Source organism: Rattus norvegicus, chromosome X (assembly GCF_036323735.1).
Source record: "Rattus norvegicus strain BN/NHsdMcwi chromosome X, GRCr8, whole genome shotgun sequence".
In the NCBI taxonomy this organism is placed as follows: Eukaryota; Metazoa; Chordata; class Mammalia; order Rodentia; family Muridae; genus Rattus; species Rattus norvegicus.
The window spans coordinates 128,545,471-128,617,559 of record NC_086039.1 but is presented as its reverse complement, the minus strand read 5'-3'; the positions used below and the strand labels follow the sequence as shown (position 1 = coordinate 128,617,559).

Below are 72,089 nucleotides of genomic sequence, written 5' to 3'. Positions count from 1 at the left end.
TCTCTGCTGAATTTCACATTGCAGGCTGAAATTATGTTAAACTCTAACTCTGGTTCTATTTAATGCTGATGTGCACAACTAAGATCTAATCATTACAATTTTGCAAAAAATAATCCTGTTTACATAATAAAACCTGAAGGCCTGTTTTGTAAAATTGTGACTCTCTAACTTTTATAAGAATCACAGATTATAGCTGTACCAAAAAAATTTTCCCTGATTCAAATGTGTGATCATAGAAACATTGTTTGGGAGCTAGTTTTGTGAGCACACAGGATTGAAAATTTTAGTTTATGTTGGAACAATAATGAATGGAAAATGCATGAACATGGTTTGTAGTTTCTTTCTAACTCCCAAAGGACAGACTTACTTCCACTTTCTACTTTTCAAACAATTTCATAGAAAGAAAATTCAAATAAATTCTCCAAATTCTAATAGTATAGATTTCATCCCAAAATATGCTTTCTGTAAGTTAGTTGGTCAGTCAGCCTTTTGTCCCAGGTTTCTTTGAAACAACATTTTTCTTTATTTTCAACTCATAAATTATATTATGCTGTAACTTAGTAATTATACAAAAACTTGAAAAATAAATGTTGCCTGAAGAGAAAGGGTCTTCTATTTACAATTGGTGATAATATAAATAGTACACACATTGTTAATATAAGCAATGTGGCAGGTACATTCTAATAAAATTACACAGTTATAAAACTTCTTGACACGCAGTCAAAGGAGATGAACTGAATGCTGGAGATATGGAGCAATGGATTTGGTGGCAATTTCCACAAAAAGGATCAACCATCATATCCTGTTCCCTGAAACATTATTTTCCATGACTAAAAACTATGGAATTAACTCAGTTGTATATCCAGTGATGAGACCATAAATAAAATTCTTTTTATATGCAAACTGGAATACTAGTTAAACATATAAGGTGTGTACGTTCCATCACATGTAATAATATTGATGGAACTGCAGGTCCATTTGCAAGCCAAATTGAGAACTTGAGACGTCACTGATGTTATTATTAGTATAACTTATTCAAAAGTTTTGGCAAATTATATCTTGGTTTCTTCTTTTCTACATATACATTCAGTGAGTAATTGGGTTTGAAGATAGACCAGATCTCATGTTTGCCTTTACATTGTTTTGTTTCTTACCTCTACAAGCATGACTTACAGCCTAAGGGAAGTTTATCAAACATAATGGACATTATACTACGATACTCTAGGGAAACATTTAATGGTTCATTGAAATGCTGTTATCAAAGTAGAATTTATTTCTGTATATGTAGTAAAGTAAAAGAAATGTAAATGGAATGTGAACTATGCTCAAAGTATAGATATGTCTATGAATACATATGGAAAAGTTCACTTCCACATTCCACTGTAATTGGGTTGGACCATAATTGAATACTAAGTTTTATACCAAATTGTGTGTTTAGCAATTATATTATTATCTGTGTATATTGATAAATTCTAATACTATCTCTCTTAAAAGTTTTGAAATAAGTTGCGAATGCTTATCAAAATCTCAGCCTATTCTTTTGAAATAAATTACATATAACCACAGAAGTGACGAATAGGGAAAATATATTTTCAATATTTGTGTGAAGAATCTCAGTTTGTCTTTAGTATTCATAACTTCATTATAATTCTACCAGCAAATTAATTTATAAAATATTTAGAGTTCTAAGTTTATAAAGTGAAGCTCAGAAAATTCACTAACTGACATTATTTTGTACGACAAGTTATGTTTGTTTAATAAGAAAGCATTTTCTACACATACTGATGAACATTCAAAACTTATTAATAATGTAGTAGTTATGTGATGTTTGCTTTTTCAGTTGAGGATTCTCAAAATGCTTGAAAGGAAATTAATTTTCCAAAATAAACTATTCTGGAAATATTTATTATTGAAAAATATGTTTCTTTTTTAATTTTAAGACTTTTATACTTTCCATTTTCTCTCTTAATATTTCTGCCATGGCCTGATTAGCTATCATCAGATATTAATCCAAGGATTTAAAATTTTTAAGTTATTTATTTACCAAGTAGTATTTGAAAAGTTTTGCTTGTAATATTAGCCATAACTTTTGAACATCACTGCTATTTGTCTGTTTTGATTTTCTGTTTGAATGAGAATGAGCAGTCTAGTCCTGTGGTAGCAGCAAACCATAGAACCTCCAAATCTACCCAACTACATGACCCTGTGCCCTTTCTTTTGCTCCCTTTAGAAAACAAACAGGCAAACAAAAATAAAAAATAAAAAGCAAAAAAAAATAAAAAAAAACAAACTCACCATACTTCATAAAAATCACAAGATGGTAAACCATAATATATAAACAAAAGACCAGTAAGATAAAATATGCCCTAACAAAACGATGTGAGAAAAAAATATATGCCACTTAATTCATCTGTGTTGCACACCCACTGCTGTGTATGGGGCCTACACTTAAATGTGGTTAGAATTTCCCATAAGACTCCATTGGAAAGAATTAATTTTTTCTTTGCAAGCAGATGATAAGTGCACAAAGCTTCTTGCTTAGGGCTCAGTACTGCTTTCCACGTCCTAGTCCTAGCTCTGAAATCCCATCTGGCTCAAAGTTGTGCCAATCCTATGGATGTTGCCACATCTGAGAGTTCAAATGTGCATCAGTCCTGTTTGGTCTGGATCATGTTCCCTAGGTGAATTTTATATTTCTTTTTCTTTTTTCTATGCAATACGATTTTATTAGCTTGGAAACAGCCCGAAACAAAAGATAGTTAAAAATGGCCATAGTAATCATGAATACTTTCAGCTGGACCTAAATTACTAAACACATAGAATCCCAGTAAGGCAGGTGAGACCCAGTGTTGCATGTGTGGGCCCTCATGAGGGTGGAATCTTGGTAGCACTGGAAATCTTCTTCCCAGTTGTAAGGTTGTTCCGGAATAGGTAACAGGAAGATCAGGCTGCCTGTGTTATCACTGTTCATTCTGTAGGCCCTCTGTGGTGGAAACTGACCCAGAACCTTATCTCTGGTTAACATCACTGATATACACCTACTGTCCATTCACTGGCACTTCCCTCAGGGTCACCTTATTGTCTCCACATGACACAGCCAAGATGTTTGTTGTGATGGACCAGCTCATGTGCCACACAAAGTCATTGAACTTATTTAGGAGTTTCGGTAACCATATATTGCCCTAGACATCATGGCAGGTCCAAACAAACATTCAACCATCCTGAGATCAGCAGGCAATGGTGCTAGTAGGCAAGCCAATGGAAGGGGCCAAGGCAAAGCCTTGAACCCAGTCGCTGTGTGCCTCTAGTTTTTGCACCTCTTTTAGATGACCTTTTCCCTACCCAGCTTGAGGTTGTCACAGCCACCTGATACAAACTTCTTGATGTAATTGGGTGTCTGCCCTGATGTTTGATCTATATAGCTTCCAGGCATAACAGTCAGGGCCGAACTGACAGCATTACAGCCAATCCTGTGAGTGTTGTTAATCTTCATTTCCCACAGACCTTCCACTGTAAAGGTCAGCAGTGAGACTGCCACATCTGAATTTCCACAGGCCAGGATAAGACCATAGTCATGAGGGGCACAACAAGCAGAATACACTTCAGAGTCATGTCCCAAGCGTTCATGTGTCTTTTCCCAAGTGCTGTTTTTCTTTTTCCAAATAATGATTTTCTGGTCATAGGAACCGGAAGCCAGAATATCGTCATACATGGGGTTGGCCCAGGCTACTTGCCACACTGGCCCCTCATGTCCTCTGAGGTCTGCGATGATGATCTGTCCTCTATTTCGCACATCAAAAAATTTAACAGACCTATTCGAGGAGCAGGTTGCTAGGCGGGTGCCATAATAATCCATCTGTGCATCATGAATCGGGCCCTTGTGAGAGGTGTCCATGGTGTTAATTATTGACACCCTGCTTGCAGCAGCGGCAACTCACTGCTTGGGATTTGGCAGCTCAGAACGCTTCACTCTGAATATTATTTTTATAAAAATCTCAAAAAAAAGCCATTGAACGAATGTTTAAGGAAATTAGGTCAGATATTATTCATTGCTCTAAATTTGCTTGCTTAAGAGCTACAATAAAACAATTAGAATTAATTAAAATTTTGTTTCATCGATTAGGCTGTTTAAACAATCATGTGATAATCACAGCTCGTGCCTCTGAGAAGCTCAAGCCTTTATGATACGACTTGACAATTTCCCAGAATTAATGTAGTGATGCTACAATATACATTTCCTAATGGGAATTTCTAACTGGCAGGTTCCCAATTTGCTCTAGGACTAAAATAATGGTACATTCCTATGTGCATTATTACCTTAGGCAATTCTGAGTACTGCCAGGCACTATGACAACTTGTTTTTATCAAGTTAAGAGAAATGTCCATGTACCAATGCATTTGAAATTCATTAAGAATATAGGTTGGCTAACATAAAGACTTTTAAATTAAAATAAACCAATATGCACAGAGGGAAATATGAAATCATACTAGAGAATAAACATTATCCACTAAAGATTGTTACTCATTTTCTCTAAGATTCTACTGTTTAAAGTGTTAATTCACAAATATGTAGTAGTAGAACAAGAAAATGTAATATCTGATGACATTTGTTCTGGTTTTATAGTTCCAATTAAAACAATTTGTAAACTTAATAGTTTCTGTATTTATCCATAATATTTTTCTAAATTAAAAAAATCACAAGGGTAATCATTGAATTTCAGATAAGAATCAATTATAGAACCTCATTAAAATCTACTCTAATAAACAATGCCTAAACTTGATATGAAGAAGTTTGCATCATAATGGTAATTAAAGGCATCTGCTAAGGTTTCAGGAACTCCTTGTTCCATATGGTAGTTGTCCTCTGTGTACTACACTTCTTTCTAATATCAGCCAGAGACTTCTACTATTAGAACTTAAGTGGTTATCATCCTGGTGGGTTTTGCTATCCCTTCAGTTCAGTATCCACAAATTGTAAGTAAAGGTAGAGTCTCGAAAGTGATATAAATATATTAAAAGAACAGAGCGTGTTGGATCCACAAACACTGATATTCAGGATTAATGTGATTATTGCAAAGAGTGCATATTCTTAACCATTCAAAAGAAATAGTATTTTGGTTCATGCAGATAGCCTTTTATATGAGCACAATGTTTTATAAGTACTTATATAACATACAATTGAAATCATTTACTTAACATTTTTTAACGGGGCTGGGGATTTAGCTCAGTGGTTAGAGCGCTTACCTAGGAAGCGCAAGGCCCTGGGTTCGGTCCCCAGCTCCGAAAAAAAAAAAAGGACCAAAAAAAAAAAAGAAATAGTATTTTGGTTCATGCAGATAGCCTTTTATATGAGCACAATGTTTTATAAGTATTTATATAACATACAATTGAAATCATTTACTTAACATTTTATGTTGTCTTATCATACATTGACATTAAAATGTTTTTGTATGGTGACATGCCATGGCACAAAAATTTACAAAATAACTTCATTATGTATATGAATAAATTATTTCCAGTTCTTCTACATAAAGGAATTAAATTGAATTTTACATCCACTTTAAAATTATTCTCTTCATAGAAATACCATCAGTGGAGTTTCTGTGTCAAAAGATATACCCAGTTTGTGCCATAGAGTTCTCACTGAAATTATACATATCTTAAAGTTTATGCTGATTTGGTAAACGATTAAAGCTGAAATATTTGAGTACTTAAACTTTCATAACTAAAGTGACTTCAGTTTGAATGCATTTCTTAAATTTCTCAATGTATTCAATCACTGATGGTTATTTGTGGAAGTATCTATTCAAATTGCCCATTTTTCTATGAAGATAATATTGCCAGTATATTTGGGAGCTTTTTAAATATACCATTTGTGCAAATAATGTGTTATTAGCAGTGTACATATTATTCCTGGTTTATAGTTTATATTAATTCTGTTTGGTTATTATTTTACTTTAAAACTTTATACTCTAACATAACCGACATAAACATGACCAATATTTTGACCTACTTCATGTTTGGCTTTATCATTTCATAAATGATTTCTCACCCATTTATGTTACTTTATTTATCTTATATAGTTAGCTTATGAAACTTCCTACTAGGAACATAAAAATCACAAGAGATGAAAAACTTAAAAACTTAAAATTGTGTAGATTTCTTGACAAATTCATATTCTTTTTTACAAAATGTGTCATATTTTTCATATTTGTATTCATATTTTTACAAAATGTGTCGTGTTTTAGATGATAATGTAAATGATCCTATATTCCTTGTTTTGAAACATAGCACATCATTTTGAGGCCTAAAAAATTTGGAAATAAAAAATCTGTCGTATTAAAGAAACTCAATAAATATTTGTTCCTTTTGTATGAGTTGATACATCACTATACCATGAAATTATAACTATTTTAGGCTTTATATTTTACATTATTTTCTGGGCATGCACTAGTCGAAGTAGACAATTCTGAACTCTCCTAGATTATGCAAAATTTTTGAAAAGAAGAAAACACTAAATTTCTAACAATTTTATATTTACAAATACTTTTCTTCTTTTTTTTTGTATTATTAATTAATTTATTCATTGGCCTTACATCCTTTTTTTTAAAGGTTTATTTATTTCATGTATATGAGTATACTGTCGCACCAGAAGAGAGCATTACAGATGGTTGTGAGCCACCATGTGGTTGCTGGGAATTGAACTCAGGACCTCTGGAAGAGCAGTCAGTGCTCTTAACCACTGAACCATCTCTCCATCCCCTGGCCTTACATCCTAATATCAACCAATATCTCCTCCCAGTACTCTCTCACACAGATCCTCCAAAGATACTGTCAACTTCTCAAGTATGACACATGTAGTTTCTCTTATTATTATCAACAAACATTAGGTAGTTCATTTATCACAAATAATGGACCAACATAAATATATTAATATGAATCACAATTTTTTTAATTTTTTTCTTTTCTTTTCTTTCTTTCCTTCTTTCTATCTGTATTTAGTTAGTTAGTTAGTCATTTTATTTTTTTATCTTTATTTCTAAGCCAGTCTTTATCCCCCTTCCAGTCTCACCTCTGACTGTTTTACATCCCATAACTCCTCTCCACACCGTCTCCAAGAAGATTTTCTCACCCCTTACCCCATAAGAACTTTCCTCTCCCTGGGGACTCAAGTCTCTTGAGCATTAGGTGCATCTTCTCTCATTGAACACAGACCCAGAAGTCCTCTCCTGTATATGTGTTGGGGGCCTCATATCAACTGATGTATGCTGCCTGGTTGGTGGCTCAGTGTCGGAGAGATCTGGGGGTCCAGATGAGTTGAGATTTCTGGTCTTCTTATAGGGTCACCTTCCTCCTCAGCTTCCTCCAACTTTTCCCTTATTCAACTTCTGGGTCAGCAGCTTCTGTCCATTGATTGGATTATTTCAGAAAGAAAGAATAAAATTTTTACTAGTTATCCTCAGCAGGGTATTCTATTCAAAACCACTAAAAATGTCCTTATGTTATGATTATGATCTTTCACATATATGTATTTAGAATATTATGGTTTCTCTTGTACTATCTCTTTTTACTTTATAAACCAGATCCCATTTCCCCAGATCCACTCCCCTTTACCTCACCTCAGAAAAGAGCAGGCCTTCCAGGGATGTTAACCAAATACAGCATAAGGTATAAATAAAACTCTGGATTTGATGACTGGTACTACAAAAATGAAATAAATAAATCATCTCAAATAACAAATTATTAATGAAGGAAAATTTAACCCCCTATTTTTAAATGTTATAAATATATTTTACTAGAATAATTCTTTTTAAATGAGCAATTAATTAGATATTATGAATTTTCTGGAGATTTCAGCATGGTGTAAAATCAATGTCACAAAACTGCAATCTAAAGACAAATTACTCAATATAAAATGTTGGGACATACCGTTAATTATTTGAAAAATACTATGGCAAAACATTTGAAAATTATTTACTTATTGCTTTCTTAATTTTCATGACATACTCTCACTAGAAACAGCAAAATATCAAAAACACAGGAAAGACCAGACACATATTCTAACACCAAGGCAAACCAGTAGAAGGAAAGGGCTCCAAAAGCAGGCAAAAGAGTCAGAGACAGCATCCGATCCAACTGTTAGGATTAGCACAAGAACACCAAGCTGCCCAAGCATAATACATATACACAGGATGTATGTCAGACACATACAGGTTCCCTGGTCTTTGTTAATCCAACTGAATCTTGTTCAGTTGATTCTGTCGGCCATGAGCTTGTGGTGTTCTTGATTCCTCTGGTACCTTCAATAATTCCTCCCTCATGGGACTTCCCATTTTCTGCCTATTATTTGGCTGTGGGGCTCTTATTAGTTTCTGAAGGATCTCTCGTCACTCTAATGATGATTATGCTAGGCTCTATGCAGGCATGAGAAATCTTATGTTGCAAGTAGGTGTCGCAATCCCTCCACTTAAAGCCTTGGTGGTTCAGGACTCATAAGAATCTTCCCTAATGTTGCCCTTCCTTGTAAATTCTATGGAGTTTCCACTGCACTAGATTTCTGTCTTGCTCCTGAAATGGCCCTCACATCCTGTCACCTCTCCCAGTATTCTCAACCTCCTTTCACCCTCACCTGATCACTCCTGTTCCCATCCCACTCTATTCATGAAGTCTACTTCCCAGGAAGATCCTGTGTCCTCCCTTAAACCCTCCTTGTTGCTTAGGCTCTGTGTGTCTGGAGATTGTACCATGATTACCCCTTATTTTATATCTAATACCTACTGTATAAATGAGTGTATACAATGTTTGTCTTTTTGAGTCTGGGTTACCTCATTTGGGATATTTTTCTAATTTCAGCTGTTTGACAGCAAATTTAATGGCTTCCTTTTTTAACAGGGGAGTAATACTTCAATGGATAGTTGTACAATTTTTTTAAAAAATCTATTCTTCAGTTGGGGTACAACAAACTCGTTATCAGTTTCTGGCTATTTTAAATAAAACTTCTATTAATATAGCTGGAAAGTGCCCTTGTGGTAGAACTGATTGGCCTTTGGGTATATGCCCAGGAGTGGTATGGTAAGGTCTCAAATTTGATCAATTCTTAACTTCCTGTAAAACCTCCATATTGTTTTCTGAAGTGACTATACAAGTTTGTAATCCCACCAGCAAAGAAGGAATGTTCCCTTTGTTCCACAACCTTGCCAGCATGACCTTACTCTTGTGTTTCTGGTCTCAGTCATTTTGACAGGTGGAAAATGGAATTTCAAACTTGTTCTGATTACCATTCCCAGGTGGCTCAGTATGTTGAACGTTTATGTGTTTCTCAACTGTATGAGATGTCTCTGTTGAGAATTCTAGGTTTAGTTTTGTAACCAATTTTTTTAATTGGTATGTTTGTTTTTTTCACATCTAGTTTATTTAGTTCTTCATATAAATATATATAAATATATGTATGTGTATATATATATATACATATATTTTATTTTTTTATATTATCCTTCTGCTAGATCTGGATTTTGTGATGGTTTTTCCCATTCTCTATGCTTCCAGTTTGTCTAGTTTTTGTCTTAGAGAAATTTTCAGATTCATGATGTTCCATTTATTAATTGTTGATCTCACTCGACAGCATTCTATTCAGAAATTTGTTGGTTAAATGATTCTATTGATGCTGCAATGACTATTATTTACTAATAGATATTTCTTGTGATAAGTTTACTTAATATACTGTCATGAATGTAGAAAAATATTAATTATTAAATGGTTTGATGCTAGAAAACTTATGAGAATATTTAGGTTATTTAATACATGTTGTATAATTTCCTTGAGCTTAAGTATTTTCAAATTTCTTTCTAGAAATTTACCAATTTATTTTCTGTTTCTCCTTACTCTACCATAGAATATGAAATGTTGAAAAATAATTTCCACAAGCTATTCATGGCATCATTCCTTTGTAGTCAGAGATACTGAGGAGGCTAAGACAGAGAAATCACATGATCAAGGAGGCAATAAGCAACTTTAGAAATTTACAAGTTAAACTGTATAAAAATGGTTGTAACTATACCTTAGTGGTAGCATGTTACTCTAACATGTTTGACAACCTCTGTTCTATGCATAATACTTCTAAACATCGAAGAACAGCACAATTAGCCTTCATGAATGTACTAAAGTGTAATTCAATTTTATTCTTTGATTGATGTATTACAGTTTTAATAAAATGATGTATTTCCAAATGGTTTCCATATTATTTATTCTGTTTTTTCTTATATGAACAAAATGACTAATGAAAACAACTTAAAGACAGACATATTTGGGCTCACAGTTTCAGACAGCTGCAGTTAATCACAGCAAGGAAAGAGTGATAGAGTTCATGGATATGGGAACTTGTAGCCTTTGCTCCTTACAATGTGGAACACCAGAAAGCAGAGAAAGCACCATCTGAGGCTAATCTTTAGTATCCTACTTCCACCAGTCACAGCTCAGTGCCCAATGACTCCAGAGTTCCCGAAAGGCATCACACAGTCAGGGAACAAGTCATCACTTCAGGACTTGTGAACAATATTGAAGATTAAAGCCATAACAGTCTCTTACTTTGAAACTTACATTTTTTATTTCTCCTGATCATTTCCATCATATATGAGCTTTTTGTTTTGTTTTGTTTTTGGTATTTTTTGTTTATTTTTGCTTTTAGTTTAGGATATGATGTTTGCTGTTATTACTCCTATTAAATCATTATTAATTAGAAAAACAATTTCTCCATTGAATATAGTAAAGTATTTTCATGCTAGAGATTTGAAAATGTTAGTTTTCAAATAGTCAAATATATCAATATGGATTGTGCAGACATCTTATATTTTTATATTATCTTAATAATTGTCATACTTTTCATTAAGTGAGTGTAAAACCAAAACTTTACATTCTGATGGATGTACACGTACTTAATTCTTTATACATCTAGGTCAATTTTTAAGAAAAAAAATGAATGGATGGGTTCTGTATTTAACCCACCCATGATACTATTACAGGTATTCTGCTATAGTTTTAGACAGAAGTTTAGTATAACCATCATCAGTGAGAATTACCTAGGTCATTTGCTCATATGTTAACAGTTGTGTAGCTTGGTCTTCATGTGGGATTCTTAACAAGAGGAGCAGATCTCCTCTTGCCTCTGACTCTCTTGCCTATCTTTGGGGACACTTCCCCAAAACAGGGGTGCCTCATGTAGCCTTAAGAAGAGATATGCACAATCTTACTGCAACTTGATATACTAAGGCTAGTTGATACGCATGAGCGGTCTTCCTTTTTCAGAAGTGAAAGGGAGAAGGAGTGGATGGCATTGGGGATGAAAGGAGTGGGAGAAGAGAGAGGAGAAACTGTGTTTGAATGTAAATTTAATTCATTAATTAAAAATATATAGCTCTGAACATACAAACAAGTAAGTAGTTCTGTATAAAAATATGTGGTTCATCATTTACCCATCACTGTCTGAGTTCCAGTCTTACCTTCAAAGTGTTCTAATAAGCTATCCTGTCTGTACTGCATACAATCCCAATTTCCTCTCCTAATTTGGCTCTTTGGCTGGCCCAGGCTTCTTCTTTTTTTTTTCTCCTAGCATAAGATTCCTGAGTGAAGTTCAAATCATTGTGGTATCTTGTCTGGGCAATGTAATATCTACAGGCAGGGACACAAGAGAACTCTTAGAATACCTTCATTTCTAACTGACAGAACAGTTATTAAAATAGTAATTCTATGTTCACTTTTTGTAGGAATCGAAAATTCTTGTCATAAGCACTACTTCCATCAGGATAAATTTTCATTACTCTTTGTTCTCACCTGTACTACTAGCTCATGGAGACATCAGCAAGAAGCTCTTATGTCATTCCTGGTGTAACCAGTATCATATTGTGGCATTGCCAATAACCAAAAGAACATATAGACCAGCACAGTATTGTATTAAAATCAAGCTCCAGGCTATAATTAGCCACTTAATCTTGAAACCACTTGGTGATTCAGTTTTGTTGCAACCTGTCACAGGTGATAAACAGCTGGAATTCAAGTCTGACACCAGGGGACAGCTATCTCCCCCTCCACAGAGCTGTTGTAGAGATTCTATTTATATGTACTTCTAGATTCCTTAAAATTTCTAAAGGACAATTGGCACATGAATACCTGTTCTTATTCATGTGAGAGCCAAGTGTGATGATTAGAGTACATTACTCAGTGCTAGGGCATTCCATCCTCATTGTACTTTTTCAAGCAAAAGTATATCCTAGTCTCCCAGCTGACTTCTACCTTGTTAGAATTTGTAACTCCTTAATAAACTGCAAACTCCTAACCACAGTTTAAATATCTGTCTTCATCCACACAAATAAATTTTTTCAACAAGAAACTTTTCTTTGCAACAGATGGAGTTCATTCCAGAAAAAACACAACCAATCAAAACCAGAGTGATGGATCCCAGTCACATTTGATTAATTTGCCAGAGAACTCCTGCATTTAAGGTACAGGGAATACTGCAAAAACGGGGGTGCACAGAAAGATTGTGAAAGCTAGAGAACCAGGAGTTTGTCATGAGACTGTGTTTCTTACTAATACAATAAGCTATATTCATAAAGTGTCTCATGTCAACATACATAAATAGAAAACAATAAGAAACATACTAAAGTGTAGGGAGGAAAGTCCATGAGGCCTACACCCTACCCAAAGAACTACAAACAACATGGAATGCTGAAATTACGGGAAATTGATTTTCCAAGGGAAAATGCCCCAACCGATTATCCATTACTAAATGATTAACCCTGAAAACATATATACAAGTAGCATTGCACAAAATGCACGGGTTATTATTAAATTCTTCTATGTATTTAACAACAAATAGAAAACAGGACTTGATTTTGAAAGAAAGCAAGGGACAATATATGGGAAGGTTTTGAGGAAATAAAGGAAAGGAAAAATAATGTATAATATTATAAACTAAAAAAAGATATTTTTAATAAATAAAATGCTACAAGAATACTTGTATTGAAAATAAGGATTGGCCTGGATGGTAAAATGGCTTAGTATTTAATTTTATCTATTCAATCCTCAGAACCCATATAATTGCCTTGTGTGTCGGGGGGTGAGGGTAACTTATAATTCTATTGTTGGAAGGTGAACACTGAATTCCCAGAACATGTCAATGTTGGTCAATTTTCAAGATGAATGTAATTTAATTCTTTTATCTTCAAAGATGCTTGTAGGATGTTTTATTTCAGCTAGCATAGCATAACATTAGGTGCTAAGAGTTCTTCATACTTTTACAGACTATCCTATAATTTTATGTCTGTTGAATTTCTAAGGATACTTAAAATGTTAATAGAGAGGTTGGAGAAATGTCTTAATGGTTAGGAACACTTTGTGCTCTTGCAGAGGACTCAGAATCCATTGCGAACCCCAACATGACAGCTCACAGCCATCTGTCACTCCAGTTCCAGAGGATCTAATTCCCTCCTCTGAACTTTGAGGACTGGGAAGTAGATATGCATATGGTTCACAAACTTCTGTTTATGCAAAGCACTTATGCACAGAACATAAAACAAATAGAATTTTAAAAATGCTTATTGAAGAAAGGGTCACAAAATTTTACTTAAAACAACCCAGAAATGAATTAGGTATCTTGAATTTACATAAATTGAGTTTAAATTATATACTTATTTTTTATTTAAATCATATATGTATGTATAAATTATATATAGAATCTGACAGAGTCAGGGAACATGATAATCATTGCATAAATATTTACATGCCTTTTCATGTGGGCTAGTAACTAAATTTACTGTGGAGTTTATAAAATGTTCTGGTTATACACTGACAACTTATGAAGTAAGGAGAGTTAAGAAATTCAAAGGGAGAAATAAGTTGGTATGTTATCTTAATGACTCCTCATCAGTGTTTCTAAGAAACTAGATTTTGTTCTAAACAATCTGGGGCATCATTAAGCATGAGGTTAGATAGTACATATATGTGTGTGTCCATAGAATATTATGAGTATTTTGGAATATTACATAACTCTGAAGGTACCATTGGATTTAGCAACTAAATCTATTTCAGCTACTTGTACCAAAAATATTAGCTATCTCTGAATGATACTAGGATTAGAAGTCAACTTATAGGGTTAGTGTGTGTGTGTGTGTGTGTGTGTGTGTGTGTGTGTGTCTGTGCATAGAAATTGATACAGGTGAGTAAACTAAAACATTAAGAAAGCTAGGTATATTGTAATTACAAAAATGTTGAGTAAGGGAAATTTTGTTTTTGTTTTTTGTTTATATGATGAAAATTAAGTTATAGAAAATTGAATATATTTAAATATGATTGAGGTAGAAACTTGAAAGAAGATAAAAAGAGAATATTTAATTCAGCAAAAGCCTTAAAAATCAATAATGCATGAAACTCAAATGCCTTCAGATATATCATAAACCCTGGTTATTGTATTAATGACCATAATTCCATTGAGAAATTCCTATATTTTTAATAAATTCTATATTATTTTTCTTCTTGCTATGAAAAATGACTTTAAAGAGTATTTTGCAGAGGAGTTTGTCGTAAATTTTAATGCCAAGGAATTCAATACTTTGTAGTAAACAGTCATGATGTCAAGAGCTTGAGCTTCCTAGAGACACTGCATTCACATTTAGGAACACAGAGAGATGAATGGTGATGCTCACATTTTTTTCTTTAATTCAGTCTAGGAACTCATCCTATGGAATGGAATTACTCAGTTATGGGGAGTTTTCCTTCTAAAATTAACCCACTTGATAAAGTCCCTTACATATATGTCTAGAGGTTTCTCTAGTATGTGTTTCTAGATACTCATGATAAACAATTAAAATTCACCCATCAAAACTGGGAAGGGGAATAATGTTTGAAATATAAGTAAAAAAATCTAATAAAAAATTAAAAAAAATTCACCCATCATTATTCCTGTATTTGGAAATAAAGACGAATAATGATTATCATACTGATTCCTTAAGGATTCCACTTGTTCTCTTCCTAGATTTCCTCAGTTGCTGTTGGATTTTTGTGTATGCTTAGTTAATGCCTTGTAGGGTTTCAGTGATAGTCATAATTATTGGAAGAGAACCTACAACCACTTATTTTATAGGCCAGCATAATTCCTAATGAAAGTCAATAACCATTTGTCCTTATTCCCACAGAGATCTGCAGTCTGCACTGCATCAATGACACTTCTTACAACAGAGAGAGAAATGTAGAAAACTGCAACCAATAAAAATGCATAATTATGAAGCCTAATCCCAAAGGATAGATCCACAAAACAACTTCTGCTGTTAAGGCTTAGTGGACATTGGGGAAGAGGGGCAGAAAGATTGTAAATTCCAGAGGATCAGGGAGTTTCCAGTAAGAATGTATATCCTAATAACACCAGAAGCTAAATACACAAAGGTTCATCAACATGAGTGACAAAGATGAGCTGATCAACAACACTTATAGGATTTTTTATTATTACTCTTGTCTGTGTAACTTATTTAGATGTGAAATAAACCAAGAGTCATTTCTCTGGATGGGTCCATGAGAATATTTCCAGGAAAGAGGAACTGAGGTGGGAAAGGCTGTCTAACAGAATGATAGCGTTTTCCGACAGTGGCTCATTTCTAAAAAGATCTAAAGCAAAAGTAGTGTTTCTTGCTTGAACACATTTGCTTCTTGATGGACCATTTATGTAAGATGCTGATTCTCCTAATCTCCTGTGCTGCCACAGGTGGTAAGCTTCTTTGTATAGGGGTAATGCCTTGTAGGATTTCAGTGTTAATCACGGTTATTGTAGGAAAACCTACAACCACTTATTTGATAAGCAAAAAATGTCTAAGAAAAATCTATAAACATTTGCCCTTTTTCCCACAGAAAAATGTAGTCTGCACAGCATCAATTCCATGAACTGAACTCAAAAGTTTTCCCAGTAATCCTCCAGATCTTTGCTGTCAAATTGGAACAGCTGAAGCATACAGCTTCATACACTGAGAAGCTACAAGAGTCTCAGTTTCTAGTCTTCAGATAGCCATTTTAGTTTACATATTTTGTATAAGATAATCTAATATACCCTCTTATGAAATATTAATTCATTCTGCAAGTTTTGTTTCTCTAGATAATTCTCATTAATATAGTACTACATATAAAATTAAAAAAAATCTACATCAATCTTCAGTACTTCCTAAGGTTTCTTTCTTTTTTGACATTAAACATTTTGAACTTGAAAATATATGGGATTGACTAGTCTGGTATTGTTTTTCAAAATCTTTCTTTCTGGTCAGATGTATGTCAAATATTTTGGAACTAATATGATAGAGGAGAATGTGTTATCAATATTTTAATACATAGTACTAGTTGAACAAAAAGCTCGAGCTCTTATCCTCCTGGTGATGCTAATATTTATGATATGATTAAAATGACATTGACATTTTTAAAACCAAATTATGCATTCATTGTATGTTTAATATAAATTGTAGGACAATATTATTATATTCCATATGCTCTTTTTTAATAATGAGTCCACTTACTTGTTTGAGTAATCACTAAAGTTTTATATGTAAATTATTTCTCTCATTCCTATCTTGTGACTTTTCAAACCACCTTTTCTTCTAGAGTTACTAGTTACTTTTCCATTATATATAATATTTTATTTTTCTTTTCTTATCCTTGCTCCCTGCATTCCTTCTTTCTCAATTTCCTTTTTGACTTCTACTTTACTTCTCTATATGTAATGGCCAATTTAAAGTTGAAAATTAAAAGAATATACTGAGATATATCTACAAAGGATTTTCTAGATTAGGTACTTGACACCAAAAGATGCACCATTCATAATAATCAATAGTACCATTCCATTGGTTGGGGTCTCTGATTGAATTAAAAGAAGAAAAGGAACTGATATGAAATGTTCATCATCTCCCACTGGCTCTTAATTAACAGTAAATAATATGCTAAGAGCTGCCTTAAGTTTTTGAGCATGATTTTACTGCTATGATGGAATTGACCTTGCATCTATGTAAGACAACAACAAAAAAAGTCTTCCTTGAGTTTATTATATTAAGTGTCTTATTGTAGCAATGAGAAAGTTAACTAATATGCTGTGTTGACATGGATCATGAATTTAATATTTAATCTGTCCACAACATCTGTCTACCTATCTATTATTACTGATTTGGGGACTCATATTTTCCCATGTCTCTTCCACAGCAATCTATTTAGGATGGAGTCTGTCCCTATTGAGACATCACTTTCATTTTTAAAATAATTGCTTTCTTGACACAATATTTGTTTCTGTTTCATCTTGAATTTTTCTGCCCTCCTCTCACATTCTCGTTTCCATGAAGGCCTAGCTCATTATTTGGGGGAGCGATAAGTGAAAGCAGCATTAAAAATGATGCTATAAACCATTTATATATTTATTGATCTCAGGACTTGCAAATAGAAGTTTTAAGTCTTCAAAATATTAAAAATTTTAAACTAGATATTTTATCAATATATTTCATTCTAACTCACATTTATACTTTTTCTAGTCTAGTTGCTTGCAATTAGTAAACTGAATTTTCTCCACCTTTGTTGCTATATATTTTCCACTTTCACTGCATGTTGTATTCTCATGCAAACCCCAAGAATTCTTAAATACAGAGAGATGATACATGTTTTGTAGTGAACAGCATAATTAAGGGATGATTTTAAAATGTTTCTTCTAAATGCTAGAGAGATTTCTCAGGAGTTAAAAGCACGAGAACTCTTCCAGAAGAATGGAGTTTGATTTCAAGCATCTATATGGAAGCTCACAATTATATATAATTTCAGTTCTAGGAGATCTAAAACTCTCTCTTTTTGTCATACACAGACATATATGCAGACAAAGTATATATATATATATATATATATACATATATATACACATATATATATATAATTAAAACAAAAAGAAAATGAAAATATTAATAAGTATGAAACATCTCAAAAGGCCAACAGTTATGCATGATCCTAAGGAGTTCAAAATCCATTAACATAAACTATAAGAAGAAATCAATTAAATTAATATATTAATAAACTTTATGTCTACTTTAGGGACTTTTTGTTATAGTATTATGTTTTGATTTAAGTATCTCAGATTAAGGCACATATTAGGGTTCTGATAAATGTAGAGTCTAATGAGCTAGAATGATAACAATTATTAACTGTTAATTAATTTTTGCACTGTTTAATATTCTGGAACAGAAATATCTTCCTATTGTTATATGGCCTGCTTCTGGTCATTGAAATTTATGTTTAAATGCTATTATTTAGGAGAGATTTCTCTTGACAACTCACTGCAGTATACTTTACTTTTCCCGTCATTAAAACTACTTCCTTTTTTTTTAAGTCACATTAATGTGATAATATCTTTTTCCTTCCAAGAAAGCTTACTCCTAGTGCAGTCTATGGGAAGTCAGCCTGCCGTTGGCATACTTTCCCTCTTCCTTTTGCTTTTCAAGTTTTAACATGCTATAAGAAGCAGAGGAGAGAAAGAGATCAGGATTTGGGGACCCTATTCAAAGAAAGTTGCTTACCAATGGTTAAAGTAATAGAGTATGTCTGGCCCTAGGTAGAGACATGATATTCAGACCTGCCCAAAACATGAGATTACACTTCCCCTTTCTCTTAAAACCTAATCCAGTCAGGTCTGTCTATGAATTAGATAGACATCATCTTAAAGAACATGATATAACTGGAGGCATGCTAATAAGATGGCAGGAATAACATGCCCTTAATTAATGCTTTCTTATAGCTCCTCACTCTTCTGTGTGCTTTCTTTACTGAGTTCTAACACAATAGCCCGAACTTTCCTATTCTTGTCTTCTTTCTATCGTTTCTTCAGAGACAGGACAGAATCCCATGCATTCTTACACTGTGGGCATACTCAGTCTATCTCTAAAGCATGTTTCCTCCTCACCCTAGAGCTGATTGCTCACCTCTGCCACTGAGCCTGCCTATTTCCTTGGAACTACCTCAAAAGACATTATATATCTTTCATCCTTTTATCCATCATTCTCCCCACCACCTGGCAACATTAACAACTTGCCTGTCTTATTCTTTTAGTTTTCCCTCAACTTCAAAAAATAAATCACTGGTTCTGCTTTTAAATGATTATATACCTGTTGATGATTCTATGACATCTATATACTAAACAAATGTGAATGTTGCCAAACGAGCCCACATATTATCATTTTTGTAAGAAATTTGCACAACTTAATGAAGTCAAGTTGATCAAAGTTACACAAATTTTGTGAGGGCATCTAGCATGTTACATTAATAGAATGGTTACAAGAACTACAGATACTTAACTATATTTTATTACCTGTAAAGCATATTACACCAGAAGAGTGCCCTGTTAGATGGAGGGAAAATTTTCTGGTAAGCATTTTTGACAGTCCAAATCGTCTCATTTTCCAGCCTTCTTTCTACTACTCAATCATGGATGATAGTTCCCAGAGCACTTCACAATAAATCACATATATCTCAGTGACTATTTCTTAGAGACATGAACTATGACTCTCATAATCCAAAAAACAATTCAACAGTAATAAATCAAATTTTATTTTAGAAAGTAAAGAAGGTTTGCAATGGGAGAAAAATATTTGATTTTCTCATGCACTATATGAAAACAGATACTACCTATAAGTACCTCATAAAAATGGTGGAAATTTCAAGGGGTCATTCTACAGATAACATAATATGCTGAGGGATGTCTGTGAATGAAACAGATTTTTATAATGTTACATGTGCCTGAATCCCCATTGAAGCCTTATGTATAAGAATAAAATTATATTTCTCCAAATACACTAAAGAACAGCATTATATTTGTTAAAGATGACCCTTCTCTATGATATTCTAAAGTGTCTTTACTTTCATTCATAGCTTACAATGCCTAATATTCAGTATACTTAAGTACATTAAAATCAAATATTTTGAAATAAATTGCTCTGTATTACAACAAAAGTCTCTGGAAGATTCACACTGCATATTTGCTCTGAGTTAATCAACCTTTAAACTTTTCCTTTCTCATAATAAAATCAAGTATCTTGTTAGAATGCCAAAAATAAAGAAGAAATAGTCTGCCAATTAGAAGTTGATAGCTTAGCATAAGTGAAATCTGGAATGTAAAAGAAAAATTAATTAGAAATCTTCACTTTTGGAAGATAGACACACAGCTTCTTATCTTGTCCTTTTGACCACAACTGCCTTTTATATTTGAACACTGAACATAAAAGAACACTATTTACAGATATGCACCATCAAAAGGCAAGTTAATCAGAATATATTTATTTCTGCATTTTGTAAGAATTATTTATTAGCTGAGGATATGGAAAACAAAACCTCCTATTAGACTGAAAATAAGTTGTAGAGTTCAAAAAAGTTTTAATTTCTTTTATACATTTAAAATATGCTTCAATGACCTTCAATCATTAGGAATAAGACATTAAGAATTTCTTCATATTTTTATGGAGTTGCATATATGGAGTTAGTTGCAACAGAGCAAAATATCCCAGAATGTTCTCTGGGGTGAGGCTTCCAAGTATAAAACAGCTTATAGACAACATCAAAATAACTTGTTTTTGCAATCATCCAGAACAAACTGAGGAAGCTGAGGAATAAGCTGGAATTTCCAATTAAACTTTTTATGGCCCAGATTCCAGCTTCTTTGTTTGACTAAGAGGTAAACAATAGAAACTTTTCTTGGAATTTATTATATTTTAGCTGTTTTTAAGGACATGATTTTTTTTAAGTCAGACTCCATTACGCTTGTTTTATCTCCCGATTACAGAACCAAGGGGCCAGTTTTATCCTCAGACAAAGGACCATGGAACGGACTTTGAGATAAACGTGTTTACGTTTAAAACTGGGGAGAGGCAATTTTCAGCTTTTCAATGATTTCAAGCAACACAAGGTACATTACCACTTACCAATATAATATATAGCACACTAGGTCCTTGTGTCATTATGGGAAATTTCTGTATCTATTAAATCATAACATGCATGTAAATTTATTCAATGATCTTTAAGCTAAACATAATCACAGATTAACTGTAACGGCTTGGATGTTTTCTTAGAGACCTGTCTTAACTGGTCAATTTGGCTATCTTTTATAAAATGGTGAGATCTTTGAATTTCCTGTTTGTTTACTTCACCTCATTGATTGAAAACTTTAAAATATTTACATAAAAATTTAAATTACATTTTTTTCTAAAATCATGGTATGCCCCATGATTTTTGGAGCCATGATATGATATCTGTTCTAGATGAGTGGATATGTCCTTCCCTAGTGTGGACACTAAGAAAAGCCTGAGCAAATGACACTACTTCCTTGTATCCAGAGGTTTGGATGGAAGAAGATGGTCATGATAATTAAGTGCTCATAACCCTTAGTCAATATTACTTCAAGTTTTAGGGACTGGTGGATGGGAAATGTCAACCTTGAATGAACAAGGACCAAAAAAGCAAAGTAAAGTTAAGACAACAAGAAAGGCAGAGCTTCATGATGTGAGTAACAGCCTTTTTTTTTTTTTTTTTTTTTTTTGGATAGAAAGTCTCTCAGATTTGACTAGATTATCATGTCTTGGGAATATTTTGCTCAATTGTGGAAGAAACAAACCACATTTTTTAATTAAGGAGACAGAGAGTGCTTAAGAAAGATTTTGAATCGAGGGTGTGTAGGGGCTCTGAAGGTGATATTCGAGGTCTCTTTTTAAGATAAAGCATCAATATTTAAGTGGTTTATACTTTTAGTTGCTCCTTCTTAGTTTTCTTTCTGAATTCTTCCTGGAAAACAGGATTTAATTCTTAGAAAATTACCCCAGTTTATAGTTTTATTCTTGACGATCTACTTTCCCTTTTAAAATGACTAAAGCTACCTCACTTGAATGATAGCTCTTTCCTTGTTTATACATTCCTTTTGAGTGTTCAAGACCTTGTAGGTTACCAAAGATAAACTTAAATCAGCTGAGATTCCTGAGGGATTCTTCTTAGGGATTTAAGATAATCCTTCTGGCTCCCTTAACATTTTCTATAGTGGTTCTGTTATCTGTAGGGATGCCTCGGAGGCCTGCTGAAAAGACTTCCTTTGGAAGTATGGGGACGTTGTCCCTGTCCATTGAGTCTTCAAACCACAGGATGTGTGCTAGCTAGAGTTGAATCTCCAGAGACTCCATAATCTGTCTAATAAAGAAGACAGATGATTTACAAGTACAAGTCTCGTCATCTCCGTGTTCTGGCTGACCTTAGAGAGGCTAAAGTGCCAGCTGTACTTTTGGATCCTCCTATTCTTATTGGCATAGATTTTCAAGGTTTGGTTTTCGAACACTCAGAATTAAAGTTTTACCATTCTTGTAAATTTAAACTCTAGAACTATTTAAATAAAGCATGAACCAAAAAAATCCCCCATTTTATATAAATCCTGATTTTATTAAAAATCAGTATTCTCAAATGGCTAAAGCATAACAAAGATACTAAAATCAGTCATTTCCTTGATTAGATTTAGTTACATTTTTTATACAAGTTCTTACTAACTAACAAGCTAAAATGAGCACATCAAAATTTTGGGAATATTTAATAACCTTTAATCATCAAACATATACCATCTCTAAATCCCATCCTCTAGGAACTTTGTGTAATTTCCCCCAGACCTTGTGTGGTTTAGCTACAAGGTATTTTTGCTGTAGTTTTTCTACAAAGCCCATCTCTTTCTAAAACATTTTCTTTCTGTTAACACTTTGTATTAAAAGTGTGTCCTCATATTCCTTTTTTTCCCTTTCTTAGTTAATCATTTTATTTGTTTACATTTCAAATGATATCCCCCTTCCTGGTTACCACTCCACAAACTGCCATCCCATCCCCTCTTTTCCCTCTCCCCCTTCCTTCTATGAGGATGCTTCTCCACCTACTCCCCCAGCACCTGACCAATACAGATAGATACTCTCAGCCAATTTCATACTACGTTTAACATTTTTAAAACCTATTTACTGTTTCTCTTTACTTTATTTCCTTAAACAATATTTGAAACCAATTTATGTACTTGGCATAAATTAACTATAAATATATTATTCAAGATCCAAGCTAGTTTTTCAGTGTTATAAGCCTCAGGCAAGCCTCCTCACTGCTCATATTTATACACCCTTTCTCCTACTATGGTCTTTCAGGGTTTGGGAGTTAAAGTTTTACATTTTAGCAAAGACCTACAAAGATATCAGTGACCTTCAGCAGTGAACAGTCTTTGTAAACAAGAAAACGAAGAACAGAAAGTACAAAGAGAGCCAAATGTTTTACGTATTAACCTTGTAATCTCAGCTTAGATACAGAAGACATTTGCTTCTTTTGTTCCAGGTTGAGATGTGGAAAGTTGGGATTTATGGGCTGCATCTTCACTCCCCTTACCATAGCTCAGAATCATTTCATATGACTCTTTTTATGTGTCTTAAATATCATTCCTTCAAAATAGAAATGGCAATTTGTAGAACCTATAAATATACTAAAATATCAGCAAATAAGTAACATTTCAATCAGGTACTCGCATTCATGCATCAGAACACACCAGTGGAGGTTTAAGCAGTCATCTGGAGCTTTCTCTCCATGAACCAGCTTTCCATGGCTGAAAGATCAGCTACTTTCCGCATTATGGCAATTTATAATAATTAGATAAATGATTTTAGAGATACAATTTTTTTAAGTCTTGGGCTGTTTTGCTGATTTCCCCTTCCCCATTAGAGTCAGGAAAATCAGTCCTTGGAGTACACTTTGAGACAATTACTTAGGCCTAAAGTGGGGAAGAGAGTGGTTAATTCTGATTTTAAAGATCTTTTTCTAGATCTACTTAACATTTACACTTATTTTCAGTTAGTTCATGTTAGATTATGTACCTTTAGCAATTTGACATTACCTCTGGCATCAGATTTGTTGACATTTTCCTATACTGATATTTTCTTATAATATTTTTAAAATATATAGAAATCTACAATTACTACTACTGGTTTTAGTAATTTGAGTTGGCATCTCTTTTCCTTAGTGTACCTTCACTTCTTTCATCACCAATTTTAATGAAATAATTTTTATTCATTTTCATCATTCACAATCTAATTGTTTTATTTATTCATTTACTTACTTACTAAGAAACAAATTCACATCACCCAAGATTTCCTTAGGTTTTCTAAGTAGCATAAGACAGAATTGAACATATGAGGTCCATTATGTTACAATCCTCAACCCTTAAGAGGCTAAGTTACAAGGAGGGCTCTGGGAGGGGGCACATAGAAGTCTCTAGGAAAGGGAACTAGAATAGATTTTCTGGGCATACACGGAGAATGTTGGGATGGGAATAGAAAGAATTAGGATTGGGGGCATGATGGAAGGGAAAAGTAAGTCGAGTTACACCTAGAACCTAAGTGTGTTTAGGGGCAATATGAAACTTAGTGCAGAAATTCCCTGGAATGTACTAAGGGTGACCCTAGTGAGTAATTCTAATAATTGAGTATATTGAGTCTGTACCATATTTCTGTAACCAGGCAAGTCTTCCAGTTTTGGGTCTGACAACAACTACCAACAATTACCTAACCGGACTGAAAGAAGTGCTGGGGCAATTGAGGCACAGCACATGGAGAAGGGGCCAATCAATAATTGTTCTAATTTGAGGTCCATGTCAAAAGAGAGTCTTTACCTGATATTTCTGGGATGACCAGGAACCAGAAGATAGATAGTCGAGAGTACAAGGATGGATAAAACAATAGCAAAATCAATGATGCTAAACATTATGCTATATTCATAGATTGGAGCCTAGTCCAATTGTCCTCAAGCAGCTGATGGGAGTCAGTGCAGCAACCCACAGCCAAATATGAGGCAGAGAAAATAATACAGATTGGGCTTCTCCATTACATTCCTCCCCTAGGATGTCAAAAAGCTCACAGAAAAGGCAAAACATGAATTATGGGAGCCAGAGGGGTTGAGGAGAGCCAGTGAGCATATTCTGTGGAATTGATTAAGCAATACTCATGGGGACTAAAGGAATAAAGCAGCAATAGCATTGCATGCACAGGCCTGTGTTATGTCCTCTGCATATCATTATGGTTGGTGGCTTGGGTGTTTTGGGGAGACTCCTAACGGGGAATGAGAGTGTCTCAGACTCTTTTTGCCTGAACTGTGAGCCTTTTCCCTCCTACTAGGTTTGCCTTGCCCAGCCTCAATGTGAGAATTTTTGCCTGTTTTTCTGTGTCTTATTATACCATATTTGGTTGATGGCCTTTGAAGGACTGCTCTTTACGTTGGGTAGGAGAGGTAAAGTAGATCTCAGTAAGAGGGGAGTTGGAGGAAAATCTGGTAGGTGCTGAGTGAGGGGAAGCTGTGAGAGAAGATATATGAAAGAAGAATAAATAATTAAATATTAATTTTCTTTTTGCAGACTGTAGACTGTGTCTTCTTTATTTATACTTTCTATAAGGCACTGAGACCTTTCTAGTACTCTCATTCACTAATGTCACTTCTATGTCCAGATTTTAAAGATTTGAAATAAACTTCATGTCATTCATTATTTGTTCAAAAGTGCTTTTAAAATGTGGCTGTATAAGATAGGCATAATTATCAACACAAGTCTATTACCAATATCAATATGCTTCGGAGTAATTCAGACTCCTTTTATCTTAATATTCCCACTCCTCTTCCCTCCTATAGTTACCTCAGATAGTAGACCATCTGTCACACAGATATATCTCTAGAAGTTATCAAATATTAATAATTATATCTTTGTTAATATTCTTTTAATCATTATCATGCTAACAATCATTTGTGATTATGTTACAAAGACGAATGAATTCACACCACACATAGCTAGTCTCCTAAATTTAAATCATGATTAGTAATAGCCACAACCAGAGCAGCACAAATGATGGGTAACAAAATGCATGTCTTGTTCATATGTAGAAATAATACTGTTGATCAAATTATGTTTTAAAATTTGCCCATGTTACCTTCTCCTAGGCTCAGGGAACATTGTTGGAGGGATTTAAAAAAAAATCATGAACCAAATGACAGAGAAGGAGGCCAATCATGAAGCATAATCTTCTGAGTGTGGTGTAGCCAGTAATATTATGAACTTAGAGATGCAAGAGTGTGAATGTTGCCAGTACACATTGATTTTCAAATCTTCTTTATGCTGTAGTTACAGAATCATTTTTTTATGTTGTTATTCACATTCTATATCAGGAATGCGACTGTGAAGCTGTACACTTGCCCTAATAATCATTCCCATCAAAGGGAATTACACATAAAACACAACTTGCTACATTTTTAAAAAATAGAAAAGAAGAGAAGAGGAAAGAAAAGAAAAGAAAAGAAAAGAAAAGCGAGGCTGGTTGTATACGTTGGACTGGCATAGACCAATACAGAAAACCCTGAGTAAGTGCTGAAAAGGGGACTCACAGGTCCCCACCTGGAGGAGTTTATGACACTGAAGTCTTCTGAATTAGAGGAAGTCATTATATGCAGTAATAAGTATCTACTGCCGAGCTCCTCACATTCCATTGGATGTCCTCACATTACACACTCAAAGAGTTCTGGTTAAACCTAGTGGTCCCAAAACAAAAGCAAAAGCAAACAAACAGAAAACCTCCAAAGTAATGAAGATATACTATAGGCTTTTGGTGGAAGGAATGGGTGTGAGTGAGACTGACAGGAAGGTAAGAGAGAGGATAGTGGCCAGTGTACACAGAATGAATTAAATTAATGCATGAAAAATTTAAAGAATAAATACATCTTTAAAGCAAGTATTTCTTTCTTTTTATATTTAATTTTTAAATATATGTATGTATGTATGTATGTATGTATGTATGTATGTATGTATGTATGTGTGTGGATATGTGTAAATGATGTGTGTACCCATGGAGGCCAGAAATAGGCGTAACATCCAATGCGGTTGGGGTAAGAGGCAGTTGTGTGTCCTGGTACCAGAGCGGTACCTATACTTAACCACTGGGTTATCTCTCTAGTCTTTCATACTTAATATTTTACATTCAATTGTAATAAGGGAAATTATTATTTTCCAAACTGTTTTATGATATTATTTCATATCTTCCAGAGTCTATATTCATATATCCAAAAAATCAACAAATAAATTAGTATCCTAAACTTTATCATTTATGAAGAGAGCTTTAGTATAAATTTCCATCTTGGCATACAGACACATTTCTTCTTTCAGTATGTTCACCCTACTACCTTCTACTGGTGACTTTTTTGTGCTTCATACTTTTTTCTTTTTTATGCTTATAGGTCATCAAAATGTATGCTATTGCTTAAATGTCAGGGAATTTAATCTACAGAAATCTCATAACCGTATAAGCACTGAAGTCTTCCACTAAAGAAATCTTTGCCTGGAAAGTGAAAAACTACACTAAACACAAAAGAAAAGTGATGTATAAATTACTGTGTTTAAAATTAATTATTTTATAGACTATTTCACAATATAGGCATTCTCATGATCATTTCACTATTAAAATATAATGAAGATTTTTCTTCATTTTAATTAATGTTGGAAATTTTCGTGTTTTGCAAACATAGTAGACCTCATCATTAAACTCAAATCAGAAAAAAAAATCTTTCTGCAAAATTCCTGGCCAACAGGATTATATGGTTTAAATGAGATCCAGTATCCAACTTGTCAAATCTAAGTATTTCAAGTCTATTAGTGCAAATTTTAGTTTAGCAAAAATTACACGATTGAGTTAGTAATTTGGTTTTAATTAGTTATATTCACTTAACTGTTTCTAGGTATGTCATGACATTTAAAAATGGGATTGTGGAAATTTACTTCGTACTTTGAAGGTTTTTGTGTGTCTTTTTAAAAATTCATCACATTCCTCTCAAACTTTATGTGGAACAATTAGATAAATGAATCTTTTATAATTGATTTTCCCATAAGAGTTTTAAGGAGTGTGTATCATGCACTGTAGCATTATAATCTACTCCAATCCATTGTTTTTAACAGTTTTAACTATGTAGTTAAAATTTTCTATAATGATAGAGATGCATTTCACATATCCTCCCTTTATCATTCACATAATAGAATGGCTAACATCACCATCAAAATACTTCCTGTAAGCCATATCTTAAATATTTTTTAACCAGGATTTAAATGGATGAGTCTTTTTGATGCTCTTGTCAGTGCATGCTTCCCAATTCCCAAGGTATAGCTTGGGTTCCACATCTAGTGCCTCAGCTTAGTCTAAAAAGCCCTATTTGTTCCATCCCAACCTCCATTCTCCTTCCAGGGACCCAGCTGCTATGTACCTGTAATACTTGCCCATTCTTACCTCATATCTATTCTCTCAGCCCAACTTAGTCTTGTATAACTTGTATCAGGGTCTAGCCATGTGAGTATGTCTGATGCTCTCCTCCATAAATCATATCAATCTCTCAGGTCTAGCCTGGTATATCAAAATACTCTACCTAGTTTGGTTAGCCCTACTGAGCCAGCCACACATACAGGTCTCTTACAAACCATATCTTTTTTTTTCTTTCTAGGTATATGCTAGGAATGGTACATCTGCGTCTTGGGATAGAACTATTCCAAGTGTTCTGAGAAACTGACAAATTAATTTCCAATGTGACTGTACAAGTTTACACTCCCACCAGCAATAGAGGAGTGTTCCCTTTGCTCCACATCCTTGCCATTATGTGCTTCAGGTCTTAGCCATTCCAACTGGTGTAAAATGGAATCTCAGGGTCATTTTGATTCTCATTTCCCTGATGATTAAGGCTGTTAATTTATTTAAGTGTTTCCTGGCTATTCAAGATTTCACTGTTGGAAATTCTCTGTTTAAATCTGTATCCCATATTTAATTAGGTTATTTGGCTCATTGGTGTCCAGCTGTTTGAGTTCCCTTCATAATTTGGATATTAGCCCTTTGTTGGATGTAGGGTTGGCAAAGATCCCTTCCCAACACGGAGGATCTATTTTGTCCTATTAATAGTGTCCCCTGCCCTATAGAAGCCTTTCAGTTTCATGATGTCCCATTTATCAATTCTTGAATATTTGTCAGAAACATAATACAATTTTAGAGATGTTGCACATCTTGTGAATATATTAATTTGTGTTAGTTTTATTCACTTTACAGTCCCATCTCCCTCCTCTCCTCCAAGTCCTACTGTCCAACCTCTCCCTCACAGGAGAGATTCCCCCCTGGGTACCAGCCCACTGTGGAACATCAAGTTGAAGCTGGACTCCCATTGAGTCCAGGCCAGGCAATCCAGCTATAGGAAAGATATCAAAAAGCAGGGAACAGAGACAAAGACTAATTGATAGGGTACTCACATGAAGAACAAGCATCCGTAATCATCTGTAATCACAGAACTTGTGAAACGGAGACAGGAAGACCAGAAGCCCAAGGCCATCCTCAGCTACATAGTGAATTTAAAGGTATCTTGGTCTGCACAACATCTCTCAGTAACGAGAAGAAACGAAAAATTGTGGCATAGATGCTGTTTCAAAAAAATTGAAAATAATTTATTGCTTATCATTGAGCAATTTTAGCTACTTGGTATTAAAAATAAAATTTTTACTATTATTTAATGTGCAGATAAAACATTACACTAAAGCTCTACATTTGTTTTTTGTTTGTTTGTTTGTTTTTACAGGATAAGAAAGAGCCACAAAATAGGAGGGCTATATTATTGCACTGTAAGGCTATTTTGATATATTGCATTGTACTTAATATTAGTTTTCATTTGGGGTGACTTTGTATAAGATATTTATAATATTTGCCTTAAACAAATAATCTTTCCAAATTTCATGATCTTTCATTTAATGTCAAAATATGCTAATGCATTTAAAAATGAAAACAGACAATCATGAAATATTTACAATTAATTTTAACATTGGAAATTTACTGGCGATTGATCAATTTGCCATTATAATCTAGGATTCCTTTTAGAGAGTTTACAAACAACTACTAAATCCATTCTATCTTCATGTGACTTAATTCTGAAAAAAAAGTATAGATTACAAAAATTAAAAGTGTAAGCATCAGAAGGAAAATAATTCCATATTTTCTCTCATACCTAAAACCAATACTATGTACAAACAGACAGGTGACATGAATCCACAAAGAGGCTATTTAGAAGGAAGGGGAATAGTTGGAGAGAGAAGGGTGGACAGGAAAGTGTTATTGGTTGGTTTTGGCAAATACCTTTGAATTTATGACATGAAACCCATTCTTTGAATATAAATATAAGCTAAAAATTTATTTATTTATTTATTTATTTATTTTTTTTTTCGGATCTGGGGACCGAACCCAGGGCCTTGTGCTTCCTAGGCAAGCGCTCTACCACTGAGCTAAGTCCCCAGCCCTAAAAATTTTTAATGTAAACTGTCACGTAAAAACAACATTGAAAATTGTATTCTAAGCATATTTCAAAACTTCTCTAAATAAGGAACTTCACAATATATCAACTCATTTGTAAAAGTGTAGGTTGTATCTCATTAATTGGCAAGAATAGCTGCAATGTTCAAAGTGGAATATTTACTAGCTTTAGTTTTATTTAAAATGTCAGAAGCTACAACCATAAACTCCCATCAGTATGACTGTCAAACATGAGCCCCACAGGGAAAAGAATAAGCAGCACTCCAAAGTGGCTGGGGAAAACAAAAGAAAAAATAACTATTGGCTAGGATTAAAATATGCAAGAAATAAAAACCCAAACACAATAAGCTGTTTCTAATTAAACCCCTGTTACTTTGTGAAATATTTTAAAGCTATGACAGCTATTACACTCATAAACAGAAGCACTGTTTTTTAAAAAATAAAGAAATAAACAGAGGAAAAAAATCTTTGAATGGCTACATCAACATGTATTCTGCAATTTCTGAAGTAGCAATAAAATATTTAAAATAGATCATTATTCTTTCAAGGTAAATTCATTTTTTCATAGTATAAATTCAAAGAGTATAATTCAAATGTTTTATTAATTTATTACATGTAATAAGCTTTTGTGCACTTAATAGTATATGCAATATACTGACATAGTTGTTTGTATTTATCCCATTTAAATAAATGGAAAATAAAAGAATTCTGATTAGAATTTTGGCTGTGTGGATTAGACTTTTCTATATATCCTGTGAAACTTCTAAACCATTTATTTGATCCCATAAAAAAATGACTGAACAGTTTTCATTTCAAACACTTAATGTGCACTGTTAGAGAGAAATACAACGAATTTACAATGCTTAGGTTATGGGAAAATGTCTCAGTGAATAAGAGAGCTTGCTGTGCAAATCTGAGGAACTGAGTTTGAAATTCCAGCACCCACATAAACAGCCAGGCAGGGTTTTAGCCACATTTAACTGCAATACATCAGGAGGTGGACACAAGAGGATCATTAGGGTTTGCTGGCCACCCATCTAGATCCAGACTCAGTGAAAGACTTCTTTCAAAGTATAAAATGGAAACTAAAACAGTGCTGTGCTGAATGTCTTCCCTAACCTCTGCCTGTGCTGTACAGACAAAAGAATCTAGACAATCACACACACACACACACACACACACACACACACACAGAGAGAGAGAGAGAGAGAGAGAGAGAGAGAGAGAGACAGAGAGAGAGAGACAGAGAGACAGAGAGACAGAGAGAGACAGAGAGAGAGAGAGAGGTGGGCAGGGAGGGAGAGAGAAAGAGCAGAGAGGGAGAGAGAGAGGGAGAGAGGGAGGAAGGAAAGAAGAGGGAGGGAGAAGGAGAAGGAGGGAGAGGGAGGGGTGAGAGAGAGTTATGTTTATGAGATCAGTTTCATGGTTCAGTACATAAAGATAGTTGCTACCAGGACCTATCCAGAGAAGAAGCTTCCTGCAACTTGTTTACTGGTGCCACAGGAACACCATAAAACTGGCACACACACACAAAACACACACACACACACATGTGTTTATTCATACACACACATGTAGAGAGATACACTGACACACACACACACATACACTTATCCTCTCTGTGTGTCTTTTTCATATCTCTAAAATAAATGTGAAAAGAAAGAAATTTGCTTTAAACTAATGATGATTTCGCCAAGTTAGTAGAGTTAATTCCCAGCCTTTTTATGTTTCCCTATGATGTAATGCTAAATATGCTGTCTCTGCTCATTCTATTTATGACTGGCAGTCACATATGGTAGAGGGAATAGTGTCAAGGAAGGAGAGTGGCATTTGTTTATTTGATATTTTCCCTCCCTAGTGTCAAATGTCCTTGTGATCCCATGGTCCCTTACAAGTCAAAAATTAAAGTCTCACTACTACAGGAAGTGTACAATATTTATTTTTTTGTTACACCTATTATCCAGAATTGGCAAATGGGACCTCATAAAATTGTAAAGCTTCTGTAAGGCAGAGGATATTGTCAATAAGACAAAACAGCCACCAACAAATTGGGAAAAGATCTTTACCAATCCTACAAGTGATAGAGGAGTAATACCTCTATATACAAAGAACTGTAGAAGTTAGACTCCAGAGAATCAAATAACCCTATTAACAAATGGGGTACAGAGCTAAACAAAGAATTATCAGCAGAGAAATATCAAATGGCTGAGAAGTACCTAAAGAAATAAATGTTCATCCTCCTTAGTTATCAGGGAAATGCAAATCAAAACAACACTGAGATTCCACCAGTCAGAATGGCTAATATTCAGATGACAGCAGATTCTGGTGAGGATGTGGAGAAAGAGGAACACTCCTCCATTGTTGGTGGGATTGCAAACTGGTACAACCACTCTGGAAATCAGTTTGGCGGTTCTTCAGAAAGTTGGACAGGATTCTACCTAAGGACCCACTTATACCACTCCTGGGCATATACCCAAAAGATTCTCCAAAATATAACAAGGACATATACACCACTATGTTCATAGGAACCTTATTTTAATAGCCAGAAGCTGGAAAGAACCCAGATGTCCTTCCCCAGAGAAATGGATACAGAAAATGTGGTACATTTACATAATGGAGTGCTATTCAGCTATTAAAAACAATGACTTCATGAAATTCATAGGCAAATAAATGGATGGAACTAGAAAATATCATCTTGAGTGAAGTAACCCAATCACAAAAGAATACACATGGTATGCACTCACTGGTAAGTGGATATTAGCCCTTAAGCTCAAAATACCCAAGATACAATTCACAGACCACATGAAGCTCAAGAAGTTGGAACACCAAAGAGGGGATGCTTCAGTCCTTCTTAGAGGGGAAAACAAAATACTCATAGGAGGAAATACAGAGAGAAAGTGTGGAGAGCAGACTGAAGGAAAGGCCATCCAGAGACTGCTCTAACTTGGGGATCCATCCCACATGCAGTCACCAAACCCAGTCACTACTGGGGATACCAAGAGTTGCATGCTGACAGGAGCCCTGTATAGTTGTCTCCTGAGAGGCTCTGCCAGAACCTGAAAATACAGAGGCAGGTCCTCACAGCCAACCATTAAACTGAGAACGGGGTCTCTAATGGAGGAGGCAGAGGAAGGACTGAAGGAGTTAAAGGGGTTTTCAACCCCACAGGAAGAACAACAATATCAACCAACCAGACCTCCCCCCACAGAGCTCCCAGAGACTAAACCACAAACCAAAGAGTAGGGGATTTAGCTCAGTGGTAGAGCGCTTGCCTAGCAAACGCAAGGCCCTGGGTTCGGTCCCCAGCTCAAAAAAAAAAAAAAAAAAAAAAAAAAAAAGAGTACCCTTGAAGGGACCCATGTCTTCAGCCACATATGTAGCAGAGGATGGATTTATTGGGTATCAATGAGAGGAGAGGCCCTTGTGGCCCCTCCACCTGTGTAGGGGAAAGACAGGGAGGGAGGATGGTAGGGAGTGAGTGCGGTGGAACACTCTCAAAAAGGCAGGGGGAGGGAGAACGGAACAGGGACTCCAGAGGAGAAATTTGAACTGTAAGTAAAGAAAATATCCAAAAAAAAAAAAAATCCTAAAAAAAGCATCAAATTTGTTCTTTAATTTTTTTCATCTTTGATATTTATTAATCCTTTCATATATTCCACATCTCATTTCTTAATGAGTTTCAATTTAATGGTTAACAAATTTAGAATACTAGAGAGATCCATTTTAGTTAGTTTTTTCCAACAAGGAAATTCCAGGATACTAACCCAGAGAAAATAAATGTAAGAAGCATTTCCATTGCAACAGTGATATCTTCGTTGTCCTTTTCTAATTAAATAAAAAATTACATGTCTTTGTGTTTTAGTTTCTTCTATATCTCAATGGCTAGTGCATACTAAGACCAGAAGAGAGTATCAGATGCTCTAGTGCTGATGCTGACCTTAAAGGTGACTGTGAGCTGCTATATGGGTGCTGGGAAGATAAACTGGGTTTAGTGAAGGAGCAGTGACTTCACTTATCCATCAGGTCATCTCTCCAGCCCAATATTGCTTGTTTGTAGCCACATCCTCTTCCATTGTTCATCATCAACATAAACAATAGTTTGTTTTCTATATAATGCTGTCATTTCAAGAAATCAATAGTAACTTGAAGTTAGGAATATTGCTCAGTGATGATATAACAATTGTCTAAATATGTGTGAGACCTTGAGTTAAAGCACAAGCACCATAAAAGTCTACAGCAGTCTCTTAACTTTAAATTTATATAAGATTAGTTGGTCAAGTATATGTTCCTTTCCATATAAGTTTTCTAACAAACTTATTTCTATATAAAAACATATATTTGTAAGATTTGCTAGAAATTGCATTAAAGCTAATGAGTAACTTCAATAGTACTTACATTTTGATTATGTTTTTTCTAACATACAAATGTTATTGTGCTATTTTCACTAGAAACATTGTACCTGTGCATTGTGTAGACATATTTGTAAATATTTGATTTATTTTTATAACTATATAAAGTTCCATTTTTAGTGTATTTCTAAACGTTATTTGGAGTGTGTTGAAATAGGATTGGCCTTTTTATATTAACCTTGAATTTTGGAAATGCACCAATGTTACTAGTTCCAGGATGTACTTTTACAGATATTTTGGCATGCTATTGGCAAATGGAGCATCTTATTTAGTTTCTATTCATAGGCCTTACTTCTGTTTCTTACTTTATTAGATTAGAATAATTTCAGTTATGCTAAATAAAGGTAATGAAAGAAATCTTTGTCTTGTTTTTAATTTAAGAGGCAAAGTAGCTAATTTTGCAATTTTAAATTAAACGTTTGGTCAAATGTTTTGTGCATGTTCTTTTTGAAGTTCTTCCTATTCCCAATTTGCCAAGAGCATTTATTGGTAGGGGTTGGATTTTGTTCAATAGTATTTCTATGCCATTTAAAATAATATGATATTTCTTATACTGTTGACATAGTTGTTTACACTGATTCTTTTTAGATGATGATTCATTCTTAAACAACTGCGATAAATCCAAACTGATCATGCTGTAGAATTTCTGTTTATAGATTTAATTTGCCAATATTTTGTTGAGGATTATAGGATTATAAAATATGTTGCGATGTAGTCCCTCATGCTAAGGAGGAAAATTTATACATGAAATCATTGAAACTTATGAAAATAGACAGTTGGGGAAATACTTCAGTTGTTAAAATACTGGAAATGCAAACATGAGGACCTGAGTTTCATTTCCCATCAACCACGTAACAGTGAATGTGAAGGCAAAGTCTTGTAACTCTGCTGCCGAGGGCATAGAACTAGAGAGATCCCTGGGCCTGACTAGGCACTATGCTGTCTACCCCACTTTGTGAGATAGGACAGTGAGACACTGTGTCACAAAAATATTGGATATCATCTGTGAAAGAACATCAGAGATTATCTTCTGGCCTTCACACACACACACACACACACACACACACACACACACACACACACACACGGGGCTGGGGAGAAAAGAAGGGAGGGTAGAAGAGAGATTCTGTGACAACGTGCATAGATGGATTTAAGAACTAATTAATGTTAAAGGGTGTTATATATGTAGTCTCAGTCCATTAGAGTGATTTTAAAAGAAAAAAAGTTCAAATTTCTCCCCATTCTCATAAAAATAAAAGTCATTTGAGCAAACTCTCAGAAAGCAACTTGTTTACAAGTTCATAGGATAAACTAGCTAAAGTAAGCCTATTTTGACACACATACTAGTCTCAGGGAGTCAGAAAATAAGTACCTGTTTTGTGAGCTATTTAATCTATTATGATAATTTGTTGTTGCAGCTTGAGCCATTTGGTTATTTTGTTTTTATTTATGAAGAAAAAGATGTTTAAATTTAGTACCTATGTTTTGTTGGTCTGATATCATTATCAGCAGAAAATATTTTATGCTGCAATATCATTTCTGTGGGACTTCAAATTATAAATTCAAGTTTGTAAATAGTTTTATAATCTATCCAAGTTTCTATTTACAGTTTGGTTAATGGCAGCTAACAAGGTCACATAGTATAGTAATGCAGAAACGATCTTTTATTATCACATTTGGGGAAGCAGTCCATTTACCTTGTTTGTTTTATTCATGTATCTATGATGGCTTACAGTAGTCTTTTATCATACCTCTGAAGTCTACCCGGCTAAAGCTAAGCTTCAATCTTTATTATTTCCCCTTGCTTGCTTTGTACTAATACTGCCTTTATTTAAATGACATTTTAAGATTATTCATGGTCTTTCATTAGTGGAGGAACAAATCATTGTGACTTATGAGTTTTGCTAGGTCCTGTTTTCCTGTTTATGCTTTCTATGAATTGTTCTCAATGACTTGAGATTTTTCTTATTCATGAAACATTGTTTGCTCTTTCATATTGGAAAATATTCCTTTAAAATTTGTTATTATATTCTTATCTAATTCCTTTAGTTTTATTAAACACTTTTACTTAATATTTAAGGGGTTTAGGTTTAGTCTAACCTAATATGATTTATTTTTTGTGAATGTTCCATGTGTACTTGAAAGCATTGCTTATTTATCACTATTAAGGTTTTAAGAGTGTGTTAGCAGAGGATGGCATTGTCCAGCATTAATAGGCAGAAGAGTCGTTGGTCCTGTGAAGGCTCATTTCTCCAATGCAGGAGAATGCCAGGGCGTTGAGGTGGAACTGAGTGGGTGGTAGGGGGAGCATCCCCATAGAAGCAGGGGGAGAAGGGTTGGGAGAAGGGAAAAAGAAGATAACATTTGAAAATTTAGAAACAAAATATACAAGAAAAATAAAATCAAAATAAAAGAATGTAATTAATGTTAAAGAACCATATTACTTTCACTCATTCAGTTCCCTGAATTTCATCACTGATTCTTGAGGGTAAAAAGTAGACCTGCTACCTACTTCTTCATTCAGTCTTTTTGGCATTTATTGGATATGGAAGCCCAGCTCTCTGCTGATACCATGGGTGAGTGAGAGTAATATGCTGATAGCTCACTCTTCCAGTGATTTGGTAAGTATCATTGATACAATGCCGAATGGAAGTTCAGCTTTTCACTGAGTTTTCCTACCACAATTAAAGAGGACAGTAACATATTTGGGTGATAAACACTTTCTCAAGAGGGATTATTAAATCTATCTCTTGATTAAGTGTAGGTGTAGGCTTAGCTCAACATTGGGCTATATTGACATTAGTCCTGCTAAAGAGACTATAACTTCAGTTCCTGCCTCTGAGACAATGGGTTATCAGCTTCCCACTCGGCGCTGCTGTAATAGCGTGTGGAGAATGAGATAAGGTCGAGCGTCTTGGTGTCTGCTTGGAGTAGGATATATATTGCCATAAAAGGTTTGCTATTGTGAGTCTTACAGTTTCCCAGACCCGTTGCCTAGAAAAAAACGTCTTTCTTAGAGATTTTATCACCTGTGCTCACGAAGGTCAGAGGCTTCTTTTGTTTTCTGCACAGGACATATGTGACATAGTGAGAGCAGAGGGGGATTTACTACCTCAACATTCTTCTAATTACAAGGTTCAGTATCCATTTAATGCTTTCGTATCATTAGCGTATTTTTACTATTTGTCACTTGTGCTATGTAGAGAATTTTTATGAAAGTATATTTTTGTTTTTGCTTTAAATGAAAAAAAACTGAAAATTTCCATTCCTATATTTCAATAGTTTGGACATTTGTAATGCTTACTTTCTGTCTCTATAGTGAAGATGTTACATGAGAACATTCTATTATGACCTGTGGAATGACATTACACATTTAAAAGGTTAACACTTTTTATCTGTACTACCACATACGCCACAGAACAGAAGGCACCTTATTTTTTTCTGAACCCTACCTTCTACTAGGAAAAGGAGGGAAGATTCCACACCCTCGGTTTTTTTTGTAAACTTCCAAGACAAGTGGTGTGAAGTTCAACCTGAAAATACCTGCTGGCAGAAAGTCAAATATCTAAAATTTAAAGTATTCCATCTTCTATCTATGGGGTTTTTATTAGACATTTGGAGCTTATATGTCCTCAAGAAAAAGACAGATATGCTCCGTATTTCTTCTTGTTTTATGAGTATACTCCAACTCTTTTTTCTATAGATCATAAAATAATCTATAATAGTTCTTTTTGCGTGGTTAGCTGCTGCTCTTGACGGGCATTGCCAATGGCCGCAGAGTAAGTCTCAGAGTCCATAATAGCTTCTTATAATCCTTCTACTCATGACACTCAACTTTTACAAATATCTCTTCCCAGTGCCTTATTATTTTGAAATCTTTCACTGGATTATATTTTCATTCATTTACCCAACACCAAAATATTTAATAAGAACATGAAACATGGACTCAGCCTACTTCAGGTCACTTAACAATTCATTGATTTCAGACAAAATTAGAATATTTCCAAGTCTCGATTTCCTGGTGTACACAATGGGGATTATGGGAGATGTTTAAACAGGATAGGAATTACAGTGTCTTATAACAACTGAGGTTGTGATAATCTTGTAAAGTGTAAGATGATAGCAATTTGTAATATACTCTGTATCCTTGATATTCTATAGTTAGAATTTACTTACCTAGACCACTATACTCTGTTAAGTCTTTCACAGTATTTACCTAGGAATCTTCCATTTTAGGAGCAACATTGAGACACTATAGGGTGCAGTCTCCTAAATGTAAAACATCCTGCTTCCGCCAGAGTGAAAATAGCATACGTGAGCTTTTCTGAAAGAATGTTCTAAGTCACCTGAATCAAAATATTTAGGGTTCTATCTAAGATGGGTTGCCAAATTATGAAATTGCTGCCGTGAACTTGTTGAACACTAAATTCTTAGCTACTCTTCTACACTCCTTGTGCCTGTTGACATAATTCGATTCTTCCTGAAATGCTTATTCATCCCATTCCTACCAGCGGAAACAGAATTGAGTCTCTGAGCTTCCTCCATGAGATGCTTACCTGTAGTTTCTCATTGAACACATTGACTGATTTTACCACTTCTTCTTCCATAAAACATATAACAAGGGAAAGGGTCAGAACTCTAGTGCTGGGGTCTACAAATATGGGAAAGATTGACTGGGATGATGGGAAAGACTCATAGCTTGTACTTGGAATTCATATGAAGTAAAGGTACAAAAGGTACTAGAAATAAATCAGCGAAATGTGATGGTGTGTTCAGGGAGAAAATGCCATGAAAGTGTTCTTAAAGTACACTATGATTAGTCAGAAAAAAATGAATTCATGCCCCGCCCAGTACTCAACAAACTACTTTCTGTGGAGGAGGATTATGATATATTTAGATTCCGTATCAGGCAATAGCCTCTATGCAATGAATCCCAAGCTAATTAAAGTCAGTGTTACTTAGCGACCAAGTATAGGTCTGTCATGGTATGTGATAGCTTGAAGCTTAAAAACTAATTCCAGAACATAAAGACAATAAAACGTTTCATTGCTTCTAGAATATTCTCTTTATCTCTCCATCTGTGCATAACAATTCTGGTCATCCTTTACATTCCTAACTCAAAGACTCAGAGGGCTCTGTCTAAGGGCCTCTGGAACTGACAATGGGGACTCTAGTCCCCAGCTCCCCACTTGCAGTGTTCTGTTCCACTCCCTTCATTTTTCTGAGCTAAGAGAGAACTGCAAAGCATCCAGCTTCACTTCCTCCTGATCTATCAGCAAGTCCTGGGCATAATCATTGGCAGGCAGACTCTGAGGCTCAATGATCTGTCATTTGATATGGTCTCTTCAGATATTTCTGTTGCAACAGCACAGAACATTTTAATTTGAGGACAATGGGGAAAAATGATTCTTTGAAAATAAACTACCACCAGCCGAAGGGATGTTCAAAAAGGCAACTGTCATTTTCAAACAATTTTGTTTTCTGCCAAGTTCAATACATGAACTTAGTGAAAAGTCTCCCTGGATTATAACAAGCACACTTTTGTTTTCTTCCACTGAAAACAAAAGATCGAGGCGCCGCCTCCTCCCAAGATTAACTATGTTGGGTTTTAGACTTTTTAAAAATTATTTGTACATGAATACACTATAGCTGTCTTCAGACACAGCAGATCCCGTTACAGATGGTTGTGAGCTACCATGTGGTTGCTGGGTATTGGATTCAGGACCTCTGGAAGAGCTGTCCGTGCTCTTAACCGCTGAGCCATCCCTGCAGTCCCTGGGTTTCAGACTTTAGTAGGAATATTAGAAGTATTTGGCTGCTGTGGTGGGGGTGGCTGAGTTTGACTTGTTGGACTCAGAGAATGCTGGACCACCAACTCTTGAGTAATGTCTCCCTCCCCCTCCAACTGCCTTTTGTGCTTTTGTATCCCTCTTACACCTTGTAGGCTTTACTACTACCTACCGCCCCCTTCTGGCTGGGCATGAGATCCCCACCCTTGCCATGATCTCCAAGCCCTAAAGCTCACCCTTGCACACCTCCCATCACATCTGCCATTTATAGTCTGCCAGTCCCGCCTTCTCTTCCAACACCACCCTCTGAGCCTCCCCCCTCCCGCCCCTAGTCTTTATCCTCCACGGACTGGTCGCTTAAGGCCCAGAAGTCCACACTCCTGTGCTGGCAGGCAGCAGTCTCCTCTCTCTCTCTCTCTCTCTCTCTCTCTCTCTCTCTCTCTCTCTCTCTCTAGCCGCATCTTCGGCCCCAGCACCGATCGTCCCGAGCTCGCTCGGCTCTTTCCGCCCGACCTCGCGTTGTTCGCCGGGTCACGCCGCCACCACCTCCTTTGCCGCCAAGGCTCTCCGGACTCGGTAGGCTCCCCGCTGATCAGTCGATCGCTCTCTCGCTTGCTCCAAAGCCTCCATCTCCCAGCGATATCATGCGTCAGGCCGACTCTCAGACGCAGCCCTCTCCCGCAGAGCAGGAGATGCCGCAGCCTGCAGGGCCCTCCAACAGCTCGCCGCCCACCATGGGCCCGCAGCAAACAGGTAGCAGGAAGCGGAAAGCCGCCGAGGTCGATCAGGGCGCCGGGACTTCTTCGTCGCCAGGCCCTGCAGCGGCGATGGCGACAGTTGGGGCGGGCAATGCAGAGGGGTCCTTGATGCTGACCAAGAGGCCGCGGCGGCCCATAGCTCACCTCTCCATGGTGAACTACCTGAAGGGCCGCGCGCTAGGCGCCGATGGCCACCCGGGGTTCGCAGGCTTCGAGGGTGATCTGCGCAGTTACGGGGTCCTCAGGCTGCCCGAGCTGCTGAGGGAGCGCCAGCTGACCCTGGGCCCACTCAACAAGGTGTTCGCATCGCAGTGGCTCAATGCCAGGCAGGTGGTGTGTGGCACCAAGTGCAACACTCTCTTCGTGGTTGATGTCAAAACCGACCACATCATGCGCATTCCTCTGATGCGCGACAGGGTGCCCGACCTGTCCCGTGGCCCGCCCTCCTGTGGCATTCATGCTGTGGAGCTGAATCCCTCCAAGACCCTCTTGGCCACTGGAGGTGAAAATCCCAACAGCCTGGCAGTATACCAGTTGCCCACTCTGGATCCGGTGTGCCTAGGAGATTGCCAAGGCCACAGGGACTGGATCTTTGCCATTGCATGGATGAGTGACACCGTGGCTGTGAGTGGTTCCCGCGATGGCACCGTGGCGCTTTGGAAGGTGGATCCTGACATGTTCAATGGCAGCATTGCTTGGCACAAGGATGCAGGGCTCCCTGTGTATGCTCACATCAGTCCTACAGATATGGAGGCCATCCCCAAAGCCACTACCAATCCAGGTAACCGCAAAGTGCGAGCACTCGCCTTCAGCAACAAAAACCAGGAGCTGGGGGCTGTGTCCCTGGATGGCTACTTCCACCTGTGGAAAGCCCGAAGCTCCCTGTCCAGGCTGCTGTCCCTGAGGCTGCCCTACTGCCGTGAGAACGTGTGTCTCACCTATTGTGATGAGTTTTCCCTCTATGCTGTGGGTTCCCAGTCTCACGTTTCCTTCCTGGATCTCCGCCAAGGCCAGCAGAACATCCCTCCACTGTGCTCCAGAGAGGGAGGCACCGGTGTGCGTTCTCTGAGTGTCCACCAGCATATTGTCACCGTGGGAACAGGCCATGGTTCTCTGCTCTTCTATGATATACGTGCTCAGAAGTTCCTTGAGGAAAGATCCGCGGCCAATCCAGACATGTTTCCTGTGCCCTCTGGAAGGAAGCTCAAGCTCACCTGTGGCAGCGGCTGGATCAACCAGGATGATCTCCTCGAGAATTATGTTGCTGGTGTAGAAGATTTCCCCAACGCACTCTACACCCACTGCTACAACTGGCCGGAAATGAAGCTCTTCGTAGGAGGGGGACCACTGGCCTCAGGCCTCCATGGCAACTACGCAGGCCTCTGGAGCTAAGAGTGATGCGACTCCTTCTCAAAGTATGGGTTTGTCTTTTAGTTCAATCTAATTGTACTTCATGTTGAGCATGCTGTTTTAATTTTTGTCTTTTTTTTTCTCTTTTTGTCCAGGTGGAACTGGCCCAGAGTATCCAGTGCGCTTCTCAGTAGAGAGAAAGAGATGGAACCTTCAGAAGTTGGCTTTGAGAATTTTCTGGACTTCCCCACCATTCTTTGGACTTTCCATGCATATACTTTCCACTAATTCTTGCTGTGTTGTTTTCGAGTGAGTGATCCATGTAGTCTATTATGGAAAAAAATCCTGTTATAATGTTAGAATTGTATAAGTGTTGTGTTACTATTATTAGCAGTTTTAAAGCTATTGTTTTTGGTTTTCATCTCGTGTGATATATTTAGAATATTTTCTAATAAACAGAGTTTGAACATCTGTTCTGGAGCACTAATCATAGTTTTGTAGCATTGGTCCAATTGTAAAAAAAAAAGAAAAAAAAAACATTCCATGTTCCAGTTGCCTACTTTTGGAAATATGTCACTCATGAATTGTGATCATGGTGTATGTATATAGTTTGTATGTTGTTGGTGCAAAACTCACTTTTCTAAAAAGTTTATTATGTGGAAATAATTGCATAGAATCTTGTGTTTATATCAAAATCTCAGCTGACAAGGATGGTTTAGGTAGTCAAGTATTCTGCTCATTTGAGTGTGGAAGATGAATCCAAAAATCAGTGTTTTTCTTTTGAGCCTTATTTTAGTTTTTATGCTCTGTCTTCATATTTATCAAAGAATGTACTTGTTTTCACTTCTTGCCTTAGTACTATCAAGACTTGTGGATATATTTGAATGCTGTCATTTGAGTAAATTGCACAGAGTTTCAGTGCCATCATTCGATGCAGGGATATTAAGTACATAAATGTAGAATGTATGGCAGACAGGGCAGGAAATACACTGCTCTAAGGTATAGACTGGATATTTTTGCTGTTGCTATTTTTAATACCAAATGTTATATTTGAGCATATTTTAAACTTTCAAAATCTGCTTATGAGTTACGTTGGAAGGAAAAAAAGTCGAAGGAGAAAGTATGAGCCCATCCAGCTCACTGTGAGAGAAACTCCCCATCTTTGTAAGCTCCAAATGTTTTATTTTGTGAACTTGAAAGATTCATACTTAAAGTAGAATAGATATGTTACTAAAACCTCTGGTTCTATGCCTTTAAATATGATAATATAGGATCGTGACAATGCAGTATAATTTTCAAGTAGAGGGGCTGGGGATGAAAGAACTTAAAGTTCAGATTAAAGTTCGGATAAACAGAGATAATGGGATGCTGTGCGTAAGGATTGGTTTTTTCCCTAGGTGAGAAGACCAAAACTGAGAAAGGAGCCGGGCCTTGTTCAAAGCTGGCTAGGACGTGTTTACCGTGGATTGGTATTGGGTCATGTTTCCTTTTTCTTAAACATCAAACATGTATTTTGCCTTGGTGTTGACACACTACATGTTGTTCAGGACTAAACCTAAATTGTTGAGAGGATCTAAAGGTGAGTCAAGAATACACAGTGGTCAGATTTTCTGTTTGTAAAGATTATGCAGGTCTATTTCGTAGAATTACAAAGTTTTGCAACTTATCTGTGCATTTTCTTGCTTGCATGTATGTTTCTCTCTCTGCTGCCAATGATTTCAGAGCAGAGGCTGTAAACTGCCATCTTTTCTTTCTTTCTTTGTATCCTAAGGCCAAACAAAGGCAATCAGTGATTATTGGACGATTTTTGTTTTGCCAATGGAAACCTGCACTTGAACTTGTAATAAATATTTGCTGTTGCATAATAAAGAACCTTGTTCTGTGTTCCCCAGCTCTGTTTTTCTTTAAAATTCCCCTAATTCATTTACAGGTCCTGCTATAGTACTTCATCCATCCTTAAAGGAGGTAATGTATGATATTTGAAAGATGAACAAATATTTACATCTCATGTATAACTGGATACTGATCCTTTAAATTGAAAAAAAAATGGGATTTGAGGATTTCTTTAAAACATTTGGTTTATTTTGAATCTAAAATAAAATTGTTTTTTATTTATACATTTTCTTTTAAATTTAGAAATATATTTATTTAAAAAATTAGCCAAACTATAAACTGCTTATTTTCATATGAGCAGTATGGTGTTTGGGGGGTGTGCAATTTATATAAATTGGGAAATTCAGGAAAAAAATCCTTCCATATTGGATGAGATTTCAGATAAAGCATAGAAGGCAAAGCTTTAGTCTGATTTTTTTTCTCTGGCTTGGTCCTTTATATAATCACCAACTCACTTTCATTCTACTATATTTCAAGCTGTATCTTTGTGAAGACAATCAGGAGGCTTGGGCAAGTTTTAATAACAAAATAGCCTATTCTATTCCTATCTTATAAACATGTAATAATTTTATAATTATTAAATTCTAATGTTAAGTGTTCTACTGCAGTGCATGCAAAAACTGAGTCAGAATTTCAATATACATATTTAATCTTTGAGATGTTTGTACATATATACATATATGTACATATATACAAATCCCCTCTAACTTTTTCCAGAATTAGAAATCTTCCTTACTGCATTTCCTTACAAACTTCATGTTTCCTCTAATTTTATCTCATTGAATGTATTTAATCCTGCCAGTATGTACCAGGGTGTTAGACCATCGACAAGAACAATGGGTCTGAACCTTGGGTCCCAACCTCTTTTGGAGAGGGGGAGGGTCGCATAATACATATTTACATTACTGTTCACAACACTAAAATAATAGAAGTTATGAAGGAGCAATGAAATAGTTTTAGGGTTGGGGGGTCACCACAACATAAGGAACTATATTAAAGGGTCACAAGGTTAAGAAGGTTGAGAAGCCTTGCTACTGGAGCATAGGCCACCTAGCAGGAGCCTTAGCCCTGAAGAAAACAGGTTCTCCATTCCCCCAGAGTTCTCAGCTGACATAAATGTTTACACTCCTCGGCTTCACCCTTTGAAATGAATTAATTTCTTTTTTTTTAAGTTGGAAGAAAATATATTTCAAAGAGACATACCCACAGAGGGTCTGAGGATTTGGCTGAGTACATAAAAATGCTGCTATACAAGTATGAGGACTTGCGTTTGGAACCTTAGCATTTACAGGGAAATCCAGGCACATGGTTGATTGTATAATTCTGTAGATGGGGGTCAGAAATAGACAGGTCCTAAGGTCATGCTGGCCAGCCTATTCACAAAGGCTAGGCTCTGGTTCCAAGGTAGACAGCAATAGAGGAAGTCATCAAATGTCTTGCTCTGGCCTCCACATACATTAGCATGCCACAGCACACTCATACACACACACCATACACATTGTGCAAACACCACACACACGCTTGTGCACAAATTCACTGCACACACACACACACACACACTCATGACACACAAACATCACACACACACAGACAAACAGACCCCATACACTCTCACACACCACACACACACAAACACAAACACCACACACACAAATACACCACACACACACACCACACACACACACAAACACACCACATACACACACAAACACACCACATACACACACACAAACACACCGCATTCACACACAAATACACCACACACACACTCACAAACACACCACATACACACACAGAAACACACCACACACACAAACACCACACACACACATTCATGACACACATACATTGCACACACAGACACACAGACCCCATACACTTACACACCACACACACACACACACCACACAAACACACACACACACACACACACACACACACACACACACACACCACATCAGCCAATGAAAGAAACTGAAGTGTCTCATCTGGCAAAAATACATGTGAAATATTTAATTTAAGCATTAATGGCAAGCAAAATTGAATTATCCAGAGGCTGATTTAGTCTGCCTATAGTTAATGTTGAACCAGTTGTCAAAAACAGTCGATTCATTACTAATTTAGAAATGTTTCTGAAAAACAATTCACCAGGCACTGCAGGAAGTTTTTCTGAGAGCTTTGCAATTGCTGCAAGTACGTAACCTAGGTGCATTAAGCTTGTCCTCATGTAAGCAGCTCAGGGACAGAGTTCATGCATCAAGAACATCATGTACTAATAGGAAAGGCAGAATAGAGATAGTACAGACCACAGGAGTTTCCTTTCAGGGACATTGCTTTTAAATCATCTCAAAAGGCTGCCTAGACGAATGCCAGCAGCAAACCACTGAACTGAGAACCGGACCCCCGTTGAAGGAATCAGAGAAAGGACTGAAAGAACTGAAGGGTCTCAAGACCCCATATGAACAACAATGCAAACAAACCAGAGTTTCCAGGGACTAAGCCACTACCCAAAGACTATACATGGACTGACCCTGGGCTCCAACCGCATAGGTTGCAATGAATAGCCTAGTAAGATCACAAGTGGAAGGGGAAGCCCTTGGTCCTGGTAAGGCTGGACTCCCAGTGAACGGGATTCTTGAGGCGAGGGTAGTAATGGGGGGAGGATTGGGAGGGGAACACCCACATAGAAGGGGAGGGGGAGAGGTTAGGGGGATGTTGGCATGGAAACCAGGAAAGGAATAACATTTGAAATGTAAATAAGAAATACCCAATTTTATAAAGATGGAAAAAAAATGAGCAAAATAAACCTCATGCTAAAAAAAATAAATAAATAAAAGGCTGCCTAGAAATATTTCTAGCTACTTGCTCTTTTGAAAACCTACAGACATCTATCCATCTATCCAGCCTTAGAGTCTGACATCAGTGGAAGGAAATACAAATCAGTATTTGCAGGAGTAAGAGTGCCACAAATTAAACATCTTCATAGGAAACAGAGCTCCCTAAATGTTCTTTATTTTATAGAGGAAATTGTTTTTGCTTAATAGGTTCTTTCTGGTCTTTTTCCTAACTATAATTCTGTGACTTCACTTACATAGAAAAAAAACCTTATTCAAGCGTTCTTGATAATTTTTTCATTATTGTTATTATTACATTCACCAGATTGTGACCGAATAACCACATGAGTGTCTTATACACACTTTTCCCCCCGCATTGAATGAGCATTTTGTCAGTCTGACACCTCGAATAATAGACTGAATATATGTAATACTAAAGTATCCAGTAAAATGACAAAAAGAACAATTCCTGTCATGAATAATAGTAATATTGCTGTGGTTGTAAATTTGCGATCCTGGGCATTAAAGCCAGAGTCTTGCACTTGCTAGGGAAGTGTTTTATCACTGAGTTCCATCTGCAAGACCTATACTTACTTCTTATGTCTAAAAAAGATCTCATTAGATTGCCTAGGTTAGCTTTGAACTGAAACAGTCCTTGATATTGCAGTCTTTCTGCCTTAAAACCTGAATAGCTGATATTAGACGTCCTTTTTTTTTTTTTAGGCCAAGTTCATGAATTATGTTGAGAAAATATTAGTCTATGTTTAATACTCAAAATGGAGCAAGGTGGGAAGGTGAACACTATAAAACAGGGCCCTTGCTAGTGTCGTGCTGATTCATAGCATCGAATAATGTGGATAGGACAGAAGATAAATGATAGTCTTATTTTCTTGTTACTTAAGTATAATATTGGATTGGTACAACAAAATGAAATGAAATATGTTGCTTTAAAACCATAAAAATCATGGATTTGAGTCCCATTGATGGCATTCTCCTTATGAATAACCATAGTTGTGGGTTTCCCAAATTCTCCAAGACTAATAATTTATTGCTAAACTCTCTACAACCTAATATTTTGGCTAATGGACATAGGCATTACTTTGATATTAATTATATTCCTAAGTTTCAGTCAATTCTGCTAGAGTAATATGCATTTTTACTTGACTTAAAATAGTTTATCCCCAATTTGGAAAACTAGACATAAAATAAAAGGATAAAAACATTTCCAATAATTACAGATTAATTCAGGCAACAATTCAATATCCACCACTTAAAATATCTTGTACATATATATGTATATGTATATATATATATGTGTGTGTGTGTGTGTGTGTGTGTTTATAATGTATACTAATGAATGCAATTGCTACTTTGACAATATTTCATATAAATTGTTATGTAAGCCCATTTTATTTCAGACTTTTTGTTCCAGCTGTCCCTCTCAGTTAATATTCATCTGAGTTAACGACTAGGGTGATATATTATTGTTATCATTATTATTGCTGTGCATATGTACATGTGTGTGTACATGTACACACAGGTGCATATGTATCACAGCACGCATGAAGGAGGGATGAGAACAAAATGCAAAACTTTATATAGTGGTTTCTCCCCTTCTACCAGCTTATCCAGATATTGAATTACACACATTTTCCAAATCAGATGATGAAGCCTTGATCCAGACCAACCATTTTATTTGATTCTTTTCAAGTTAACTTAAACAAAATTAAACAAGAAAGTTGATAAAACTCTGGTACCCCCCCAAAAGGAAGAAGAAAAACAAAAAATGATTTATCAATCACAAAATTTCACTAATTTTAAAATAAAGTTAAATATTTAATTAAGAGTATAAAAAGAGTATTTGGGGCGTAATTAAATCTTCCCAGATGTGCTCATGGAGTTTTCCCAAATGATCAAATGCTTGAATTATTCTGGATAGTGATAGGCAGTCAATATTGGTTTGCAGTACAATGTAAGGCCTGGAGATGTATAGACAATATATCCATTTGGAGATTTTTAAGATCAGTCTTTGTAAAATGTGAAGTACATGCTAATTTCATAACACATGAATCTAAGAGTGGATAATGTTAGAAACATATGTGCTAGGATCATCACTCCATAGAGTTGCTAACTAAACAAAATGTAGTGTACAATAATATCCCAGGAGCTTCTTTTTTCAACCTCAATGAAAACTAGCCGCGTTAATATGTCTGCATATTGAAATGCTTATAAACTACATCATGCCGAACATAGGGGATTAGTAACTTGTAAGTTGAAGGTCAAACAAAATGCCCATTTAATGAGTAGCAAGTACTACCTCACACTTCCTAGAAACAATATTTCATCTTTGTTTGCTATTACCTAATTTCATTGTGCAATCACATTAACCCAAAGAACATAAATGTGTCAACTGTCACTGCGTTTTAAATTAGCTTAAAATAATCACATTTTTATTTGTTGCATTGTTTGCATAATATAGGTAATTCCACGTTTGGACAAAATGAAAACTAAGTGTTGATGATGTCTTCCTTTAAAAATGATGATTGTTTTCCCCAATTTTGGAGGGAGAATTCAGTAACGCAAACACAATGAAGGTGTTATTCTCACTTTTTCTAATGCCATTATTGTTTCTCTCCTCTTCAAACTGAGGCATCAATGTTTCATGTTGATTAAATTTTAACATAGAAATTGCCCTTTTATGTTACATTCAAATGACAAACTTGGATCCATTATGGAGAGGGAAAAACTATAGTTTCTTCTAGGCTTCTAGTATATTTATCAAATAAAATACCTCTACAGCTCAGAAATAGTTCATTTCTGTTTTTTCTTATCCAGAAGAAGAGGGCCTAGTGTAATAATTCGCCATTTAAAATTATACCTTACAGGACAAAGAACTAGATCTCATTTTGTTTAATAAATGCATTCCTTAACAATTGTATAGAAAGGACATTTTTAAAAATAGAATCATATTCCCCCATGCATTTCCATCTATCTGAACTGTAACTCACTATATAATCTTTGCTGACTTTGAACTCAGACCAGTTCTGTTCCCTTAGTTCCAAAATTATGTGCCTGGCATTTTCTGGGCTTCCGTTTTGAGATCAACCTAAACTGATGGTATTGACTTATGGATAGCCTAATACAAAGATTAAACAATCATTTGTTTTTCTTCATTGTTTAAAACTTTGCAAAAAAGCATTTAAAGTAATTTTCTAAAAAAAATAGAAAAACAGAATTAAAGTACAGTTTATGTATCATCATGTCATGCTAGCCTGGAAATATGCCTCCCTAAAAATATGGAAATAAGGCAACATAAGGTTGCCTTAAATAATTTATTAAGGATCATAGATTCTGAAATGTTTGATAATAGTAAAGTAATTATAACATAAGGTTTTAGCTCAGGAGTATTAAATATTTTCACACTGCTTTGTAAACAATTTTCAAAAAACTCTTGCAAACCTGGAATTCAATATCCACTAAACAATACCTTCACTTTTTTCTTTCCCCTACCCTTGAATTCACTATTCTACCTTTTTCCCCTCTGTACCTTTTTGCTCTAGTCATTTATTATCAGAGGAGTTACAAAGAATCCATCTTCATGTGGTTTGCTTTTCGACTGAAAAAAGCTAAATGGGCATAGAGCCTTCGAGTTTTGACCATGTTTTATTTTTGCAACAATATTTCTGTCCCTTCCAATGCAGAATAATTCATGATACAAATACAAAATACTTTTTATCTACTTGTCCTTAGCTAGAATCTAAGACCTTTCATTATAGACCTTGACTATTATAAATTATCCTGCTAACAACCAAGAGTTGGTAAATAAATGATATTTTCTGATTTGATTCATCTTGCATATATCAATAGTAATGAGGTACTGGCTTCTATGGAAATTTCGATTTAATGTGTTGAGGAAACAGTGTACTGTTTTCAATGGTAGCCATGCCATTTCTTATTATTAGGTATCAATACCCTAGCACTTCACAAACCTAATTTCTGTTTTTTGATAAATAGTAGCCATTACAAATGGTATAGATATCCATGGATGTATAAAACTTATTTTTAATTATTTATACAGTATGAAATAATAAAATGATGTATTTGATATAACAACAAAGCTTACCATCAAGAATAGAAACCATTCAGAGTTTTATTTCTGTCATTTCAATTAGAAATGAAATGTCTTTCATTAGGCAATTTTGATAATTTAAAAAATTCAACTTCACCATCAATTATAATTATATTTATATTTTTAACCTTTGAAAGATGTTATATTGAACTGAAATCATGATGCCTTTAGTGTCATCTGACATGTTAGAAATTATGGTAGTGTTTAACTCAAAGATTTATTAAGATTATAACTATTTCTATTAATTTTCAGTAACACTAGATCAGTAATGTTATTCATTTTATTCATTTCAAAACGTGAATTAGTATCTAATTGTGTAAAATACCAAAATCACTGTTATCTAAGCATAAAGCATCATCTTTCTCATCTTCAACGAACTGTTAAAAAAAACTTAAAGATGCCCTAGCATGTGTAGAGGTGACACAATTGGTAAAGTATTCAGCAAACAAGAATGTGGACATGAGTTTGCATCCCCATTACTGTCATAGTCAATGCTCTATTGCTGTGAAAAGGAACTCTTATAAAAGAAAGCATTTAACTGAAGACTTGTTAAAGTTTTAGTCTTAGTCTATTATGCTTATGATTGGAAGCACATGGATGAAGGGGCAATAGCTGAGAGTCTTATATGCTGATCTGGAGGCAGGAGACAGAGAGGGAGACATAGACATTGAAAAAGAGACACAGACAGACAGAGACACAGAGAGTCAGAGACAGACAAACAGTCATGGCCTTGTGTGTGCTAATTAAACTTAAAAGTCCACCCTCAGTGACACTTGTCCCAACAAGACCACACCTACTCCACAAATTTACATATCTGTTAATCAGTCTATCCATTCCAAACAATTCTACTTCCTTATAACTAAGCATTTAAATATAATAGCCTATGGGGCTATTCTCATTCAATTCACCATATTCCACTTCCTGCACCCCATAGGCTTGAAGCAGTATGAAAATGTAAACTGCATTAAGTCCAACATAAAAGGTTTCTATAGTATCACAGCTTTCTGGCAGGAGGCTGTGTATAGCTGACCCCTGAGAAGCTCTGCCAGAACCTGACCAATACTGATGAGGGGGCATGCAACCAACCATCAGACTGAGTGCTGGAACCACAGTGGAGAAATCAGGGAAAGGCCTGAAGGAGCTGAAGGGGTTTGCAACTGCATAGAATGAACAACAATATCAACCAACCAGCCTCCCCCACCCACAAAAGCTCCCAGGGACTCATAGCTTCAGTTGCATATGTAGCAGAGGATTGCCTTATGTGGTATCAATGGGAGGAGAACCCCCTTGGTCTTGTGAAGGCTCAGTGACTCTGCCTAGGGGAATGCTAGGGCACTGAGTGGGGAATGGGTGGGTGGGGGAGCACCCTCATAGAAGCAGGGTGATAGGGGAGAGAATAGGGTTTGGGCAGTAGAAACTGGGAAGGGGATAACATTTGAAATGTAAATAAATAACCAATAAAAAATAAAGTCAATGATCTATTATTTGACTCAAGACAGTCTCATAACTATAAAGCCCTGTAAAATCAAAACACATATCGCTTATTTCCAACATACAATAACACAGAAGCAAGAGCTTTTTAATTTTTAACAAGTTATCCTTCAAAGTTCCATAATTACTCAGTGAAACATCATTTAGGTTTTTAGACGTGGCTTTAGGTAGAAACTACATTGGTAATTCTGCCAGAACAATAAACATAGCTCCTGTTGTGTAATGTCATTAAGTGGCTTCTTCACAAAAACAAATTGCGAACATAGTTTATCATGTTCTATATTACATCTAATCATCACTTCGCCATAGCATTTTTGGGACTATTTCACAAATATATTTAGTACATTCAATTATTGAAACTATACTTGGGTTTATATAATTTTCATTATTGAATAGAAGTGTTATTCCTTATCTATGTCATTTCTTTCAATAGTTTTAAAAAATTACAATTTCTGAAATCTGAAGTTAAAGAAAACAAAGATTTTAGAAAATTACAAAGGTCATTTCTGAATTAGAATAAGAACTGAATATAAAATATGAGCAACTAATTGTATAACAAGACTTAGAAATTATGTACAAATGCTTTCATTGGCTCTTAAATTGACCTTTGTTTAGCTTATAGAAAATGAAAATACAAGCTACAAAAGCTATATAACTGAGATTTTACATAGAAAGTGGTTATGTACCCAATAGAACAATAAAAGTATGATATTAGATTCATTAACTTCATCACATTTGAGGAACTACAAAGAAAAATGTAAATATCACAGAAAAATAGGTTTTAAATAAAGGCCTTTCAAAGTATAAATGGTATTATGATATCTGAGTATAACTTATTAAAATAATTCACAGAAGTATACTTTGGAGGATAAAGTATTAGTCAATTTCTCATATAATCTAAGTTGTAATGAATTTGTTTAAGCCTAATAGTAATACAAATATTTACTGTGTTAAACCCTGTAAATCAGCTAACTACTCATGCCTACAGAAGTCATAGATCTTAAAGGAAAACATACTACTGACAATTTCCAATATAATTTTTACTATACTCTAAATGTGTACACTTGCACGCATGGATAAGTATAGCTTTCATAACTTATTAGAGAAGCTTATTTTTATTTTTGCAGCAGATGGTCAGACTACAACAGAGATCCACAGCTTCCACACAGAGAGAATATGGAACTGTGGGATGACAACTCCAATTGATGCAGCTGTAATGCAGTCCCCTGAGGCTTGAAATAAAACATACATCATGACAGCATTACTTGACATGCTATCATTGATATGGGAAATTTCATAAGGCCCAAGTCCTAGATGAACAGATATAATCAATTACTTCTTCCGAGAGAATGAAATGGAAAATCTCTCTGATATGTTATACAATCTCAAAAGGACAGCATTAAACATGTATATACTAATTGTATACTAATATATATACTATTTATGCAATACTAAATTGACAGAGTACTTGGTGTATATATGCATATATATTTGTGTGTGTGCGTTATTGTTTTACACACACATAAATATGTAACACTAAAACGTAAAGGAGACGGCATCATAAATTTGAGAGGAAATAAGGCAATATTGGCTAGTTTGAATCAGATGGAAATAATATAAATACAATCCTCATATATATCATTTTCAACAACCTACTGCAAATCATTGCCTTTGCACAGCTATGTGTTCATTTCATCTTTGTTATGACTCAAAGTGAATAGAAACTATTTTCAAATGCTGTTACAAAACCTAGTGCCCATGATGAGGTTACTTACCTGTTACTACTTTATCTAACTACTACATCTAACACTATAAATGAGTATTGTTTGCTTCAGACATTGTTAAAGAGTACAGTACATGCTTTGTCAAGTTAGTTCTTTGATGTGCCACATTGCACCACATTCTGTTGTTTGTATCTATTTTCTTTTCTTTTTGTTATTACTGAAGGTTGAACATTGACTAGGCAAATAAGTACAGTGAGCTGTGTCTTTATTTCACAGTTTGTATCACTTTTGTAATTGTCATATGATTGCTGTCCTTTATTTTGTTAGTATTGTTCTTTGCCTGAAGAGTTTTTAAGTAATAATTTTATTAATTTTATTGAGATTTCAATTTATTTTGACCACATTTTCCCTCTACCCAATTCTACTCAAATTCAAACCAATCTTCAGATCTCTACATACCCATGTTTGAAATTTATCATTAATTTCCCCCCATCAAGTCCAGTTTGTGTTACTTAAAGAATCATGGGGAGGAGAAACTGCATCATATGTGGTTGATCTACCAGAGGTCACACAATTAAAGAAAACTGACTCTCCCCATCCCAACAGTTATCAAATACCAATCATTCCTTAGTGGGAGGATTTGGTGCTTACCTCCCCCAGTTGATGATGAGATTGTTCTGGCTTGAATTTTTACAATAATAAATAAAATTTTCTCTCCTGAAATGACCCTTACTTGGGTTTAATGCACAGCATGGTTGACTTTATTATCACTAAATTAGACTTTTCATAAATGTGTTATTGAAAAATATCAGTCTACAATACTTTGATTATTCTTTTTCTTTAATTCTTTTTTTCATAAAATACACCTCAACTCCAATTACTATAGCTCTATAATATTGCTTGAAATCGATTCAAGATACCCCTGGAAGTTCTTTTATTGTTCATGACTGTTTTAGATATACTGGAGTTTTATTTTTCCATGTAATATTGAATTTTATCCTTTCAAGATATGTAAAGAATTGTGTGTGAATTTTGATGGGGATTGCAATGAATCTTTAAATTGTTCTTGGTCGAATGACCATTTCGTACTACTGATCCATACGCATGGGAAAACTTTCTATTTTCTGATGTCTTCAATTTTTCAAATACTTGAACTTTTTGTCATACAAATATTTCAGTTCCATAGAGAATTACATCAAATTATTTTATATTAAATGTGGCTAATATGAAGGTTGTTGTTTCTCTTATTTTCTTCTCAGTACCATTAGTCATCTGTATATAGCAGGACTATTGATATTTTTATTTAGTTAATCTTATATCCAGCCACTTTACTGAGAATATCAGCTGTTAGAGTTCTTTAATAGAATTTTGGGGGTCATTTATGTATAATATGTCATCTGTGAATTGCAATATTTTGACATACTTCTTGAATATTTATATCTATTTCATCTCCTGGGGTTGTGTATTTGCTCTAGCTAGAACTTCAAGTGCTGTTTTGAATATATATATGGAGAGAGAGAAAGAGAGAGAAAGAGGGAGAGAGAGAGAGAGAGAGAGAGAGAGAGAGAGAGAGAGAGAGAGAGAGCACAGCATTGCCTTATTCTTGAGTTTAGTGGAATTGCTCTGCAATTCTTTCAATTTTATTTGATAGTGGCTATAGGCTTACTCTGGATTGTCTTCATTATATTTATATTTGTCACTTATACCCCTGATCTCTCCAGAATTTCAATGATGAAGGGGTGTTGAAATTTTTCAAACCCTTTTTAGGCATCTAATTATCATGTATGTTTTTTTCTTTTCTTTCCTTTTTTTGCATAGATTGTCTTGAAATGAACGTTTGTATGCTTAACCATTCCTGCATCTCTGGGATAAAGCCTACTTGGTCATAGAGGATGACATTTTTTATTTGTTCTTTAATTCAGATTGAATGTATTTTATTGAGAACCTATAACACCTAAGGAAAAACAAGCAGTCATTAAAAGTCTCCCAACAAAAAATAGTCTAGAACCAGATTGTTATACTGCTGAATTCTACCAGAATTTCAAAGAAGAGCTAAAAACAATACTCCTCATATTATTTAATACAATAGAAGCATTTTATGAAGTCACGATCACCCTGATAACCAAACCACACAAAGATTCAAGGAATAAAATTGCAGATAAATTTTTTTATGAACATAGATGCAAACATATTCTTTTTTTTATTAACTTGAGTATTTCTTATATACATTTTGAGTGTTATTCCCTTTCCCGGTTACATTTGATTATTCTTAATCCTGCTATTGGTTTACATTTTGGGTTTTATATTATATTCCTCTACCAGTATATGTAGTTTTCAAACTCTGAAGATACTTTTATAAATAGTATTTAGTATTTAAAACGTATTCAACAAAATTTGAATGACTGGCCACCCAATGACTGGCCAAGCTTAAGACTCATGCCACAAGAGGGAACCACCTCTGACACTATTCTTGCCAAAGAATCCTAGGATAACTGTCATCAGAGAGACTTCACCCTGAAACTGATGGAAACTGATGCAGCAACCCACAGCCTAATATTAAGTGAATATTGGGAAGTGCTGGGGAAGAGAATGGTTAATATCCATGGGAGGATTTCACTTTTCTGAGGACTAGGGGAGGAGGGGGTGGATGAAGGTATGGTGAGTTGAGATGGACAGACAATGAAGAGAGAAAGGAGGAAAAGTTGCTATTGGTATGTAAGTAAATAAATAACTTATTAACCAAAAACATGCATCTATTAATTTCCATGCAGATTTCACTTTTATTTTCAGCTGAATAAATACAATTTATTGTACATAGGTTAAAAAATAGTGCTCAAGGTAAAAGATAGTTATGTTCCATGTTTGATATTTCTAAACACAGTAAGATTGAATAAGCTTCAGTTCAATGCAAAAGTGTATACAGATCAAGCTAATGAGAAGCAATTGTTCCTAAAAAATGAATGAAATAGTAACTAAATAATAGTAAATTAAAAACACATATAGTCGGCAATAAGAACATATACTGTGACATTTTAGTCTTAGTTAAAGAGATTATAATTTAAAAAGTTTTTTTCAATGGCAGTTCTATCTATTAAGGGGATCAATTTCAGCCATTTTACCCTATTTTTCTTCTCTAGTATCATTCCTTTTCTAGATGTACTCATTTTCCATTAGGTTTTTTTCTCTCCTCAATTAATTTTATTTCTTTAAAATATGATCTTAATTAAAATAGAATTATATCATCACTTTTTTCTTTAATCCCTGTACCCACTCTCAGGTACTACCCCAACAGCCCCTACCATGTCTATCACTGCACTCAAAACAATAGCCTTTTCTTCATTGGTTATTATTGTTACACACACACACACACACAAATACTCACACACACACACACACACAGAGAGAGAGAGAGAGAGAGAGAGAGAGAGAGAGAGAGAGAGAGAGAGACTTGTGTATGTACAAGTGCACAAGTGTCTATATGCCTATGTTTATATCTGTACATAGATAGATAGCCATCTCATTTTATTGCTTGCTGGATATGTAGTTTCAGGGTTTATACTCTACATTGGACAAGTAAAGTTCATCATTGAATGTTATTTTTTCTCCCAATACTCATTAGCTGCCTGTAGTACTTTGTCTCGTGTAGGTTCCTGCTAATTGTTTCCTTCCATGTTAATATGTATTTTATATTGCTATTATTATGTTCCTGCTTATATAGATGTTTCTAAAAGAAACTGTTTTCCAGCTTATATCCTATATTAAAAATCTTGAGATTATTTCCACAAATTAATATGGCATAATCTCCTTATCAAACAAGTCTCTTTATAGCAAATAGAGAGCATCACAATGAAGAGATAACCAGATCATAGGCAGCCCAGCCCAAATAACACATCTCCTGAATTATGGATCAAGGTGTTATGCAGAAGAAGGTATGTAAATATTTTAAGTAAGAATATCAGATTATTTATGCATTCATTCATTTATTTATTTTCATCTACATGTTTTCACTACATAAGTTGCTTAAATATTTTAGGCTTTTGCATTTAAAGATATATAATTTGTAAACCACTTCTTCTATTGAATAGAATATCATCAAAATTTTTATTTTTGTGGAGGATCTTGTGGATTTGATGATGACCCACTTACTTGTTTTTTGTTTGTTTCACCTGTACTGTTAATTATAAATGTTGCTATTATTTCCCCAAGATGTGTTGCTGAACCCAGGACATTTATTTCTCTGCCCTATCTTTTCTTTGCCTTAGGCTTCAAAGCTTCTACCCTCCATAAAATCTAATCTTCCACGCCAACTGTTTCAATCTAGCTTCTCTTGGCTTCACCCTGAATTGTTCTGCTTGACTTCATGCTAACTTTAGCAATGTGTTCTAATTTTCTAGGCCCTTCTCTCTTCCCCTGTGTCTAGTTCTTTTTCTCTTCCACCTGTTCTTGTAAAACTGTCGCTGTCAAACTGTCATATGTACACTTTGTACCTCTTTCTCCCACTATGCTGTTATCTTAAGTACCCTCTCTTTCTTGTGCTGTTCTAGTGTGATTTGGGCATATCATATCCCTGATTCATCTTGTCAAATCTTTCTCTGATTTGTTACTTTTTCTGCCCCCTCCCAGTTATATGTCATATGAAAACATCTCTGCTTCCTTCTACAAATAAATTAACCTTCATTGTTTTGTGTGAAAGATGTGTACTAAGGGTGTATCTATATTCCAGCCTGATCACATAGACCAAGTTTGTATTTAGATGTTGTCCCTTGCCAAAGCAGCCATGTTGGTACATTAAAATTACTCAATAGTTGATGCCATTTCTAATAATTCACTGCCAAGAACGATGATTTTTCAATCATATGTAAACATTTTTATGCGAATACATTTACATTGAGAAATAAGGGAGGAAAGGGAATGAAAAACTGATACAAAATATCTTAATTTTAATAAATAAAAATTAAGAATAAATATAAAATAGGCAATTATATACTTGAAATAATATTAACTTCAAATATTCATATTGCTAAGAAAAATATACATTTTATAAGGTATTTTCTGAAACTTATTCTGATTCTAATGAGTTGTTATTGCAATTTTGAAAAGACTAGTAATCATCTTTCATAAAGGTAGTACAATCATTATTATTTATTGTTTGACTATTAAGAGGATAAACAATCTGTAGTCCATAAATTATATTTGTCATTCATACCTTATACTCTTGTTTAAATTGAGAATATAAAATGAAATAATTTGGCTAATTTTATATTCAGAAGGCATCATTCATAGTTGAAAATAAGTTTACCATTCAAAATTATTTCAACAATGTCATTTCAATCTGCAAATACCTTTGTATTTGTGACAGAATTAAAATATCATTACTTTTTCCTCCAAAAATGTGAAAATTAAATTATAAGAGAATTCTCAGAGGTTGTAATATCATTTTTATCATGTTGAAGTTTATAAAGAAAGAATGTTTAATAAATAGTTTGCTACATAACTATTCAAGCTTATTTCTTACATTTCACAGGATGGTAAATGTAAATTTATGTGTCATGTAAGTATATTATACAAAATAAACACATTTTATAAAATGTGATTGTATTCAATTCCATTTAGATTGTTCATGACTTATTTGGCTTTTGGTAACACTCTTTAAATTTTTGTTGGCATTGATTTAACAAGAAGGTACAACTGCATTAAAAATGAAGACTGCATTAAATTCAAAAGAAAGATATTGTTAATGATGTTACCCAAGATTTACATGAATGCCATAGTGGCAAATTAACCCGTGAACAGTAGTAAATAAGAAGCGTAATGGTATGTACTTAAGAACAATACCCAGTTTGTAGACAATTATATAGTAATATGTTTATAAATGCTATGGAAGTTGTGAATGCTATGATTTTCTATACATACAAAATGAAAACAGAAAACCTATGTATTCCAAATCCCTTATTGATTTGGCAAAAAATGGAAGTGCATTTTCTTGAATTCTAATGCACATTCTGTTGAAACACAGTACCTATTTTGGGGTATGTCTTCCTTTTTAAAAGGCTTTTATAAAAACAGCTTGATAACTGGTTTGTAATAATGGAGAAAAACACCGAATATATCTATTCATCAGTAATTTCAAAGCATTATTATGTGAGGAAGCAATTGAAGAAAAGGAAATTTTTTTGAAATTTCTAAAATGCTTTTTCCATCAGGATCCAATCTAAGAGTATTTTTGTTCCTTTTTAAAATCAATTATGTTCTGATTTTCTTTTCCTCTTCAGTAAGATATTCAGGGATTTAGGACTAATAGCTTCAAAAGTTCCTTTTGTTTGTTTCTTTCTTTGTTGCTTGTTTTGATTGCTGAGAAACAAATGACTCAGATGAACAGGCTTCTGAACTCGACCTTTTATGAGGGGGCAGCTAAAGCCTTGTGCTCCACACGCGTATTAACTTCAGAATTATAAACAATGAGCCTGAGTTGAATTTGATGTATGTGTGCAAGATCTGGAAAGATCATTTGTATTTATTCTTTCAATTTCTATCTTTCTGTTGATTGCTTCTTTTCTGCTTCCCCATCTTTTTACATTAAATTAAAAAAACAGTAGTCATAACTTTCATTAATATATTTTAGTTTGTACAGTATGAAAAACACATACAACTATTAAATAGTTAATATTTTGATCATAACTCACATTTAAATATTAATTCATAATAATTGAACATATATCTAGATCATGGCATATATTTTGAGTATTTAGAATACACCTTGTTAAAGATAGTTTAAGTTACTATCACTTACTATTATTCTGTAATTCAAAATCTTTGTAAATATGATCACTCAGTTCTAAATTTTCTCTTTCAGTACCTCTTGTCCAACCCTCTGCTATCCTAGCCATTTTCCATCAACTCATACTCTATCAATCAGTATTATGTAGTTTAATAAACTTTAAAGGATTTCCAAATTTGAGAACATATATTTGTTCATTATCTGTCGGTATAAATGCTTCAGTTCCACTAATTTTACTTTAAAAGATTATTTGCATTTTTTTGCCAAACATTAGTCTTATATCCACACATATACAGATACATGCTATATTTTCTCACTTAATTCATCCATAAATGGACTACTAAGTCGATTATATATCTTTGCTATTGTGTGCAATACAGCAGCAAACATAGATGTTCAGGGTAGTTCTTCAATAAGCATTGATAATCAAAGTATGCAGCACTCTCTAACATATTTGTAGTTCAATTTATTCATTCTCTTATTGTATTACTGATTTCATATCTTCAATGTTTTTACTACTCAGTATACTTATTCATAAATAACCATTATAATACTTTCATGCTATTTTATCTTAATTAGAAGAAACAGTTTGAGTTATGTTTGTTATTGTGACTAAGAAGATGGTTCATTCAGTAAAGTCTTAGCTATTTGAGTGTGGAGACCTGAGATCAGATCCCCAGTGTTCATTTAAAAGTCACATGTAGTTGTAATTGTTGAATTAGGATGAGAAAAATAAATCCTCAACTCTCACTGTCTAGCTAATATATCCAATCCATTAGTGCTGGGTTTAGAAAAAATAAGAAACAATAATTTTAGGCTCATACAACCACTATAAACAATATATATATATATATATACATATATATATACATATATATATATGATCCTTAAATGCATGTAGACAGTGAGAAAGACATAGAGAAAAAGAAAGCTTGCTGCTAATTAGGACATGATTGTATAATTTTTTGGCACGGGATTTAGGTAATTGCAATATCATGACACAATCATGAGTACAAGTCACACATTATGCATTGCATGACAATCACTTTAAATTTTGTTTAGGTTATGCAGTTCAAAATTGGTCTAGTTTTATAACAAACATTTGCAAACTACTTTTCCCACTATAAAAGCATCCTTTTTGTGTGGGAATTTAGGTTAAACACTGTTAATTTCAGGAAAGTACAAATATCAAATGAACTTAAAATTTAAATATTTAGAGTTATTTTCAAACTCTAATAAAGATATCATGTTGGAAATGAGCAGGGGCATGTTTAAATTAAATGGACATTTGATTCAAAATTAAGTTTTTACTTTCATTTTTAATTTTTATTGCAATATCTATCAGTGATATCTTATTGGCATAAAATAACAATGATCTATACTAGGAATATTAAATACATTATCCAAAAGTATTTTAAATGTATGTATCCACTTTTAAGGATCTACTTGAAAAATTACAAACAAGTCAAAAGATTATAAATATCTTCCTTCTAGACTGTAGTACTTATTTTAATATTTTACCTATTCTCCAGATGCAGAAATACCCACTAGAATGGATTAACTGTTATGGTTGTTCAGATTGATTTTCTTCTTTATCAGTTCTTGTTCAGCAGATGGCAAGTTTGCTGACATAGCAGTGTACCATAGAGTCAACCTTCCAGATTCTATCAGTCTTCAAATTCAGTACAGGTCTATCACTAGAATTTCAATATAAAGAATTTACTACAACACTATAAAAAAATCTAGAAATTGCTTAAGGTAGTTTTATGCTGTTTTCCAGGGGAGAGAGGAATTTGAAGAAAACATCCAAATAAGAGAAATCACAGAGAGGTCCAATTAGTTGTTGTGAAAATATTTTACATAGGATTTTAAATGTTAAGTGGTAGAATACAGAATTATACTTATAAGCTTAACTGTGTTGTGAAATTTATACTAAATTTGATTAATCAGCACCTCTCAAATTTATTCAATGACTTTTTACAAATTTACATTTCTGCATATGGGTTGTGTCATATTTTGTTAAAGAGTTTAACTCATGTCCACTGTTTTGACACCTTCCTCATATTAATGAAAAAGTTAAAATACATTGTTTTATTTTCTGTATTACTAAATAAAATCTTGGTTCAATGTATGAATTCCCTTTATTTTACAGTTCATTATATTGTACTAGATCTGTCATCTCTCATCTCCAAATTATTTGCTGACTTCCTTCTTTGAGTGTTCAGTCTGCTTTAGTGATTTTTTTTCCCACTAACTTCCAAAGTTTCTTAGGGTCACACTTATGATGAGCTCTGTTTGTCCTGCTAAATCTGATGTCTTTGGTTACTCCTCTAATTGATCCATCTATTGCACATGAATCAAAGCTACCCCTAGTCGATCCCTGATACTTTCTGTGTAGTAATTTTTTCCACATGGTTACCAGTTTCCCACTCACTCTCCTACTACTTTACATCCTCAATCTTTGTTGTTAACTTTTCCTCTCACTGTTTAATTTACATTTTTCACATATCTTATTTCTGGCTAGAACTTGTTTTCTATATTTTATCAATGAATTATATTATATATATACATATACATATATATGTATATATATATATATATATTATGTATAACATGTACCTAAACTTAATAATTTGTAACTGTAAATGTGAGTTGCTTCTTAAATAACAAAAGAAACTTACTGGAAATCAAAGTATATGTCAAATTTAATCCTTTTATTCCCATAGTCAAGCCATATTCTTTTTTTTTTTCTTTTTTTCGGAGCTGGGGACCAAACCCAGGGCCTTGTGCTTGCTAGGCAAGTGCTCTACCACTGAGCTAATTCCCCAACCTCAAACCATATTCTTAATCTTGTCGCCCATGTCTTATTGAATGTCATCCATTTCTTCTCAGTTTAATAAAGTTATTATTTATCTTCTATTAGTGATTAACACTCATTCCGCATTACACAGAATCCATTATATCATCAAAATTTTTTGTTTCATGCTTGTGTTATTAAGTTACCATCATTTTTCCACTGGACACTGTCCTTATTGGTTATTATTTTGTTTTACTATAATTCTCTATATTTAGTCCTGATTATTGCCAGTTTTGTGCTATTAAATATAATTATGTGATGAAACAGATCAAAAGATATTTGTGAAACACTGATATTATACTATAAATTTATGAAAAATAATATACATAAATGTGTGTGGTCTTGATAAGTGAGTTGAAATATTTATAACAATTTTATATACATGGAAGAAAGAGGATTTAGAGATTATTTCAATCAATAATGGCTAATAACTTAATCAATATGCCTATGTAGTAAAATGGTCAAATAATCTTGAAAAATAGTGTTTTATGGTTTTAATGGTAAAGATAATGATATGCTTAGATGGTTGTGTACTTAAGAGAAATATCCAGCAGTCTCAATTGACCTGGAGCCCTGAGATCTCTTGGACACTGGATCACCAACCAGGCAGCATACACCAGCTGAGATGAGGCTGCCAACCCGTGTAAGGCAGAGGACTCCTGGGTCTGGATTCAGTCAGAGAAGATATATCTTAATCCTCAAGAGATGGGAGGCCCCAGGAAGTTTAGAGGTCTGGTGGGGTGTTGGATGGGGACATCCTTGTGGAGACTGGAGGGAGGTGTGGGGAAGAGGGGGCGGGGAGGTGATATTGGATGTGGAACCCTCCGGGGTGGGCAAGGAGGGGAATAAAATGTGGATTGTAAAAATAAATAAATAAATGAATAAATGGGAAAAAAGAGAAATATGGAAAAATTGCCTATACCCAGTCGTTTTTACCTTGTTCTACACTCACTGTAGAACACTCACTGTAATTGATTTTTGTCATTTAGAATAAAAGTTTAGTGATATATAGTGACATTTGGTGAATTATGTAACTCATTCTAACACACCATCAAAGAAACAGGGTCTATTGTTCAAAAGTACAAGTGTTACAAGGCACTGGAACTTAAAATGTGTGCTCTTTTGTGACTGGGTTACCTCAGTCAGGATGATATTTTTTATTTCTATCCATTTGCCTGCAATTTTCATGAAGTCTAATTTAATTTTAAATTACAGTGCTGAGCGGTACTCAGTTGTATAAATATACCACATTTTCTTTATTCATTCCTCTATTGAGGGACATCTGGGTTGTTTTCAAATTCTCACTATTATAAATAAGACTGCTATGAACATAGTGTGTCCTTGTTATATGATATATCAGAACATCTTTTGGGTAAATAAATCCCCAGGAGTGGAATACCTAACAAAGGGGAGAAAAAACCTGTAGAGACCATATCTAATGGATTGACATGACCCCCAGTTGAGGGATGGAGCCACCCACCCATCTCAAAATTTTAACACAGAATTCCTCCTGTCTAAAGGAAATTCAGGGACAAAAAGTGGAGCAGAGACTGAAGGAAAGGCCATCCAGAGACTGCCCCACCTGGGGATACATCCCCTCTTCAGATACCAAACCCAGACATTATTGATGATGCCAAGAAGCACTTGCTGACAGGAGCCTGTTATAGTTGTCCCCTGAGAGGCTCTTCAGAGACTGACCAATACAGATGCAGATGCTTACAGCTAACCATCAGCCTGAGCATAGGGATCCTAATGGAGGAGTTAGGGGAAGGACTGAAGGAAGTGAAGGGGTTTGCAACCCCATAAGAAGAACAACCATATCAACCAACCAGAAACCCCAGAGCTCCCAAGGACTGAACCACCAACCGAAGACTACACATGGAGAGACCCATGGTTCCAGCTGCATATGTAGCAGAGGATTGACTTATCTGACATGAGTAGGAGGGGTGGCCCTTGGTTATGAGGAGGCTCCTTACCTCAGCATAGGGTAATACTAGGTTAGTGAGGCAGGAATGTTTGGGTGAATGTGGAAGCACCCTCATAGAGACAGGGGAAATGGGGGATGGGATGGGGGTTTGCAGAGGGAAAACTTGGAAAGGGGGCAACATTTGCAATTTAAATAAATTAAATAAGAAATAAAAAAGAAAAGTAAAACAATTAATATACTTCAAAAATAATTAAAAGTAATACCATTAATGAAAGTTGGGTGTAAAAATAGGAAATTTTCATGTTTCCCAATATTAATGTGTTCTAAACAAAACTGTAGTATTTACTCCAATAATTACAAAATTACAAAGGAAAAATAAAGAAAACTAGAAGTCAAAACTTATTCAGTTTATCCTTCTTGGTATTTGACAGATGTTAAATTCCATTATAAATAAATAAATAAATAAATAAATAAATAAATAAATAATTTCTTGATTATTTATAATAATCCATACAATATAAAAGTCATATAAATAGTTGCTGTGCTGTATTGTTTAGAGAATAGTAACAAGAAAATTATTGTGATGATAATTATTAAAAACACTGTATATTATACAATTGGTGTTTTATTAAAAGCAGAACTTTATGAAGGGGTTATTCTACTAAGAATTCTGAAGACATGGAAGAATAGAGGGGGAAGAAAAGAAATGGAAGAGGAGAGAGAAGTGACAGAGAAATTCTCAAAGAAAATATTTAGATCTTGGAACTGACACAAATACAATCAGGACAATTAATTAAAATGTTCAATAATAATCACCCTATCACATGAATTTTTATGCAGATGAATATCCATAATGGTTTTTAGTTGGAAAATTTTTGTAAATTTTCATAGTAGATTTTCTTACATCATATTTAAACTAGTGGTTTATGTCTAATATGGGTTACAATTTACCTAACAGAATTTGGGATTGAAATAATTCATAAATTTGAGAAGTTTGCTTGTGAATTTAAAAAGTATATAAAAATCTGTGGTAAAGGTGTCATATTTGTTTTGCCTGAACCTTACATGAAAGATAATATATATATATATATATATATATATATATATATATATATGGAGATTATACTATCATATAATTTTGCCTTCCTATTTTTTTCTTCCAGATCCTCCCATATGTGCCCCTTCCTAGCTCTCTTTCAAATTTATCGATTATTCATTAATCATTTTTTACAATATTTTTTATCGAAGCAGAACTTGAGTGGTTGGTTCTAAAGGCGCCTTTGAAAATGTTAGTGTTCATATATTTAACAGAATGACTGGAAAGAATATCAGGACAATTTAATGTACAGTAGTGGCTTTCTCTTTTGTTTAAATGTTATGCAGAGATGCAGATTTTACCTCACCAGGGAATATTGTGTTCTTGATAATGAAGGTTATGCACATTCCCGAATCAAACTATCTTAATTGAATATTTTCAACGGGAATGTTTGTTTCCTTAAGCTTATACAGAATATTATATTACCCAGAGAATTGATGTAGATAAATTATTTGTACATAATATAGATATTAAAGTTAGACATATGGTAAAATGTGTGTGGGTATCTCAAAGCAATGAATATTAGAACATTGGGTCACAGAAGTCCCATCTGAGAAATAATTATTCACTTCATGTGAATATTAATTGAAATAATTACAAATATGTTTAAAGTTAGTCACAAATTAATTCAAAGCCTGAAATACCAAGGATATCTTAAACAAGTCTTGAAAATCATCTAATTGAAAGTCAATGCCCAGAAAAGTTTTGCAATAAAATTAAAAATGCTTTTGCAAAATAATGTTACTGAAAGAATGCCAAAACATACATCAATGTATTGAGCTAGCCTGTGTAATTGATTTTGAAATATCAAAATATGTTTGTCTATCATCACCTAGACGAAGCTCTATGAATAAACTTCTGCTAACTAATAAAGAGGTGTTTTGTTTGCAAACAGCAGCTCAAAGATGAGCAAACATCATATTTGGCAGGATACTACTCTGATAGAAGAAGATAAAATAAATCAGCTTGTTGAGCTGAACTGTATGCTGCTTGCCACATTGTTTCCATTTTTTTCAGACTCAGGGGCAATGACCAATGGTCTGGCCATATGGTCAGACAGAAGGGCAGTGAATGAAGTGGCTTATCAAAGGTATATTTTTCAAGAGGCATTGCCCTTGGGAAATATGGGAATCTCAAACCTGAGTTAAAATAGGATATGATGATATCTAGCCAAAGAATCCCATTCTGGATTTGAAAGTTGACAATGATTAATAAGAAAGTATTCTACTGTAGTTACTGAAAATGACCATGGGGAACTATTAAGTGGGTAAATATAGACACAGAACTAATAAACCATTGCAGAGATAGGCTGAATACAGTGGTGTTCTTCTTGCACTGTTTGAAACAGGAAATACCAACAATAACTGTTTTATGCCAGTAAGATAGAAAGAAATTTAAGATTCCTATAGTGGAAGATGTGAATCTAGTTGTTAAATCACTAACACAAGTAGGTCACAAGATTACAAATTGGTTAGGAAAGGAATTTGTATTACATATCAACTGATAGACATGCATATTTATAGTGTTACCAAATAAATAAAACAAAATATATTATAGAAAATTGGACACTTTTTAGATTAAATATGTACTATGGAGTCTACCTGTGATGTGAAGAATATCACCAGAATAATGATCCAGTAGATAATTTGAGCTGGCAATAGAAATATGATTTGCTAAAATAGAGGTAGATCAATATAGTAAAAACTAGCATGCATAATATTTACTGTACATTTATAATTAAAATGAACAAAAGAAAAGAATATTAAAATTGATCTCTTAATTCTATGGTTCAATTTCATATGAAAGCATTGGAGAACATGTTGGACAATTCCCAAGATTCCCAAGCAACTGGGATTCTAACATGACAATTTTTTGCCATATTCACCATATTACTTAAAATCTTTTTCCTGACTTGATGCAATGCTAAAAAAATTATTAAGTAAATGAGTTTTTAAACAAGGCTGATATCTATAAAAACCCACAGCTCTGCTGTTAAATTTTTGTGACAAACTTTAAAGCATATCGATTGAGAAAGCCACTGATTCACTTCATTTGGAAAAACTGTGTTTTAGTATACATTTACACATATATTTAAGAACAACTCATTTGCTGTATTCTAACATAAATGTGATCTTCAGTTTCCTGCTACTGTGATAGAATGCCTGACATGCACACCTTAAAGAAATGTTCACTATGTCACAGGTTTTACTCCATTCTCTTGGGATGAGTTATTGGGATGTTCTCCATCACAACAGCCAAAAAACAGAGGAGAAAATATGCAGTAAAGTTGAGGGCACTGCATTCTTTAAACATGCATTCCCAGTGCTTTATTCCCAGTGCTTTATTGTCATCTACTAAAGCTCATCTCATGTAGTTCCACTGCCTTCTAAAGTTTTAGTCAAATCTTGAATTACTCAGTATATTAAAACCTTCATTAGATCATTTTCCTAATGATCTCATCGCATGTGAAAGTACACTCACAAACATATCCAGAAGTATTTTTTCTCATAATATAGACAATTTCCAATCTAATCTAGTTGGCAAAAAGATCACTCATCACATATAAATACACATTTCACCTATTAAATATTTGTATACAGCAAGTTAACATTCTTATCTTGAAAAGCACAAAATTTAAAAGTATTATTTCTTCCAAACTCAGAAAAGATTGGGTACTTCTGATGTTTGGATTAACTCTTACTCCAAATATTGAAGTGTTACTAGCTGTTTGATCCCACTGTGGCAATGTTCAAAGTTAGTTGGGAACACTTTTTTTTTTTTTATTAACTTGAGTATTTCTTATATACATTTCGAGTGCTATTCCCTTTCCCGGTTTCCGGGCAAACATCCCCCTCCCCCCTCCCCTTCCTTATGGGTGTTCCCCTCCCAACCCTCCCCCCACTACCGCCCTCCCCCCATAGACTAGTTCACTGGGGGTTCAGTCTTAGCAGGACCCAGGGCTTCCCCTTCCACTGGTGCTCTTACTAGGATATTCATTGCTACCTATGGGGTCAGAGTCCAGGGTCAGTCCATGTATAGTCTTTAGGTAGTGGCTTAGTCCCTGGAAGCTCTGGTTGCTTGACATTGTTGTACTTTTGGGGTCTCGAGCCCCTTCAAGCTCTTCCAGTTCTTTCTCTGATTCCTTCAACAGGGGACCTATTCTCAGTTCAGTGGTTTGCTGCTGGCATTCGCCTCTGTATTTGCTGTATTCTGGCTGTGTCTCTCAGGAGCAATCTACATCCGGCTCCTGTCGGTCTGCACTTCTTTGCTTCATCCATCTTGTCTAATTGGGTGGCTGTATATGTATGGGCCACATGTGGGGCAGGCTCTAAATGGGTGTTCCTTAAGTCTCTGTTTTAATCTTTGCCTCTCCCTTCCCTGCCAAGGGTATTCTTTTTCCTCATTTAAAGAAGGAGTGAAGCATTCACATTTTGATCATCCGTTTTGAGTTTCGTTTGTTCTAGGGATCTAGGGTAATTCAAGCATTTGGGCTAATAGCCACTTATCAATGAGTGCATACCATGTATGTCTTTCTGTGATTGGGTTAGCTCACTCAGGATAAAATTTTCCAGTTCCAACCATTTGCCTACGAATTTCATAAACTCGTTGTTTTTGATAACTGAGTAATATTCCATTGTGTAGATGTACCACATTTTCTGTATCCATTCCTCTGTTGAAGGGCATCTGGGTTCTTTCCATTTTCTGGCTATTATAAATAAGGCTGCGATGAACAAAATGGAGCACGTGTCTCTTTTATATGTTGAGGCATCTTTTGGGTATATGCCCAAGAGAGGTATAGCTGGATCCTCAGGCAGTTCAATGTCCAATTTTCTGAGGAACCTCCAGACTGATTTCCAGAATGGTTTTACCAGTCTGCAATCCCACCAACAATGGAGGAGTGTTCCTCTTTCTCCACATCCTCGCCAGCATCTGCTGTCACCTGAGTTTTTGATCTTAGCCAATCGCACTGCTGTGAGGTGAAATCTCAGGGTTGTTTTGATTTGCATTTCCCTTATGACTAAAGATGTTGAACATTTCTTTAGGTGTTTCTCAGCCATTCGGCATTCCTCAGCTGTGAATTCTTTGTTTAGCACTGAACCCCATTTTTTAATAGGGTTATTTGTCTCCCTGTGGTCTAACTTCTTGAGTTCTTTGTATATTTTGGATATAAGGCCTCTATCTGTTGTAGGATTGGTAAAGATCTTTTCCCAATCTGTTGGTTGCCGTTTTGTCCTAACCACAGTGTCCTTTGCCTTACAGAAGCTTTGCAGTTTTATGAGATCCCATTTGTCGATTCTTGATCTTAGAGCATAAGCCATTGGTGTTTTGTTCAGGAAATTTTTTCCAGTGCCCATGTGTTCCAGATGTTTCCCTAGTTTTTCTTCTATTAGTTTGAGTGTGCCTGGTTTGATGTGGAGGTCCTTGATCCACTTGGACTTAAGCTTTGTACAGGGTGATAAGCATGGATCGATCTGCATTCTTCTACATGTTGCCCTCCAGTTGAACCAGCACCATTTGCTGAAAATGCTATCTTTTTTCCATTGGATGGTTTTGGCTCCTTTGTCAAAAATCAAGTGACCATAGGTGTGTGGGTTCATTTCTGCGTCTTCAATTCTATTCCATTGGTCTATCTGTCTGTCCCTGTACCAATACCAT

The 72,089-nt window shown here is 34.9% G+C and overlaps 1 protein-coding gene and 1 pseudogene across 1 annotated transcript; one reads left to right on the top strand and one right to left on the bottom strand.

The window, feature by feature from the left end:
* Sec13-ps1 (SEC13 homolog, nuclear pore and COPII coat complex component, pseudogene 1) overlaps positions 1-5,268 on the bottom strand; it is a 7,806-nt pseudogene extending 2,538 nt beyond the window's left edge.
* A 35,703-nt stretch (positions 5,269-40,971) lies between these two features.
* Positions 40,972-44,591, top strand: Dcaf12l1 (DDB1 and CUL4 associated factor 12-like 1). The gene is made up of 2 exons (NM_001107941.1): positions 40,972-42,769; positions 42,860-44,591. The coding sequence occupies exon 1, from the start codon at positions 41,241-41,243 to the stop codon at positions 42,744-42,746; it is 1,506 nt and encodes a 501-aa protein (NP_001101411.1). The 5' UTR covers positions 40,972-41,240; the 3' UTR covers positions 42,747-42,769; positions 42,860-44,591.
* Positions 44,592-72,089: the final 27,498 nt, after the last annotated feature.

Coding starts and splice junctions, on each gene's coding strand:
- Dcaf12l1 (NM_001107941.1), top strand. CDS start 41,241: ATGCGTCAGGCCGACTCTCAGACGCAGCCCTCTCCCGCAGAGCAGGAG.